Here is a 71857-nt window from a genome sequence, read left to right as displayed (position 1 = left end):
GAGCTCCCTGGCACCTTAGGAGCTGGGTGTCATGCTGCTAAGCCAAGTCATTGGTCGTCCCACCCTTCCTGGGATATTCAATTAGTTAAACACACACACCCCTGGCAGCCCTCCCCTGATTCTCTAGTTGGTGCTTGGAATGATGTCAAAACCCACCCCTTCTTCCTGATTAGAAATGGGGTGAGATCTCTTAGATGGGTCTTTTTTTTTTATCTCAGGGAGGGTGGATTTACATAATTTGCAGCAGGAAATATTCCATGCTCTTGAGCAGCCGTGTCTTTAATCAGCAAAAGGCCCTCCTTTGCCCCAGCTGCTGTAAGGGGGTTCAAGGGACAAATGCAAAGGACATGCGAAGGAGAGGTGACATTTGCAAGCAACCAGGCCGTGGCAGCTTCCCAGCGCCCTTCCAGACTTGGGTTCTGCTTTGTTTTGTTGTATAGGTGTATTCTGCAACATGTCATTGATGCCTTTGGGGGGGTGTCATACTGCACAGTGCACTCGCCATTCTGCTTTATTCTGTTAAAATTCACTAGGATTTTTATGTGAATTTCTCCAAATGCATACGTTTTTGATGCACTTTTGCCAACTGCAATGCATTTGTACAGGTTCGTCACTGATACATGCATTTCCACACACTTCCCCCCGTAGCGTATGCATTTTTCTACACGTTACTTGGCCGGAGAATGGCACCGCAAAATTCAGAGAAAAGTGTTTTTGAAGGCTAGCTGCGTTTCCGTTCGTATTATGGGAAGTGTGAATTAAGTAAGCTTGCCACTAAATGAGAAGAACTAAATTAAATGTCTCTTCCATTCCTATAGTAAATTAACTATCATGGCTAACTCATGGTAAGCAGTTTGGTTGAACCCATTCCTAGAGATCCTCTCCCCTCATGCCTTGTGAGAGAATCAACACTGGCTTCCATAAGTTCCATGAAATCTGTTAGGAGTCTGTCCTGCGCAAAGAACTGAGGTTGCAGTATAAACTGATCTCTTAAAAATTGCTTCATTTTTTTAAATATAAAGTTTGTTCCAGACGTTGCACCTGTGCAAAGCCAACGCAGTCTGTAAATTTTTTCTTGAATATTACATTTGTTGGTGGCTCAATGTGTATCTAAATCAAAACTAGGTCCCTGTTGACTCCCCCCCCTCCCTAGACTTACATGTTTATAACCTGCATTTTATATATATATAAAATGCAAGGCAGTATACAATATGCAAGAATAAAATCAGCAAAAAGATCTAGAAAAACTTTCTTTAAAATCTAAACTTGGGGCCTCGAGTGACAGAGATGAATGAAGAAGTACCTAGACTACATACTGGAGGTAGAGGAATGTCTCCCAGAACAGGCAATTGACTTGTTGATCCTGGACATGGAAACACCAATCTACAGCTGAAACTCGGAAAATTAGAATATCGTTGAAAAGTGCATTCATTTCAGTAACGCAACTTAAAAGGTGAAACCAATATATGAGATAGATGCATGACGTGCAAAGCAAGATATGTCAAGCCTTTATATGTTATAATTGTAATTATTTGTCATTAGGCGGGTCAATTATAAATGGAATGTAATTAATGAAATGTAATTGCGATGTTTATTTTTTTATTATTGTAACTATTTGTTTTATTACTGTGGAATTTCCAAAAGAAAGCATTTGTAAAAATTAAAATGAAAATGAAAAATAATAAGTTGCATTACTGAAATTAATGCACTTTTTGACAATATTCTAATTTTCCAAGTTTCACCTGTATGTATTCCCAGTTTCCCACCCAGTTTCCCTGTGTTCCTACATGCAGCAAGACGGTGAATGAGAGACTGCGGACAGGGAGCATTTAATCCTCTAGTTCAGAGGTTTTCAACCTTTTTGAGTCCACGGCTTCCTTGACCAGCTGCATTCTTTCTGCAGCACCCCTGTGGGGCTCAGGAGCCCAGTTATGTCACCCCTTGCCTGCAGAGCTGGCAGCCCCTCACCCCTTTCCAAACTCCCTCACCTCCTCTCCCCTCTCCTAGGGAGTCCTCCAGGCAGCTGCTGTTGTCATCCCTGGTCTTTGAGCTGCCTCCCCACTCCAAAGAGACTTGCCTCCTCCTAGAAGCACCATTCGCCTGAGGAGCTTGTAGCCAGGGCTGCTGCAACAAACAGCTGTGCAAGCCTTTGGGAGATGTGAAAGGGCATCAGAGGAGGGAGGGAAAGAAAGAGGGACAGAGGCCAGTGTTGCCCGCGGCACCCCTGACCATCATTCAAGTTGTTAGACTACAACTCCCATGAGCCCCAGCCAGCATGATGGTACAAACTGTTCCCCACCTCTGTCATAAATGCTTTGCTGGTTCTCCAGAGCCACCACTTTCTTCCCCCTTGCCCTGCCAAACACAATGTTATGTACTGAGCTGAATCCTAGAACAATAGGGTCCAGAATGCAGCAGTCTGATTGGTCCGCAGGAGCCACCCAATCCAGTTCCAGGTGGATGTCAATCCGCAACCTGATTGGCCTGCAAGAGCAGCCAATCAGGCTGCTAGCAGAAGTCAATCCGCAACCTGATTGGCCCACAGGTGCAGCCCTGAAGTAGCCAATCATGCAAGGCCCATTGTGTAAATAATGTATATAAGCAGACGTTTTTGGGGAAACAGCCATTCTTCTCTTCTTCCTCTATTGCTACTACAAGCTGAATAAAGAGCATGAAATTCACTCTCGACTCCGAGTATATTTCACACAACAAAGTTTGCAAAGCACAACACAAATCAATGCGATCAGTCCCCAGCGGATTTTCTACAGCATGTGGTCTCACTTGGCCTCTGGGCTGACTGAAAGCAAATGGGCTGTGGTTTCCCTGCTAATTGATTTAAGGCTAGAATTAACTTTTAAATTAGGCAGTGTCTAATACTGAACAATAAAGGTGGGACCGGAGTTAGGCAGCTGTAAAACCGGCTGAGATGCAAACAGAACACACCTCTGTGCTAATGCACAGCCTGCGTAAGGGGTACTCTGACTGATCTAATCTTCACAGAACTGGGAGACCTGTGGTTCTCCCCAAATTGTTGGACCACACACACACAACCAATCAGAATCCAATGGTCAGTGACGGTGGACTCCAACAACACCTGGAGGGGCCGCAGGTCCCCCATCCATGGCTTAGAGTAGGCTTCGTCAAACCCAGCTCACCAGATGTTTTGAGACTACAATTCCCATCATCCCTGACCACTGGTCCTGCTAGCTAGGGATCATGGGAGTTGTAGGCTAAAAACATCTGGAGGGCTGAGGTTGGTTTAGAGAGTCCAACTCCCAGTGCCAATCCCTATCATGCAAATGAAACCCAGTATGGTTTGTGAGGCCTCTTGACTTCAGGATCCTCGGCCAGGAAGGAACAAAGGCACAAGACGTCCAGGCCCCCACTGACTATTGTTGGAACCCATTTTGGCTGCCATTTTGGAACCTGTTGGGTGATTTCACTAAAAAGGCACGTGAGGGTTTAAATCCAACCACATTTATAAGGTCACAGGTTGGGGGAAGGTGGTTTTAGAGAAATGGCAGAGGAGTTTTTGCTTTGGATTTGTCTGCATACTGTCACTGCACTGTGGTCAGATTTTGCCAGGTTTGGAAGTGTTTCGAAACCCCACACAAACCATCCTTGATCAGAGAAGACAGCAAGAAACAGGACATCATTGTGGGAAAGGGTGCCTCTGCTCTCTCTATCACAAACTATTATCTGTTGTGGCTGTTACCAGGACATATGAAAAAGTATTTTAAAATGCAGTATAAACACCGACAACTGGGAAACACTGGTCTGCAAGCTCTCCAGTTGGAGAAAAGCTTTTAGGTGTCATGGACTCTGAAGACACTCGAACTCAGGACGCAAGGGAGAAACGTGCTAAAAGGAAGGCACGCTTGGCAAATCCACACCATGATCAACTCCTGCCCAGGAACCAATGCCCCCACTGTGGAAGGACGTGTGGGTCCAGAATTGGCCTCCACAGTCACTTATGGACTCATTATTAAACCTGTGTTTCTGGAAGACAATCTTACTCTGCTACAAGTGATCGCCAAAGAAAGACCCGTTCTTCAAATACAAGCCTGTGATATGTAGGTATGCTCTCCTCTTGCATTTAAAATCAGTACAAGCAGTTACTATAGCTCTAATGGAGGTCCCACCAGGGACTGGCTTTTTTAAATAGCTGCTTTCACTAATGCTGCATGGATGAATTGTGATGTTCAATGGCGTTCCTGTAGAGACATCAATCTGCCACTAGAGGGCACATCTATTCCACTTTAAAAATGGACTCCCATAGTGAGTTTTCATAAAACATAGAGACTTTGCAGCTGCAGCACCAACAGAGGTCCTTCTCCCTATCTATCCTGCTGAAAAGTTGAAGCTTGAAAGCTCCCCCACTAGTTTGCTTTGTTTTAATAATGAATTTTGTTTTGTTTTGTTTTAGTAAATGTGATATCTGATCATTTCAGCTTCCCATTTTTTGAGTCTTAAATGTGCATTATCCATATTTCCACATCAGTTGTTTTTAAAAACACACTCATGAAAATTCATTAGTGTTTTAGTGTGAATTTCTCTTAGCAGACACTTTTGTGCATAGAATTGCCAAATATGCCCATTTTTGCTAAACAATTTCCCCAGATATATGCATTATTTTCACTAATTTCATTGCTGTGCATACTTGAACCAAGTATGTGCATGCTTGTACGCATTACTTGGCCTGGCAAAATTTAGAGAAGTGCATGTTTTGAGGGATGGTTGTTTTTTAGGTCTTGGCATTGTTTCTGGAAGTGTGAAATCAAATGCAGCGAAAAAGAATCAAATGTATCCCCTGTTCCAGACAGCCAATGATGTTGGAGCGTATCTTAAAAACAGGAAATAAAGTAGAGAAACCTCACAAATACCTTCCTTAGCACTTCGTAAGGAAATGGGTGGGTGAGTACAAATGCAATTTTAAAAAAGATATACACTTTATTAAGATCTAAGAGCTCCTTTACATTCTAGGTTTCTGCTGCTGCATATATAGTCAATAATACACATGGAGGGGTCTCTGCCTGAACTTAGGAACGTTTCCTGCATCCAGAACTGCACTTGTGAATCGCTTCAGATTATTTCTCCAATCATTTGATTCAACCGCTGCTGCTCTCCTCTCCACAAATTATTGCAGCATTTTTTAAAATTCTTTGATTGCAAACAAAATGTTGTGGTTCCTTTATTCCGTGTATTCTTGTGCTGCCTTTCTGTTGAGGCACACACACTGGCTTGTCATTTTAAAATACTAAATCAAGCAAGTGGGACAGAGCATAGAGCAATAGAATTTCCCAAGCTAGCTGCTCCCATTCAGCATCCTAGCCAGCCCATCAGACTCCACTCCATTCATACTCCCCCACAGCCAGATTTCCTCCCTGGCCCCCAAATGACTCTCAATATTCCATGGCTCCTGAGCATGCTGATGCTTCACTGGGCTGTTTGTGTGTCTGAGAGGGGCAGGGGCCTCCTTAGTGGTGTTGTTGTTGTTGTTGTTGTTGTTGTTGTTGTTGTTGTTAATGTAGTTCTGCAAATTTCAGTGTTTTCTCAAGTGTGCCAATTTGGTTCTCAGTAACCCCATTCTGACTCCACTTCTCATCATGCACTTCTTGTGCTTTATCAAATGCCTTTCCAAAAATATGATGGGCGATGCCACAATTCCAAACAAACAAACAAACAAACACCTATGTGAAATGCCCTCCTATCAGATGTCAAGGAAATAAACAACTATCTGACTTTTAGAAGACATCTGAAGGCAGCCCTGTTTAGGGGAGTTTTTAATGTTTGATGTTTTATCACTTTTTTTTATTAATAATAATATTCTGTTGGAAGCCACCCAGAGTGGCTGGGGAAACCCAGCCAGATGGGTGGGGTATAAATAATGAAGAAGAAGAAGAAGAAGAAGAAGAAGAAGAAGAAGAAGAAGAAGAAGAAGAAGAAGAAGAAGAAGAAGAAGAAGAAGAAGAAGAAGAAGCAGCAGCAGCAGCAGCAAGCCTATTGTGGGTGAAGTCGCAGTGTCCACGCCTGTGCTCCTAGTCACAAGGTGGAATTAGTGAAGATAACTAATTTCCTAATAAAAATTATTTGTCAAAAATAAAAAAAACACTGTTGGATTCTTGTGAGGAAGAAGCAATGCAGAAGTGTGGGAACCTGGATTTAATCTTGAAAAACCAAGGAACAGAAATGGACAGATTCATCCATCCTTAGCCATCAGTCATCCCCCCCCCCATGATGTCATCTGCACACAAAGATGTTCTGTCGAGGTAAAGTGAGCCTGCACTTTCCTCCATCGGTGCCCCTCAGTGTGGAGAAATAGACTACAGGGCTAACATACTTGCCTCCTGTTGTTGCCAATGCATGTTGACAAATTGGTTTCCCCTGCACTGACAAAGGAGTATTTCGCATGTAGGTGCCATGCAGTCCATCCAAGGTTTAATCTAGGTGTGGGGAGAAAGTCCCTACAGACACACCTCACATTCCTTGCATATTTCAAGCAAGATCAGGAGGCCCTTTGCACTTCCAGGCCACTTCATATCATCTGTACACATCACCTGAGCCATAAATGGATGCTTTGAGCCTTTGCTCCTAGAATGTATCAAAGAGAATTGGAAGAGGGGAGGGGGGGTTAGGAAAATACAGAAAACTGTTAGAGAAATATTGTTAGATGATGTATATACAGAAAAACCAATAAAAATATTTATTTTTTAAAAAAGGAAGGAAGGGGGGGCTCGCTAGTGCCACCCAAATAATATGCCCTGCTTAAGAATACCACAAGACTTTGGATTATTCCAACACAACTGGGTGAGGATGATAGCTTTCAAACTTTTCGTGTTCACCATAATTACAAGCAGAAGTTGAACATATTGCAGTAGGCATTCATTTGAGTTTTGTGATTGAGAGCTGGTGCCTGCAGCTAAGAGACTGGGCTGCAAACCAGCAAGCCCCTGGTTTAAATCTCTCCTCTATAGTCAACTCACTAGGGCAGAGGTGGAAAACATGAGCCCAGGATCCAAACACCCCTTTGCCCCAGTCTTCTATATGTGGCACTCTGGCCTCTCCTGCCATCCCCTCATGGGCTCTGCTTTTTACCCTCCTTGAGTGACATGAGAGAAGTTTATAAAAATTATGCATGGCATGGAGAAAGGGGATGGAGAAAAATCAGAAAATGAATTCTCCCTCTCTCAATAACGCCACCCATCGTGGCTATCGAATGAAGCTGAATATTGAAAGATGGGGGACAGACAAAAGAACGTACTTCTTCACGCAATGCATAGTTAATCTATGGAAGTCTCTCCCACAGGAGGCAGTGATAGCCACCAAACTTTGTTGTTGTTTAGTCGTTTAGTCGTGTCCGACTCCTCATGATCCCATGGACCAGAGCATGCCAGGCACTCCTGTCTTCCACTGCCTCCCACAGTTTGGTCAGACTCATGTTCGTAGCTTCGAGAACACTGTCCAACCATCTTGTCCTCTGTCGTCCCCTTCTCCTTGTGCCCTCCATCTTTCCCAGCATCAGGGTCTTTTCCAAGGATTCTTCTCTTCTCATGAGGTGGCCAAAGTATTGGAGCCTCAGCTTCACAATCTGTCCTTCCAGTGAGCACTCAGGGCTGATTTCCTTAAGAATTGAGAGGTTTGATCTTCTTGCAGTCCATGGGACTCTCAAGAGTCTCCTCCAGCACCAAGCTAGATGGCTTTAAAAGAGGGTTAGACAAGATCATAGAGGAGGGAGCTATCAATGGCTACCAGGCATGATGGCTCTGCTCTGCGTCCACAGCTGGAGGCAGTACTGCTTCTGAAGACCAGTTGCTGGAAGCCACAGAGTGCTCTTGCGTTCGGGTCCTGCTTGCGGGTTTCTCCCAGGAATCTGGTTGGCCACAGTGTGAACAGGATGCTGGGCCAGGTGGGCCATTGACTTGCTCCAGCAGGCTCTTGCTAGGCTATTATGACTGCCTTTTGCCTGGCTGGAATGTCTCATTGAACTCTAATAATACACTTAGGCGTGCCCAGATTGTAGTCACAGAGGAGTGTGTGTGTGTGTGTGTGTAGCTAACCTCAAGATAGCTCAGTTGGTAGAGCCTGAGACTCTTTATCTCAGGGTTGTGGGTTCGAGCCCAGCCCCACATTGGGGAAAGATCCCTGTATTGCAAGGTGTTGGACTAGATGACCCTTGTGGTACTTTCCAGCTCTCCAATTCTATGATTCATTGAGCACTCCTGTTAAGAGAGTAGGGTACACTGTTCAAAAGTAAGCTGTACATTTGCTGTTCTGCCCACTTTTGCATTTGGCCCCCTCCAACACCTGGAAAGTTGCCCGGAAGAGAAGTTGGTCTTTGCACTTCAAAAGATCCCCCCCCCCCAACTAGGCTTCCTTAAGAGTTAGGCAAACCACATCTCCTTGTGCAATCACACCCTCCAACACACACCACTACTTCCACGCTAGCTTACTGGGCAGAAGAGGGGCTCAGATTATGATTTGACCATTAACATGCTCTATAGATTGTGAGTATTGTTAGCCGATAAAAGGGGGAAGCCTCCCATGAACATTTACAGACAATCTTGTAAAAGTGGCTCGGCAGGTGGAGCTAGCAGAAGGAGAGATGTTTTTGTAGCCTAGTTGTTTTGAGCTCCTGTTCTTGGTGTACTCATTTCCGTACATTTTGTCTGAGTGCCAGTGCAGTGCTGTGGTTAAAATGGCTGTCTAAAACCAAGGGGGCCTGGTTTAAATTCCCAACACACTGTGACCTCTGACGTCTTGCTTCTTTTTGGCCCCGCCTGGAAGGATAACAATGGAATAAGCCCCGTGTGTGCTGGCATGAGCGCTTTCCTTAGTCCAACCCTCTACTCACTGCATGTAATGACTAACTTGCCAGCGCCTTCTGTCAAGAGTTTGGGTATAACCTTCGATGCCTCCCTTTCCATGGAGGCACAGGTTGCAGCCACAGCTAAGGTGGCATTTTTCCATCTCGGCCGTATCAAGCCGTTGGTCCCTTACCTCTCTCGCCCTGATCTGGCCACAGTGATCCATGTGATGGTCACCTCCAGGCTTGATTATTGTAACTCGCTCTACGTGGGGCTGCCTTTGAAGCTGACCCAGAAACTCCAGCAAGGCTCCTCATGGGGTCCCGGCCGCGGGATCACATTCATCCAGTGCTTTACCAGCTGCACTGGCTCCCGGTGGAGTACAGGATCAGGTTTAAGGTGCTGGTTTTTACCTTTAAAGCCCTATGTGGCTTGGGACCCTCGTACCTACGGGACCGCCTCTCCTGGTATGCCCCGCGGAGGACCTTAAGGTCCACAAACAACAATATTCTGGAGATCCCGAGCCTTAAGGTGGTTAGATTGGTCTTGAGTAGGGCCAGGGCCTTTTCAGTATTGGCCCCAACTTGGTGGAACGCTCTTTCACAGGAGACCAGGGCCCTGCGGGATTTGTCATCTTTCCGCAGGGCTTGCAAGACAGAGCTGTTCCGCCTGGCCTTTGGGTTGGATTCAGTCTGACTCCTGTGTTTTCCTCCCTCATGGTTTGGATTCATGAACTACTTAAAATGAGGCTGCATTTTAAATTTTAATATTGTATTTTAATCTGTATTTTAATTAATCGTTTTCTTTTCTTTTATGTCTTATTGTAATTTTATTGGTGTTAGCCGCCCTGAGCGGGGAGGGCGGGGTATAAATAAAAATGTATTATTATTATTATTATTATTATTATTATTATTATTATTATTATTATAACTTACATCCTCGAGTTGTTGTGAAGATATCTGGAAAGAATTCCACAAATGTCACTTTGCTACGATGGGTGCTAGATATTGGGGGTGTTTTGTTTTCATTTCCACACTCCATCTTGTAGTATGCAAAGTGCATGTTTAGTGCTCCTGCATCTATCTATGTCTGTGCTTTGCAGTTTGGCGTTTGGATAAGTGCATGAGGACTCATGTAGATTTTCCTCCCCTTCTCGCTCATGGATTCCAGGATTTGTAGCTATGGTTGGAGCATCCTTGAAATGTCTTGGAAGAGGGGTGGGGTGCAAATCATATATGAAATGAAGAGTGAAGACCACAAGGGATCAGTGATCTACTTACTCATACAGTGAATTACGCAGGAGTGTGGATGACTTCCATTCGTGGAAAGTATATTCACGGCTTCCAAATCAAGGTTGGATAAACTACAGCTCTCCAGATGTGGCTGGACTCAAACTCCATCATCCCTGACCATTGGCCATGCTGAACAACATCTAGAGCAGGCATCCCCAAACTTTGGCCCTCCAGATGTTTTGGACTACAATTCCCATCTTCCCCGACCACTGGTCCTGTTAGCTAGGGATCATGGGAGTTGTAAGCCAAAACATCTGGAGGGCCGCAGTTTGGGGATGCCTGATCTAGAGGGTCACATGTTCCCCATTCCTGCTCTAAATAGTGGTTGTCTCTAGCCCAGGAGGAAATGTGATCTTCAATGTTAAATTTATGTCTCTTGCTTGTCCATAGTATGGTCTACAAGTCAATTTATTATGGTCAATATGGTGCTTCTCAAAATAGCTTAATTCTTCAAAGTTTGGAAAGTGGAAGATTATACCACCAGTATACACCTGATAATGAAAAACCTCTATGGTGCCTATTTACAAAGACATTAGGGAGGGAATTTTCAATCAAGAGAGAGAGAGAGAGAGAGAGAGAGAGAGAGAGAGAGAGAGAGAGAGAGAGAGAGAGCACCCCAAAATGTACATAATCTAAACTAAGTTTATAACCTCAGATGTATTAACATTCCATCAACAAAGAGTTTACAACCTTGATGATATTGACACATCACCAGGTGAACGGAGAATGATTTTAACAGGCCTAAAGGCCATCACTTAGTTTGGAGAGAGTTCTCAGTTCCCCACTTGAAGGTGGGTTTACAACCCTGAAATTACTGGCAGACTCAAAAGCCATGTGTGTAATAGCACACACAGTTAGAGTGGAAAGGAGAGATACGAGTCTTGCTATGGCCTGTAATTGAATTGAGGTCCAAAGGTCCTCTTCAGTGTGAACTGAGGATAATCCAAAAACCCTCCTCCATAGAATGAACTCGGGTTCAAACAGCACAGTACGTTAAGCATGTGGCTTCTGCCAAACCACAAGACAAATTCCTTCTAGGTGCCCATAAGATTTAGGGACCTTAGTGGCAGCCCTGTTTAGGGAAGATTTTAATGTTTGATAGACTACTGTATTTTAATATTTTGTTGGGAGCCACCCAGAGTGGCTGGGGAAACCCAGCCAGATGGGTGGGGTATAAATATAATAATAATAATAATAATAATAATAATAATAATAATAATAATAATAATAATGTTGTTGTTCCGGATGTTGCTGTTGGATTCCAACTTCCATCACCCCAGCCAAGGATGATGGGAGTTGGAGTCCAGCAGAATATGGAAGACCCCGTAGTCTAGGGCAATACCTGCATATTGATAGTAACCAAAACACAATTATTTGAAATTCACACATCTCCCAATCAGTTCTCCAACCAATCAATGTGTACAAAAATATGTATGCAGTATTTGGATAAAAAGTGTGCGTGCAAAGGGATACATTAGTGAGCATAATATAGGGGGGAAAGCATTGTGCTAGAGGAAACGGCTTGTGTATATTAGTCAAAATTGCATATAAAAATGTGTACATTTGAATTAATTTGTACTAAAATACTGATGGATCTTCATGAGGACTTTTTAATTATAATTTTTTTTATAAAAAAAATGCAGATGGCTGCAGAAATTTAGAGAAACTGAAATTGACTGATTCATCCCCCCTCAGTTACCTAAAGATCAGAGATTTTAGCACAGCTCTGAAATTGGCCGCAGGAGTGTTCAAAGGTGACTACGTTTTTTGAGAAGGTGACTACGTAATAGCGAGAGAGCTTTGGCCATACAGCAGCCCTTGGAATGATGATGTCAGATATTCACATTTTCCTACCTCAACAACAGTTTAAAAAGAAAAAAACAATGTGATCCACCAGGAATCCTTTGTTATTATATACTAACCAGACTGTGCATGGCACATTTTATTTCTATAAAACTATTAAAACTATTACAAAATATTCAAAAATACATTTTAGTAAATTGACAGCGGTTATTTATCAGTTTATTAATGCAAAACATCCTTTTTTTCCCCTCCTCTGTACAAACTATTCTCCATTGTCACATAATAGCCAACATGTGCGCTTTTTTAAAAATATTTTCTCATAAATTTCTTCCTCTTGATTTTGAAGGTAAAAATAAGAGAGCTTCTCCCCACCTCCCCAGAGTTTTGCAAATGAATTAAGGTGTGTGTAACAGTCTTGCGTTCCAAGAGTGTGGTTGAAAGGGGTGGCTGTTATCTTTTATACAAAGCAAAATATTTCCAAAGACAGTTAGAAACAATACAGAAGCTGACATTACATTTGATACTATTTAAATTAAAATAATATATTCTTATATTTTACACTATTTCAAAAAAAATGAAATGTGACTGTTAAGTATTGATCTCTCTCTCTCTAAAAAAAATTGAATTTACAATTCTGTGTATAAAAATATAATTTACGGACCCCTCCCCCCCCCCCTCCCTATGGAGTAGTATGTCTTTCGTTTGTTCCAGGACTCGCTGTTGTAGAAGAGCAAAGCAACGTACAGATGGGAGGGACAGAAGTTTTACTTTTGGAAAGTCTGGACATGTGTCACACATAGAAAAATAGAACTCTGTGCACTTTTGCTTGGCCTTGCAAAATAATTTTCTTCTCCCCGTTGAGTGTACAGTTCACATGATAATAAATTATCAAAGAAACTATTTAAGGCTCTTGAAGGTCGGGTTCATATCCTTTAAAACATCTATTTCAAAATACCAAACAAATAAATATCCAGGAGATGAGGACAACGAAACAATCAAACAGACAACAAAATAGAAATCAAATAAAAAATATATATATTTATCAAGTAAACTGGGGGGGGGGGAATATTCCTGGGCTCTTCCTGCTCCTTAAAGTCTACTTTGGACTTTCCTACTATTATTATAATTGTTTTAAAGTCTTTCATTCTCTTTCTTTTTTCTTTCTTCATCTTAGTTTTCTCCCCCCCCCTTTGTACTATTTTCATCATCATCATTGTTCATTTGCAGGCCACTTTCCTATGGTAAACCATGCTCAAAGTGGCTCACAACACCAAGAGGTTTACATAAGGTGATTATCTGTTCTTATGACAGGTCAAGGTGGGGTGTGGAGAGCCGTCCCCCTCAGCTGGCCATGCCCAGTGGGTGTATCATCTCAGAATCCAATACCCAGCGGCCAATGTGGTAGAGGAGGCGGGAATACCAGTGGACTCCTGCTGGGGCGTCGTCCAGGGCAGCGGCTGGGAAAAGGACCGGGGAGGAGAGGCCGCTGGGATACAGCATCGCGAGGAGAGCGTGAGTGACTCGGAAAGGGGCAAACGCCCAGTGGGCCCAGCTATGCTCCTCGATGACCGCATAGCACGACGCCAGCACCTGATTGATGAGGATAGTGCCCTGAGCAGTGAGCGGGGCGTAGGCACCCAAGGCTTCTTCCCGCAGGGACACGCTGTGCACCTCGGCCTGCAACAGTGTCTGGCTCCCTTTGCCCAGCACGTAGACGCGTTGCCCCGGCTGAACGCGGCTGGCGAAAACAGGCTGGGGCTTGGAGTGGTTCTGCGGCGGCGCCACGAAAAGCAGGTGAGCCGCCGTGAGCAAGAGGCGTGCCCGGGGCTGCCGGGTCTCGATCACGTAGAAAAGCTTGCGGACGGGAGGCTCCTCCTGGTCCAGGAAGGTGAGGAACTCGCTGTAGAGCAGCTGCCCTTGCACGTCGGCTGCCAGGACCCGGTCGCCAGGGTGGAGGTCCTTCACCAGCTTGGTGCCCCCTTGCTCCAGGTTCACCCAGGCCGATCCAGGGAAGCAACCGCCTGATTTGGCCGCCACTGAATTCTCTGGATGTGGAAGAAGGGAAGGAGTGTTAGAAGAGAGCAAGGACACCAACTAGAAACAGGACAAATCAAGACAATTGTCAGGGACCTATCAAAATCTGGATCCTGAATCTTACCAGGAGCAGGAGGACAGAATAGATTTGGAACAGTGGTTTGCAGAGGGACATAGTTCAGAAGGCAGAAGCTGGGAAATATTAAATGGGGAACAGCTAGGAGAATAAATACTGCAAGAGAGTGGGTTAACAGATTCTCTGGACAGCTCCCCCCCCCTTCTCCAAAGTCACAGAGAGCTCAGAAAGCGGCAGAACAGAAAGCCCAGAGGGTACAAGCTCAGATTACAAGATGTAGGAGTGATGTAGATCAGGGGTCCCCAAACTAAGGCCCAGAGGCTGGATGCGGCCCAATCGCCTTCTAAATCCAGCCCGCGGACAGTCCGGGAATCAGCATGTTTTTACATGAGTAGAATGTGTCCTTTTATTTAAAATGCATCTCTGGGTTATGTGTGGGGCATAGGAATTCGTTCATTTTTTTTTCCAAAATACAGTCCGGCCCCCCACAAGGTCTGAGGGACAGTGGACCGGCCCCCTGCTGAAAAAGTTTGCTGACCCCTGATGTAGATTAATAGGGACAGAAGCGGGTGGGATTCTTAATTGAGAGCACCACCATTCTTGGTGCCACGGGGGAGGAAGCCGATTCCCGGAAGCCTGACAACAAGCAATTCCTAGCAACAACACAAGTGAAACTTGGAGTTATCAGGGATACTAAACTGCCGCCGCCCTGTATCTCTCTAGCTCCACCTTCTGCACAATTTCTGTGACATCACATGGTGCAACATGACATCATCCTGCCTGTGTGTTTCCCTAACCCAGCCAGCCAGTCATGTTAGAATTGGGTAGGGAGGTGTACAGTGTGGCGGCAGAACTTCTTGCATTATTTTGTAAAGCATGGCGAACCTTGCCCACTGGAGATCAGATGCAGCCCTCCAGCCACCAGGGCTGTCCCTAGGCCATACACCTCACTGGTGCTGCTTTACACTCTGCCTGGGTGTTTTTGCCTGGCTGGAAAGCGTCCTTGATCCCCATTAATGCTTTTTGCTCGAGGATAGAGAGCTTGTGTAGAAACTAGCCTACCAAACAAAGGCAAAATTCACATTCACTGGATTCATTTTTAACTCTCCTCTGACCACCACTGGCAAGTTGCCCCAGAAAAATTGCCCAGGAATAAGTGTGTCCCTCAAGCCCTGTTCCTGCAGTGGAATTTACAAAGAAGAGGGATATAAGAGACACAGGCTTTTGTAACTCTCTAGCCAATTGTTCTGATATAATGTGCACCAAAGTCAATAGTTCCCTCTCAAATTTGGCTCAATTTAAAATAAACATTGGAAGCATCAGAACTAATTCTACTGTGGCTTCTCTAATAGTAAGATGGTAATGAGAATAATAATGTTGTTGTTAAATAGAAAAAAATTCCTTCAGTAGCACCTTAAAGACCAACTAAGTTTTTATTTTGGTATGAGCTTTCATGTGCATGCACACTTCTTCATGTTGTTGTTGTTGTTGTTAAACTGCCCTTTAACGCAAAGTTTCCCAAGACAGGGTAAAAATATTCAAATAAAGCACAACAACAGCATTAAAACCAAAAAAATATTACTCAACAAGATGGCAAGAAAGCACAGCTGAAGATATTTCCTACAAGATAGCCTGCCTGCAAGCTTTTCTGTCCCTCAAAGACAGAAACAACAGTTTCTGATGCTCAGGCTGTGGGAGCCAATTATTACAAATCGAAAATGGAACTTTCCATGCACAAGTGGGCAATATCAGCAGGCTTGTGGGGTGAGGGGTACCCAATATTTCCAGAAGTACATAAATTCTGCAGGGAAGGAACCCTAAAAAGTGAGGGAGTTTTTTTTTAAAAAAAACCAACAATTCCATGTTTCTGATAAATCAATAAAATAGATATTTTAAAAAATGAGGACCAAGCATACTCAGAGGCCACAGAATGCTGACTGCTGGCTGGAGGACCCTGAGGTCAAGCCACACTCTCTCCCTCTAGTCAGTCCTGCCTCCCCCCCTTGAGTGTTTGTGGTTGCCTGGAATGTGTCCTTGAACTCAGTAGTGTTTCCTGGTGGTGAGGATGGAGGATGGAGAGGGGTGAAAGAGAGAGTTTGTGTAGAAACCAGCCTGTGGTGCACTGGAAAGAGAGACACTGGCTGCTCAGCTCTCTTTTGCCTCTGGTACCACACACCACTTGGTGGGAAAGGTGCCCCACCTGTGCTCTAGACTAGAGCACTGGGGGAAGTCCAAAGGGTGGGTAGATACAGCGGTCCAGGGACTCAGCTACATTAGTAAAGAAAAAGCATTTTATATGCGTTATAACACAGCGACACCAGATGGCGCTGTGAGGGTCCGTCTTTCATCAACGTGATATATCCCACTTTGAGGTTTACAACGCATTTTCCTGAAACGCTTTTTTGACATGTCTAGATCCAGCCAAGCATTGCCTGAAGCGCTGCCACCACAACAGACTGACGCAGCAGGATCCCCCACTGTTGCCGTTTTGCTCAGGGCTCCCGTCAAACCTGAAGCCGGCTTTCTGGCAGCTCTCTAAGAGACTTGGGCTGACTCATCCTTCACTACCCCTTCCTGGAAATGGTCCCTGACTTTCCATTCAATTATTGCCATTCAATCCCCTCCAGCAGAACACAGCCATCCTTTTGTGGCTGGGATGGAGGCTCTGTGTAACTGCAACAAATGCACAGTGCTGCTTCTATTGCATCCCCTGTGGGGGTGTGTGTGCAAGATAACAGGTGCAGGAGCCTTTGGGGGGACCTCTGCTCTGCAGCAGGAGCGTGATGGGCAAATGGGCCTTCAGGTGGCCCTGCAAGCCGATACCTTCACTTTGGCCTGCAGCTTATTCACCTTGCTGCTAATCTTGCACTAAAGTGGAGCTGCTTCTGGAAAGCTCACTCTCCTCCTGGCTCGGGTCCATGTCTGCTCCTAGATCACTACTTGTAATTATGATTCTAATACATTCCTAAGTGCAAGGGAAAATCCAAGGCTTAATTTGAGTAGGGATCAGCCCAGGAACTTGCCTTGAATGCCAGAGGAATAATTAAGAAGGGAGTGCTTGGAACGTGCGTAAGGAAAGCCTTGTCTCCTCAACACTGGACCTAGATATTAAATATCTCAGGTTGATTATTTCCTGCCTGTCCTTTTTGTATTTAAATGCTCCGTGCCTAGGTGAGACTGGGAAAATCCCAGCTGCGGCCACATTACTGATTCTCAGAGCTTGCTGCCGTCATTTCTCACAACCACAGCCCTTACTGCTTTTATCCTCACTGGTACAGCGGAACAGGCTAAATGCTAAATCACCAGCTAAATTAAATGGGTCGGAATAGCCACGGTCTACGTCTGCGTATCTGGGGTGAGGAGACCAGCTTCCAGATTCAAGAGTGTAGCTCTGAGCCTCGCAACTACGACTTTTTTTAAAAAAATAATAATAATTAAAGATTAAATGCTGGGAAAATCCCTACCGTTGGCAACAATGCTGGGCTGAGTGGAGGTGCATTATAATGCCAGACGAGGAGTTTCTAGCAAAACATGCCTGCCTCCTTCCCAGGACAGGCTAGGAAGCTTTGAAATCTAATCTCCCTCCCGCCTTGTTCCTTTCCCACCCGTGCATGTTTGTACACCTGCTCCCTTACCTATGAAGTTAGCACGCATCACAGTGGAATGAAAGAAGGAGCAGGGAAAGTGTTAAGGGGCTCCCCCTTCTTCTTCCTTTCTCAGCTGCCCAGATGCTACTCACACAAGTGATTACAATGAAAAGCAGGGGGAGGGAGGGGAACCCCACCCAAGGCAGCGTTGCCCTTTTCCCTTTGTCTTTAAAGTTCGCACATTCGAGACACCTGCCCCGGGCTTGTAAGGTGTGTGATGGGGACACAGATTGGCTTTCACTCGGGATGGGAGGGTGGACCTGTCAAGTTTGGCTTCATTGATGTCTCTTGTTTTTCCACTCTTAAGCTCAGCTCGTTTCTGCTGCAGTTCGTAACTCGTGGAAATTAGCCAGCATTTAAGCGTTCATATCTTTGGGTGCAGTTGTCCCTGTTGATAACATTTTGAAAATGTTTATATTCCCCCAATTTTAGCAACTCTTTCATATATGCCCTTCGTAGGCACATTTTTGGGTTGAAGAACTGCATTGCAAAATTCAGGGAAGTAAACATTTCTAAGGATGGCTGCATTTCAGTGCTGAAGGCAACTTAAATGTAAAGGGAACTGGATTTCTCTCCTATCCCAGGCTTGAACTCAAGGATGTGAAACCAGCTGTCCTTCTAAACAGTGCTGGACTTACGTATAAGCTAAACAAGCTATACTTAAGGCCCCACTCTCTTGGGGGCATACCTGCCAAGTCTCCCGCTGAAAAATGCGGGATCAGCAGCGGTGCGGCACCGGAAGTTGCGTAGAAGCAACTTCTGGGGCCTCTGAACATGTGTGGGCACTGGAAATAGGGCAGAGCGGCACCGGAAGTCGCTTCTACACATGCCCGGTGGCCATCTTGGTGGTGGCCGCATGGCGGCGGCCATCTTGGTGGTGGCCGCCGCTATGCGGCCACCACCAAGATGGCCGCTGGGCATGCAACGAAGTGACTTCTGGTGTCGCTCTGCCCTATTTCCGGTGCCCACACATGGGCAAAGCAGCACCCAAAATGGAGGCTCCCTGGAAGGTAGGAAATCCGGGGGATTTCCGGGATTTTTCTCCTTTCAGGAGACCAGTGGGAAACGGATTAAAATCCGGGGGTTTCCCGCAAAAATCGGGGTACTCTGCAGCTAAGCTTGGGGCCCCCAAAAATTTAAAGAAAAAACAAACCTGGATGTACATTTCCAAAATATAAGATAAAAAACAAATAAAATAAAAACCTACATAAAGCAACAGTGTTTTGTGTTGTGTAGGCTCCTACGATGTAAGTCAGGCATAGGCAGCCTTGGCTCTGCAGATGTTTTGGAACTACAACTCCCATGATCCCTAGCTAACTGGGCCAGTGGTCAGGGGTCATGGGAGTTGTAGTTCCAAAACATCTGGAGAGCCAAGGTTGCCTATGCCTGATGTAAGTCCTGGGCCCCGCCTGCTAGCCTGCTCCCTAAAATATCACTGGTTTGCTCATTTCTATTTATAGGGTGCCTACATTCTCCATGGACTTTTCAACAATTACTTTGATAAAATACATATTTTGTTATGTGCAAATGGTTTTAGATACCTATTAGGTCCATAAATTACCATATAGCATATATTCAACACAAAAAAACAGAGACAATTTGTTGTTGATGTTGACCAAGGACAGCTGGGCATATAAACGGCCCCATTACCTTCAGTAGCTTAGGGCCTCATTAAACCTAAATCCAGCTGTGCTTCTAAGGCTGGGTTGCCACATTTCTACGCAATGGTGCTGTCAGGGAACAATCGTGAGGCAGAAGTCCTGAGCCCTCCTCAGTAGGAGAGCAGGACTCACCACATTTTTGAGTTCACTAAGTGAAGGAAAACACATCAAACGGAAGGGGTTGGGGTCTGTACATAAGCATTAAGTCCAGAGTCTTAAAATCAGCTCACTTAAGCTATAGTTTATAGACAGGGTTTCAACTCCTCTAAGTTCAGAGATCCATTTATCACACACACACACACACACACACACACACCGTTTAATATTTTATTATCATTGAATTAAGAGTTGCATGTGAATGGATATGGTGAATCATATCAAAAACAGTCCCCGAGTGACCGGAATTTGTTGACTGAACTTATATTTTAAAATGTCTTAACAACAACAGCACAATGCTTAACATTGTCTGCCTTGCTCTGTGCATTTTTTAAAATTATAATCAGAAACATGTACATTGAATAGGTCAGTTTTTATATTCTTAAGGTTTAACCTAGTTATATAATGAACATATTCCTTCACAGTGAAATAATATAATAATAATAATAATAATAATAATAATAATAATAATAATAATATTTATACCCCAGCCACTCTGGGCGGCTTCCAACAGAAAAACACAATACAATAATCTATTAAACATCAAAACAGGGCTGCCTTCAGATGTCTTCCAAAAATCTGGTAGTTGTTTTTCTCTTTGACATCTGATGGGAGGGCATTCCACAGGGCGGGTGCCACTACCGAGAAGGCCCTCTGCCTGGTTCCCTGCAACTTGGCTTCTCGCAACGAGGGAACCGCCAGAAGGCCCTCGGCGCTGGACCTCAGTGTCTGGGCAGAACAATGGGGTGGAGACACTCCTTCAGGTATACTGGACCGAGGCCATTTAGGGCTTTAGAGGTCAGCACCAACACTTTGAATTGTGCTTGGAAACGTACTGGGATCCAATGTAGGTCTTTCAAGACCGGTGTTATGTGGTCTCGGCAGCCGCTCCCAGTCACCAGTCTAGCGGCCGCATTCTGGATTAGTTGTAGTTTCCTGGTGACCTTCAAAGGTAGCCCCACGTAGAGCGCATTGCAGTAGTCCAAGCGGGAGATAACTAGAGCATGCACCACTCTGGCGAGACAGGCTGCAGGCAGGTAGGGTCTCAGCCTGCATACCAGATGGAGCTGATAGACAGCCGCCCTGGACACAGAATTGACCTGCGCCTCCATGGACAGCTGTGAGTCCAAAATGACTCCCAGGCTGCACACCTGGTCCTTCAGGGGCACAATTACTCCACTCAGGACCAAGGAGTCCTCCACACCTGCCCGCCTCCTGTCCCCCACAAACAGTACTTCTGTCTTGTCAGGATTCAACCTCAATCTGTTAGCCGCCATCCCTATATATCTCAACTCAGGAGGGTCAGAGCAATCCAGACTCCCTTATGGCGGGCTGGAAGGCAGGAGGGGCACTGGAAGAACCTCCCCACCTAAAAAAACCCACGGGTCATTCTGAGAGGAGGAGGAGGAGGGGCTGAATTAGCTCTGGATCCCAAGCTGATTTAACTGCAATCTAGTCAAAAGGAAACACCAGGTGAACATGTGCCCTACAACTCTTTTTTAGAGTTTTCAGTTTCAAGTCCATCAAGAACTGTAAAAAGAGAGAGAAGATGCAAAATGCCTAGTAATTGTTATCAGACACACAGGTATCTGATCGTGGTGGTGTCATGTGTTGTGGCTATATTTCAGCTTTAACAATGCTTTCTAAATGTGAATCTATACATATGAATGGGCAAATGTATCCTTTTTCTGAGCCATGCATTCCATCTTTTGCTAATGGAAAAGTGCCCCCCTCTAGTTAGCCTTCCACCTTATCCTCACACCCCTATAAGCACCCTGCCATGCTCACAATCATAAGGAGCTATTCAACTAAACCAGGCATTGGCAAACTTGGCCCTCCAGATGTTTTGGGACTACAACTCCCATGATCCCTAGCTAACAGGACCAGTGGTCAGGGATGATGGGAATTGTAGTCCCAACACATCTGGGGGGCTGAGTTTGCCTATGCCTGAACTAAACCCTCTGAAATGAATGAACATGACTAAGGTAGGTCTATGAATTTCAACAGGTCTACACTGAGCAAAATAGAGCTGAATGCCACTCACAGAAATCAAAAGGGGATTTTTTTTAATTTCCATGAACACTTCAAGCATGTAGATAGTGATCTTGAAAAATCCACCCTGAGCCAAGGAAACATTTGTGTGGGTGCTGCTTGGTCTGCCAAGTGGGTAATGTTTGGAACAATATCAAGGGCATCAGTTGCCGCTGATTATTATTGTTGTTTTTTTAAACCAGAAATGTTCCAATTCTAAAATGAAGCCCTCATCTTTAAACAAAAACTGTTATGTCACAAATTTTAAAAACTTCATTAGAATTCTATTCCACCTTTCTTCAAAGGTGGCACACATGGTTTCCCCGCTCCCCATTTTCCCCTCACAGCAACCCTTTGAGGTAGGGTAGCCTAAGAGAAAGTGATGGGCCCAAGATCACCCAGTGAGCTTCATGACTGAGTGAGGATTTGAACCCTGGTCTCCCAGGTCCTAGTCCAACACTCTAACCACCACACCACATTTGGGCTGTGTGCTTGTTTCTGAACATTCCTTAGCCTTCTTTTGTAGCTAACAGAACACTTTTTTCAAGCACTTCCCCACTAGCTGCGGCCTACTTTGAAACCCCACCCTGCTGCAATTAGGCTTTAAAGAAACCCCTTCTATCGACTCCAATAGAAGACTATTCAACTGTTTGCTGTCCAATACTTACACACACACACAAACACACACACGGTTTTGCACAAGACTCATGTTTGTCTTTCCAGTGCCCAACAAAGAAAACTATACTGCTGCCATACTTCCCGTGGCGGATAATATACATGGGTGACTCTTGGAATCAAGGAAATTTGGGAGGGAGGATTGATGTGGCAGGAGGATAAAAAACAAATAAATGTGCTATTCATTCTTCAGAACAACTCATACTTTAAATACGTGCCTCCTACTCTTCTCCATCAGCTAAATCTGTACTGTGAAAATATAATTCATACATTTGTGGTTCTGTCTTTGTCTCTGTGATTTATTTTGCTTTGGTTTTGGTAATAATTTTTATTATTATTTGTATATTTAATTCCAGATCCAATCCTATGCATATAAAGTTGCTAGGGTGGCCATTTACACATTACCAAAGAAGAGGAGATTTGCCAGCACAAGAAATGAAGACACCAACGGGTGTAAAATTTGCACAAGGACAGGTGACTTCCATCCCTGCTTAGTCTGTCGTCCAGGTGCTGAAATTGTTGATGGGACAATTTAAAGACCCTTGCAAGTCTCCCTTCTGATGGACCTCTATCTATGCAACAGACAGTCCTTCAAATTGACCATCTTCTGATCGCTCTTCAAGATAGAGGGCTGACCGTTGCAGATTAGGGCTCCAGTTCTGCTAAAAGCAGCATATGCAAAATTGATGCAAATTTGGATCATGGGCCCTGAGTTTTTAAGTACCAAGCAATGATCCTGTTTGTGTGTAAAAATAGAACTTACCATACTTGGGAGAAAAGACAGCTTCTTTCAAAAATAAAGTCTAAACATTCTTTTGCCACTCTGCAGGTGGCGCTGTGGGTTAAACCACAGAGCCTAGGGCTTGCCGATCAGAAGGTCGGCAGTTCGAATCCCTGCGACGGGGTGAGCTCCCGTTGCTCGGTCCCAGCTCCTGCCAACCTAACAGTTCAAAAGCACATCAAAGTGCAAGTAGGTACCACTACAATGGGAAGGAAAACGGCGTTTCCGTGCGCTGCTCTGGTTCACCAGAAGCGGCTTTGTCATGCTGGCCACATGACCTGGAAGCTGTACGCCGGCTCCCTCGGCCAATAATGCGAGATGAGCGCGCAACCCCAGAGTCGGTCACGACTGGACCTAATGGTCAGGGGTCCCTTTACCGTTGCCTTTAATGTCTTAAAAGAGCAAAAAGGTGTGGCCAATTGACCTCAGCGAGGCAACTCTCACCCTAGGGTCATTTTGCCATCTCTATCAGATATATCTGCTAGATATAAATTATCATCATCATTGCATCAGGCATTGAGTGCAGCTGTGTGGCAGGTGCAGTAAAAACACTGACTGTAGGGGCTCATATTTCTGTTTCTTCCAAAGCAAGCAAATCCATGAGCACCGCCTACACTTAAGGACCCACTGAAGTCAATAGACATGTTAAGTCATGTCAATGGTTCTACAGTGAGTAGGACTTAGCAGAATACAACCCTTACATTGTGTTTGTGTGTGTTTTTCTGTGTGTGTGTGTGTGTGTGTGTGTGTGTGTGTGTAAGAGCGATAAATTTTATAAGCATATATATATGTACATAAAACCTGTGCAACTGTTGCTGGAATAATGTAGGGGCAGTATAAAACTCGGGAGCTGTACTCTGCAGTAGCCACTGAAACTCTGTTACTATGGAAACGCAGTTGCCAGGGAGAAGAGGGACCTTGTGCCCTCGGATTTGCTTCAAACAGCAGACAAAATCCGTGGTCCTCCTAATGGCTTCACAGGTCCCATGTCAGCACACTTTTAATTTGACTCATTACTGGCCCAGTTTGAACAGGCATATCTCAGCTGATAGAAGATGAATGCAGCCACTAAAAGGTGTGCACGCCAAGATTTCTTCCTGCTCATCCCTGAAATAAAGAGACCACTTATCCTGGGCCTGTCATTTTGTGAGCTGTCCTTCACCCAACCCCAAGCCTGCATCACCAAATCAAGACTGTAAGATCTTTGGATCAGGGATTTTTGACTGAATGTTCTTGCATTTTGCCTGGACATGAGCTTTTTCACTCTCTTGTAACATAAGGCCAGGCCCAAGCTAAACTGACTGTGTTTCGTCTTGAGCTGATTCTCTTTCAGCCAGGACAATGCTGAAGGGCAGGAGAACAAAGAAAATAAAAGAGTCTTCTGTCTCTCCCAGAACCTGAAGCCTCAATTCCTTCTCATAAACATCAGCCAATACCATGTCTACTGTAATAGACCAACTTCCTTGGACATATTTATTGCCTGAAACAATTTAACACCTTTCTCCAAAGAATCCAAACATATCGGGTGGGTCTCTGGCTCTACCCAGGAAGTTAAACATCAGAGCTCAAACAAATGCTTTTCAAGTTCAAACAAGGAGCAGTTTTCAAATTCAGATTCAGATGTGGGTTTTTTGTTTCTTGCTGAATACTTGTATTCAGATCAAAAAACCTTTGAGGACTTTCTCTTGCTTATAGACACCCCAAATTCACCCAGGGTCAAGCTACTCTCTCACGGAGGACACAGCACCCCCCCCCAGGGATTGTGAGATGGAATCCCTGTTCCTTAGAAAACTTGGAGGAGATACTTAACCTTGTGCCCTCAATATAGCTTTGCTTTGGATCAGCATAGTTCACATGGGCCAGTTTTACAACATTAAAAATAAAATAAAAATTCCTTAGCATCCATAGGACCAGGAATAATAAGGTAGTAATAATAGTCCATCACAAGTTCTCCTTAGTAATTATTCATGGTCAAAGCAGATCTTCAAGGAAGGTGACAGATACTACAGTTTTATGAATGAGGAACTTCCTCAAGGGTACACAGAGAGTTCATGGATGAAAAAGGATTTGAACTCAGCAAGCCTCCCTACTTCAAAGTCAACACTCAGCTTGTTGCAAGAGTTGGACAAGAAAGAACATAAAAACCACGCCATGATCCCAAACACACTTGTTTGGAAACAAGTGTTTCCCCCATGACATAGAGATACCAGGATGTGGATCTTTGAAAGGCCACCACAGGATGATAACTTTAATGTATCTGGTGCCATAAACACTTCCTATTCCTGGAACTGCCTTCCGAAACACCTCTGTGCCTGTCTCTCCTACTTCAAAAAACCCAGCTCCAAAGCCACATTTTCTGCATAAGCTTTGGCACAACCAAGTAGCCACTGGTTGAAACACACCACTTGAGAGAAGCTTTATTTTCAGAACCACCTGGATCAGCCTGTCTGCTGGCAATCTAATTGGAGTCATCTCACAAGTCAGAACATTCCATCCAAGGAGATCTGGGTTCCAGCTTCATTGCCATGTTTAAAACTGCTCTTGGCTAAGTGGGTTAACTGGTTTAGATAGATGAAGGAAGGTGGGAGCCTGGCACCAGAAGGGAGCCTCAGGAACAGTTAGCAGCTGCCAGGCCTTTTCTCAGTCAACTGGAATGAAAGACTCAAAGGTTGCTTAATACCCTAAGAACTGGACCATCATCCTTGAATGCCATAGAAGCAGCAACCTTTCTACACCAAAGACAAACAGTGCGGTCCTGTAGGTGTTTACTCACAAGCAAGTTGTACGGCGTTGTAAATTGCTTCAGGACTTTTTGTTGTGGGAAGTGAGTCACAAATTTAATAAACCAATAGATATAAACGGTGTTCAGTGGGGCTTATTTCCAGGGAAGGGGCACCACTCTCAGTAGGTATCTGAAGGACTTGAGATACCTGTCACATTTGTGACATTGTCACAAATCTATATAAAAATTGCACGTGGTTGCAGGTAGTTTGGTTCTTACCAGAATTGCACTTTGCACGTGCATCCAAACTACAGAAAAATATTAAAGGGGAGGGAAGCAGGCAGATTTGGAACTTGAAACGAAAGATTGTGGCTTTAGTTTCCTGGACCAGCTTTGTTTCCATGTAAGTGTGCATAGTGTTGCAGTCTTAGACTGACTACTCCATCTCCCCAGAAATCTTGGTGAGTCAGAAAGGGGAAGAGGGATGGCTACTAAGGGTATCAATTAGAGAACTATCAAGCACCCCCATAAAACTATAATTCTCACCATCCTCTGTTGCAGTTAAACTGGTACAAATTTGGAATTCAACAAAGAGTTTCAAAGGGTGGGCTAAGAAGACCCTTCTGAAGATTGCTGGACACCCCAGACTCTCAGAAAATGGCACCAGAAGGCAGGATGTGGGCATAAGCTTCCCTCACAGCTTTCTCTCAAAAGGAAAAAGTAGAACTGAGTCCTTCTTCTGCCATACTTTCCAGACATGAGATATCATGGTAGATAATGAGTACAAGTCTTCCTACCCCAAGGGTAGCCAAGATGGGGCCCTCTAATGTTGTACCCCAACTCCCATCACCACCAGGCAGCATGGTCCATGGTCAGGGATGATGGGAGCTGGAGTCCAACAACATCTGAAGGGTGTCCTGCCCCACCTCAACATCAGGTGTAGGGTGTGCAGAGCCTCACTCTGAGTGAGAAGGAAGGCGCTCAGATGCACTAGGGAAAGATTCCCAGATACATTTTGCCAAGGATTCCCCATATGACCATTCGGTCCAGTATCTAAAATTACCTCACGGTCCCACCCTCCGACATCAAGAGGTTTTGCAAAATAAGCTGCGTGAGCTGGCTGAAGTCAAGTGCCATGATGGGTTACAATGGAGCCAGGATGTTGAAACCCATCTGCCTTCTCTGTCTTTCAAGTTCCCTCTTCCTTCCTGAGTGGGCTATTTCCAGAGCAAATTTCCTCCTAAAAGCAGGCTGGGTCAGGGCAGCTAGTGGCTCCCTCCCTCTGTGGCTAGCCGGCTGAGCAATTACATTTCGAAATCAACCCTTGGAACCTTTCCTAATGCCTTTTCTCAGGAAGGGGTAAAATAGGAAAAACAAAACAAAACAGATTGGTATTGATCAGCTAACAATTTTATCTCCCCGGCTTGGGAGCGGAGGGTGGGGAAGGAAGCGAACAGAAATCTTCGGAAAGGGGGACATGCCAACGAAGAGGCAAGGAAGCCCTTTGCAAGGAGGCGGAAAGAAAAGTCCCTGACACCTTCAGACAACCACCCTCCCCACCGCTCCCCGCCAGCCACCCGTTCCCCCCCAAAGTCCTGGCTTCTTCAGCCTAGGCTTTATTTGCACACTCAGAGGGGCCTGATGAATAGGTCCAGTTGTGTAGCAACTCAGTAAACATGCCAGCAAGCTGGCGGAGGTGTGAAAATCTGCTTCTTTGAGCAGGCCCTTATTTGGGTTCTCTAATTAAAATCCAATAAAAGGCCAGCATTGTCATTCTGATCTGTGCAATAAAAGGGAGGCACTCTCAGAAGAGAGGACACTTCCAACACTCCACCCTGGCCCCCCCAGGCCCCCTATTTGTTCAGGTGTGGGGGGGGCCTCTATGCCAATTCACACACGCATACTTTTGCAAAAAGAAGACCCTACACAACCCTGCCTCCCCACCAAAGGGCCTTCCAAGAGCTATTTGCACAGACCAAGACCCTTTTCCCAAACACTCAAGATGTGTATTTGAAATTGAAATGGAGGAGTTTGCTTTCAGTCTCTTCACCCCCACCAGCCCCCACGATCTGTCTTGTCTCTTATATGGTGCCTATCGCCTCTTGACAGTCATTCAGGCCTTGTTGGGGGGGGGGGCAGCTCGCCTCTTTTGCATTCCAATCTCCGGGATCATACTTTTTGCAAACAGAGATGGCAGCTCAGAGAACCTCCCCTGCCTGGAACGCTTTGGTTTTTTTAATCTCCTCATCACATTCTCAGTCATGAAACCAGAGCTCGGCCATTGGAAACCAGCTGGAGCAGACGGGATTCAAGGCAGCGCTGGGGAAATCCACGTTGTATAGTCACACGACCTTGTGTGACATGCCCTCCAAGTTACCCCCCCTCCCTTCCCAAATCCTGAGCGTGCCCTGAATCTCAATGCCCAGATTGAGCCTGGTGGGGCGATTTGCTTCTGATGGAATTGAAGATGGAATTGGGTGGTGCTGGAGATGAGTATGGCCACCCAGCTTAGGCTGGCCAGGAGCAGCCTTTACCAACATGGCACCCTCCGTGCTACAAACCAGGGCTGATGGGAGTTGTAGTCCAACCATCTTTGGAGGGCACCCAGTTAGTAAAGGCTGCTTTGGAGTGTAGCGCTTGAAATGGTTGTTGAGAGCTCTATAAAGGGTGAATTCTTCCCTGATGTGAAGGCCCTATAAAACAATTTATTATTCTAGTATTGTTCCTTTTGTGTTGATCTTGTGGGTGGTAGCCCGGCTAACAGATAATTCATTCCAGAAGGCAGGTGAGATTGAAAACTTGGATTAGAGCTGATTTGACTCCTCTGGCAGGAACCAAACTTTAAAAAGAAATCCTGATTAAGCGGGGGTTTAGAACTGGACCTAGGAGGCATGGGCATGGCCAAAAGGGGGGTGGGGGGGCAGCTGCCCCCTTAAATCAAGTAAATCAATAAAAATACTTAACTCACTGAGGTTCTCCCTCTGCCCCCCCCCCACAACATAAATCCTGGCTATGCCCAGGCTAGGAGGCAAGCTGGAGCAAGATCTGTTGCTCAGACCTCGTAAGTTCTTCTCCATATCCCATCTGCCCCCGTTTCCCTTTCCTATTTCAGGTCTCACTATGTAACAATTTGGGCATGAAAACTATGGTTCCCTAATTCCATTTAAAACAGCAACAACATTATAGAAATTATAGAAGTAAGGTTTTTTTTCAGGGGTGAGAGTAAAAGTAATAACTTTGGCACCTTGGTATTAAATGGTAGTGCCTTAAAATTAAATGAGCAAGACTTCAAATCTAAGTTTCATTTAAAAAGTAATTCTGAAAGACGAATTTCAGTGAGAACCTGGAAATGTTTGAGAGATCCATAGAAATTCTGAGATCAATGGGAATTTTTAGTTCCAACTTGGACAAGATTTTGTTGCAGTTCCCCCAGTTGTCTAATTTTAATATTATCATTATCTTGTGATCCATCTTTGAACAATTATAGGGTGGAAATGCTGTATGTACATTTGTATATAAGCAGACTGTAAATAAATATTTATAAACTAAAACTATTTGGGTTCCTTTATTTAGAAATGAACAACTTCTTCAATACTTATTTTGTGCCCATGGTGTGGAGGAGACTCTTGAGCAGGGGTCCCCAAACTAAGGCCCAGGGCCTGGATGCAGCCCAATCGCCTTCTCAATCTGGCCCTCGGATGGTCCGGGAATCAGCATGTTTTTACATGAGTAGAATGTGTCCTTTTATTTAAAATGCATCTCTGGGTTATTTGTGGGGCCTGCCTGGTGTTTTTACATGAGTAGAATGTGTGCTTTTATTTAAAATGCATCTCTGGGTTATTTGTGGGGCATAGCAATTCGTTCATATTTTTTTCCAAAATATAGTCCAGCCCCCCACAAGGTCTGAGTGACAGTGGACCAGCCCCCTGCTGAAAAAGTTTGCTGACCCCTGCTCTTGAGAGTCCCATGGACTGCGAGAAGTTCAAACCTATCCATTCTCAAGGAAATCAGCCCTGAGTGCTCACTGGAAGGAAAGATCCTGAAGCTGAGGCTCCAATACTTTGGCCACCTCATGAGAAGAGAAGACTCCCTGGCATAGACCCTGATGTTGGGAAAGATTGAGGGCACAAGGAGAAGGGGACGACAGAGGACGAGATGGTTGGACAGTGTTCTCGAAGCCACCAACGTGAGTCTGACCAAACTGCGGGAGGCAGTGGAAGACAGGAGTGCCTGGCGTGCTATGGTCCATGGGGTCACGAAGAGTCGGACACGACTAAACGACTAAACAACAACAACAACAACATGTGCTGAGTTTTCCACATGTCACTGGAGCTAGTGAATGTGCACAAGTGAGACAAAGGGAACTGGCAAGCACTATTACATCATAAGAACAACACTATTATACCATTCCACATTATTGCACTGTTATACAGTGCAGTGGCTTCTACCCCTCCAATGAGCATCTATTCGGGTCATCTGTTCTGTGCTATCATTGTTCTAGCTCTTGTGGAGATAGAGAGAAATGTGATCCGAAGAAGAGGCAAGGCACTGCGGCAATTGTCCTTCACTTCAAAAGAGTCTTGGGGGAAGACCCTTTTAACCCCCACACCACCTAGATTCTATGGCTTGCCTCCAGCTACACTCTGTTCAAAGTAGACCAGCTGAAATTCATGGTTTCTAATCAAACTAGGTTCTACTCAGAGTGGATTCTAATGGATAAACCTACCGGAAAGTTAGACAAGTCCGTGCACTTCAGTGGGTCTACTCTAAGTAGAACTTAGTTGGAATTAACTCAGTAGTCCATTTTGTTCATTAATTCAGCCTTCGCCCACCTGGTGAATGATGTTGGACTACAACTTCAATCAGCCCAGCCAACTGGCTGGAGCTGATGGGAGTTGTAGTCCAGTAACATCTGGACGTCATTGCATTGGCAAAATCTTCCATAATCTACAAACTACAGTACAAGTCTGTCTGTCTGTCTGTCTGTCTGTCTGTCTGTCTGTCTGTCTGTCTGTCTGTCTGTCTCTCTCTCTCTCTCTCTCTCTCTCTCTCTCATTCATCTCCTGCACTATTTTTGTATGTATATCTTAAAGGACAAACATAGGTGGTTATTGGCTGCCACCACAAGATGTTCCATGCTCACTATGAGGATCATTAAAAGTATGTGAAACAGAAATTGCCGCAGCCCATTATTCTTCCTATCTACAATGAGGAAGTCTCTGTCCTAGACTTCTGGATGCTGTTATGGACCAATCTAGTTGTTATTAACTCTGGGTCCAGATTTTAACCATTTCCATGCCCTCTTCAGTGATTGAGTAAGGCTGCAATCCTAACCATGCCTTCTCAGACGTATGTCCTGTCGAATCTAATTGGGTTGACTTGCAGCCCAATGGCAGCCTAAATCGCAAGCATCTTTAGATGTTTAGAAACGGTACCTATACACAAACTTGACGTTGTCCAACATAAACCACCAAGTCCTTTGGACATTTCCAGTGATCCTACAGCACCCAACATGCACCACAATCATTATTAAACTATCTTTGTGTGTGTGTGTGTGTGTGTGTGTGTGTGTGTGTAGGGACTTAAGTTCCTGTTTTGGAAGCCAGGTTTTGGCGGATGGGAAAGTCTACACTATCGTATCCACAATACAAATGTTTAACGATAGATAATTTGCAAGAGCTACAGGGTGGAAATCCAGTTGCAGTGCCCTTTTGAAGGGAAATGAATAATTTAGGCCAGTTGTTAATTATAGTAATAATTATTAACTGGGAGAGGGCTATCAATGGCTACTAGCAACAGAGGCTACACTCTGCCACCATAGAGGGATGCAGCAATGCTTCCAAATAATGGTTACTGGAAACCACAGGAGGGAAGAGTGGCCCCTGTGCTCGGATCCTGCTTGCAGGTTTCCTACTGGCATCTGGTTGGGCACTGTGAGAATAGGATGCTGGACTGGATGGGACATTGGCCTGATCCAGCAGGTTCTTCTTATGTTCTTAAATCCAGGTGGATTTTTCTGAAAGTTATGGATGAGTATCCCTGAGCATTCCCTGCATAGGAAAGTTAACCCTCCGTCCTAAATATCTGCCACTTCCTCTTTGTTTAAACTTTCTTCTTCTTCTTCTTCTTCTTCTTCTTCTTCTTCTTCTTCTTCTTCTTCGGCGCGGCAGAAAAACAAGGAATATTTAGGTGCGTCCTCTGCCCGGGGAGGGCAACCAGTGACTCTCAAAATGTCCTTGGACTACAATGCCCATCACCCCTGATCATTGGCCTGGCTGGCCGAAGCAGACAGAGCTGAACAACATCCAGAAGGCTAGCTTATGCACATATTCTTACGCATACACGAAAATACACGCACCTTTTCATCTTCTTCCTGTAAACTAGCCTTGTAAGGCTCAGGTGCTTTGTTTTCACTGCTTAATTAAATAACTTGATGCTGCTCAAGACTTTTAAAATGTTACCTCTCATAGCCTGAAGCCAAAGAAATGTAGTATATGCCATCTCCACATGCCCACGAACCCTCTGCAGATAGTTATTTAAACAGGGGCAGTGAATTTCCTACTCATTTCATGGTAGGGTGGGGGGCAGAGATGGAGCTCTGTGTGTGAGGGTGTGGAAGGGGAGAGGGGGGGCATATATTTAGGGATAGGAACTCTTTTCCTTAGAGGCTAGTTAGAAGAAACCGGAGCTGCTTCCATCCTCTTCTCAATGGAATCATCTCCATTGACTTAAATGAGTGGCTGGTCCCCGCCCTCCTCCCAAACACGAGCACGCCGTTAACTCGTTTCTTATGTCAATCGATATATTTAGAGCAAGTTCATTATTTTTCTTTCGCGAATGCATGTTTCTTGGCACGTTTAAAGTGGTGGGGTTTTTTTTGTTGTTGGGGTGTTTTTTTTGTTTTTTTTTGCCCCAGCTGAAAGCTGCCATTGAACTACTGTTTAAACTCCAGGCAACAAACAAACGAGAGGAGGTGGCAAAACAAGCGGCCTGACTCCTCCGAAATAATTCACCGTTAACTGTTTTGCTAAAAAGCGACAATTTATGCAGATAGCTTGAGGGGGAGGGGGCCGGCCACATGAGTGCATTTCTCCGCCGGACCAGCAGGTGGCGCTGCAAGCACGGGGGATTCCCAGAACCGCCAGGTGGATTATAAGAAGGAAGCTGAGAAGGTGTGTGGGGGGGGGGGTGCTTTTGGCCCTTAGGTTTTGGCTCATCTAAACGGTGGCCATTTGTGATCCAGATTAAAAGAATTTGCCTCGTGTAAATGTGCCGATTTACAATCCGGATTTGAGAAAACAACTTTTTTCATCGGAGCTAGGGTGGTTTTATTGCAGATGACAGAGAAGCAGGAACAAAAAGAATAATGAGGAAGGAGTTTACTAATTAACCTATTTTAGGATGAATATAGGGCGAGGCGTGGTGGGAAAGCATTTGAAATCCAGTCGACACAGGACTTGGCCTCTTCCAGCTTGTTGCGAAAGAAAAATGGGGTCTTGGCCACACCCCATCTGTCAGAAAACAGCACTGGCCCTATGTAAGAGCAATTATGCCGGGTAAATTAGTTTGTGGGTCGCACTGCCTGTTGGAGAGTCAAACGCATGAGAATTCTCTACTAGAATCTTTTTCTTCTTCCCAGAAGAGCCACAAAGGGGATTGCCCTTCTACAAGACTGAAGGATGAGCAGCAAAGGACTGAGCTGTCCCTGCCTGAGAGTTGTTTGCATTTGAAGTGAGGGATGGGCTTGAGTTGGGGGTGCCAGCTGCTTACAATCCCAATCTAGGTCAGGCCTGAATGGGCTGAGTCAGTTCTAAGTCTGAAGGAGCTGGAATTGGATTGTAAAGCCTCTAATCTTTACAATCCAAGCCTCTAATCTTACTACAGGTGCAGCAATGCACTACTATCCCGGTTTGAGCGCTAGCATCAACTTTCTGGTGCTCACCAGGGAGTTAAAAGTGAGCTGAGGAGTGAGTTAAACCGCATCAAGGGCGACCCACATTGTAGCCACAAGTAAACCAGCCTCTCTCACTCGCTGCGCCTAAATCCATCTTGCAATTTGACTGGCAGCCTCAAGTGCATTTGCCAATGATTCAGCAGAGAAGGAATCCCGACTGCTAGGGGCAAGCCTGGCCTATGACCAGTGAGCTTTGACTCTTCCTCGGGATAGGGTAGGGTGCGCGTGGGATCTAATCTCCTTCTAGTGAGAACCCAGCATCTCCCTGTCTAAACACAGTCCTGGAAAGTAAAATGCTGTTGCTTGCAAACTAGTCAAAATAAAGCTGCGCAGACTTCGTACTCGGGAGTTGGAAGCAGAAAAGCAAAGGGCTTAACTGGCTTGAGGAGAGAGGTTTTCAACGAGCTCTCTGTATTCAGATTCCTAGACAGTTTTCCTTGGCAGTAAGTCAGTGACTTAAATGGAGCTGGCTTCAAGTGGGCAGCAGGACTGCAGTCTTTAAATCTGACAGGCAAGCCTGGGATAGCCTTTTCTCAGGTGGTTTCCAGAGGAGGGTGGGAGCCGCAGCTCAGTGGAGTCTGGGGCAAGGTCTCCCCATGGCAATGAAGGGCAGATCCGTCCGTGAGAGGTGGATTCTCCCTTACATTGTGGGTTCAGTGGACATTGACTGCAGATTTCACATTGGAGTTTTGTCCCTTAGGGCAATTGGGGCCCTGCCCCTCCCGGCCCATCTGCTTGCCTTGGTGGCACTGCCTGAACCTCAGCCTCAGCGTTGGGCTTGTGCAATTCAGCAGAGAGGACAGTGGAGACCAAAACTAGTCAGCTCTCCTTTCATTGGCTCTGGCTCCAACTATGGTTGGGCTCCCTGCCTTCTGACCTACCATTTCCACTAGACACCAGCCACTGCCACTTCTCCATAAGCCTGGTTGGGGAACCTGTGGCTGGCTGGCTGGGCCCGGAGGGAACTGGGGTCCAATGAGGTTTGGAGAGCCACAGATTCCCCAGTCCTGCCCTAAGCACCATTCATTCTCCACACAAGGCACAATGAAGTCAAGCTGATGGTCACCAGCAACCAAGGATTTGGCAGATTTGTGGAGAATGGGCCTGCCAGTGGCTTGGCAGACTGGCCAAGATAGCTAAGCAGAAACCTCTACACATAAAGGCAGTCTACCTGTGGATTGCTGACTGTAGGCTAGCTCAACACCTTCACACCTGCTTTGTGAGTTTCTCAGGGGCATTGGCGACAGTATGCTGGGTTAAGATAGGCCTGTTGGGTTGCCCATGAAATCACACATCACAACAAAGCTCTTTGTCTTTTAAGGTGCTATAGCTCCACTGGCACTTCTTAAATTATCTGGCCAATTGCCATGGGATTGTTCCACTTCTCCATTCCTTGCTTGTCCCCCTAATACAGAGTAGGCAGTATGGGGAATACTAATCCCAAATAATTGTAGTTGTAGCAACTGTCCTATAGCAGGACTGATTGTTGGCTGTGAGATCCACTGACCCGTCCTTTTCAATACTGTATTTCAACTAGCAAGTCCCTGGCACAAAGTGAATGTCAAGTACTACGGTACTAATACTAGGATTTGCTTACTACTAGCAGCAACAGTTACACCAAGCTGTTATGATCAAAGACCAATCCCTTTTGTGTGATCTATACACTACCTGCTATGTTGTTTAGAATAAAGAAACAGATGTGAACTACTACAGTACTGTACTTACTACCTGCTTACTACTAGGAGTCTGATCTTAACACTGCCCCTTCTCTTTCTATGCAGGCCAAGCTATGTGTGGGGTTGGCATCCGTCTGTCTATAGAGAGACAATGGAGTGCGTTTGGGGTGTGTGTGTTCAAGTCAAACCACTGCTTTAGCAAGCCTGGGCAGTGTGTCTGGAGGTCCTGGGCTGCCCAGGCGACAAACCTTGGACTTCGCTGATACAGTAAGTCCAAAGGAAAGCACAGCAAGACTTTTGGCAGCAGCTTGGCTGCAGGAGTTGCCGGAAGGAGGCGCACAAGGCACCATCCAAACGTCTTGGGGACTCCAACCATTCTTCAGGACCGAGCTATCATTATTGTGAAATGCTGCGAAGAGGTTAATAACAGAGCAACATCTATATATATTCGGATGGGGTGTTAAGGGTCGGTTCCTGAGTCGAATGTGCCTCCCCCAGCCCGCTTCTTACCGGCCTTGACCGAGCAGTGGATGTGCGCCTTGGACTCGTAGTACACCCAGTCGAAGCCGGCCTCGACGGCCAGGCGCGCCAGCATGCCATATTTGCTGCGGTCCCGATCCGAGGTGGTGATGTCCACGGCGCGGCCCTCGTAGTGCAGCGACTCCTCGGAGTGGTGGCCGTCCTCGTCCCAGCCCTCGGTCACGCGCAGCTTCACGCCAGGCCACTGGTTCATCACCGAGATCGCCAAGGCGTTCAGCTTGTCCTTGCAGCGCTGCAGGGGGGAGTGGAGGGGGGGTGTCAAGCAGAGCACAGGAGCATCGCGAGGGGAGGAAAGGAAGGCCAGCCGCTCCCTGCTTCCCCACTCCCGCCATCCCAGAGTAGTAATAGCAGCAGCAGCGAGCGACCCATCCACACCTCCCTTCCGCGCGCATCTTTCTGGAGACGCGCGAAGACTGCCAAGGGTTAAACAGCCCTCCGGTACCCGAATCGTATCGCTTCCCCACTCCTCGCATCTCGAGGCGATAGATCAGGAATGGAATGGGCCCCCCAGGAGCTGCTGGGCCCCCTATTCCCCGCCACTGGCCATTCTGGCTCGGGGTGATGGGAGCTGGAGCCCAACAACAACATGATGGAGTTTCTCCATCCTAAAACAGATCGGTGCATTCATTGATATGGATCTGGTGCGCTCCTGTGAAGGTCAGGATCCGGAAGGGATGTCAGCTAGGATCGTGCCCGCTCCTCTTCCTCCTGCACTCCTAAATGGGTTCCAATCCCTCCCCACCCCACAGCAGTCTCACAGCTGTTGGGCGCTGATGCGCTCTCCCACTCTGCGTGGACCCCGGATTTCCACGCAGAGCTGAGGAAGACTCAGACTGCGAAGGCATCCATGGCAACCATCCCAGCGGCTACCCGTGTCTCCCGGCCTGTTGCCCAACTGGCTAAGCCCACCCCCCTCCCACCTCAAGGATACTGACTCACGCACGCACACCTTTACCCACGTTGCTTATTTCTAGGGACAGTTTGAGAGCAGAGCGAGTCGAATATGAGAACATCTTAGAAGGCAGGGCGGGGAGAAAGGTACGATCCACAGATGTTTTGTGGGTGGTATCCTCCAGTGACCGAAGCATTCCATCGCAAACTTTTTTTTTAGAACAGCTCTTTTGGAGGTAAGAAAGAACCGTGTTGATTTCGAAACCGGGACGGGGGGATCTGCTTAGGATCGCAGCCTTAAAGCTTCCTATCCTCTTTCCGAAAACCAACAAGGCTTATTTGCTTCTTAAGCCATCTCCTCTGCCCACTCACCACGGAGGAAAACCCGTGCGCACCCATGATTTCATCCTGAACGTTTCTGCCTGTTTAGGATACATCGCAAGTCGGTTTTGCGAGCAAAGGTTCCAGTTGGGGGCGGGAAAGAAGCAGGTGGATAGAAAAGACGGGAACAGGAACTACCGGACAGAGACCAACGGCATGAAAAGGAGGCTGTGGATCACGTGGAAACTTCCTTGGGGATAGAACTTGCTCCTGTATAAACGTGGATAGGATCGAGCTGCACGAGACGTGTGTGTGTTGCGGTCTTAACCCTTAACCCATCACGGAGAACGTACACTTAGGCTCTAATCTCTGCCCCGAGGATCGCTCACAGGCACAAAAAGATGCGCCACTGCGCCACCCTACGGTGGAATCTCCCGGGAAGAAACGCTTTGGATCCCATAATTGGAACGTGGGGGTATAGGACACTGAGGGTTCTTGTAGCTCCATACCGTCTGCACTGATTGGCAGTGGCTCTCCCAGAGTTTCAGCAGGAGTCTCTCCCAGCCCTCCCTGGAGATCCGCGGAATTGAGTATGGAAGCCCCGGCAACGCTTCCCATTCGCGTCCCCGGCCCTTCCAAGCGCCACGGGTGCTCGTTCCTTATGCCTTTAGTGTGTTGCTGGAGGGCAAGACCCCTTTCTCCACACTGGCAGCCGAGCAAAGTTTACCGGAGGACACAATTGCCTTCTAGACCTCCCCGCACATGATCTCGTGTGTCCGATCCAACGGGATCCAGCTGCTGTAGGGTCAAGAAACTAACGCGCGGACCCGCACGTTTAAAAATGTGCCTTTTAGATAGGAGTCCCAGGACTGAAACAACTGTTTTCACGGCTCCCAGAAAACAAGCAGGTGCAGAGGCGGCTTAAGCTATGCCCCATTGGTAAATGCTCCCGCAAGGTCGCAAGGTGCAACAGCCTTACCAACAGCCCCCGGTTATCTGATAACCCAGAAGGACACCTCTAAATGCGTTTACTCCGAAGCAAGTTCGCTTCCCTTATTGGAACCTATTTGCAAGTAAAATTGTGGTCCTTACATGGGAGCAAGACTTGCTGAACACAATAGGACATACTTCTGAGTAGACATGCCTACTAAGTTCCTGCCCTTTGTATGCTTAAAACAGCAGCCACCCCATAACCTAATATTTTTACTCCCAAGCAGAACTGAGGTTAAAATCAGGGTGCTAAGTGGGGAAAGTCCCGTTTATTTCAGTGGGGTTGACTTTTGAAGCAAACTGAAGGCTGACTTTCTATAAAGTTAAGCCTTCCAATATATCAAGCGCATTGACTCCAAAGGTTCTTGTGGTCTCTTCCAACTCTATGATTCTATGGTTCAGTCAGAAGCACACAAATGGCCAATGGGACTTACTCCTTGATTCGCAGGATTGATGACTCAGCCCCACATTTTCTGCTCTTGGATCTACTCTACCTACCACCTTACTCAGAAATAAAGTTATAAACCGTAAAGCCTTTGCTAGACTGTGCCACTTCAAGCTGAAGTTCTGTGCAGACGGCTTCTTTCTCCAAACAAACCAAAACCTCTCGGTGCACTCAGAAAAATAAGACCAGGCCAAACCCATCTTCTTCCTGAAATGCTGTTTCTTATCTGCATGAAGATTATTTATCTTTTGTGTGGAGGAAATTCAAACATGCAAACCCCCACCTGTAGCCTGAGATTATAAAATCCAAGAGCCGCTGCGCCACTTGATTCTGCTCAGTGTCTATACTGGCCTCCTAACCATCAACACAACTGGCAAGTGCCAAGACTGCCGTTTCCTTCCTGCATCTTGCTCAGCAGCTACTGCTGAATGTGCTCTCTGGGGCCCATTTGGGTGCTGATGCGTGTTGGGTATTCTTCGGTTGCTTTTAGGGATGGAGAGAGAGAGCCGTAGGTCGTCAGAAGAGCACCTGCTTTGAATGCAGAAGGTCCCAGGTTCTGACTGTCCCCAGCATCTCCAGGAGGGAGGGACTCTTGGCCGAGGTCTTTCTGTGTCATCTACAACCCTACAACCCCTCCGTTGTCTCTCTGCATTCGGCAGCCGGGGAACCTCCTGGCGCTCGCTTTCCCCGACCTCACTATAGCTATCAAAGCCCCAACAAGCTTTGCCACAGGCCTGGACTGGCCAGGGGAGGAGAGATTGCTTGAAGGACAGAGAAAAGTCCGAAGACACATACCAAAACACAGGTCGTTCTTTCGATTATATTTTTCCTTTTTTCCCCAGACATGGAAAATGTATAATCTGCCCCCAATTAAATAACAACAATCCGGGCAACTCGCTTTTCTATGCATTATGATGCATTCCGAATTTTAATAAGACACTGCCTTTCTCCGAGGAAAGGCACTTCACCCTACATTGCAGGGAGCTTCCACTAAGTAGCAAACTTTGCAATAAGTAGCAAACGCCACGAGTGCCCTTTTCAGGTCCTTCAGAAAGGAGGGAGGTGGGTTTTTTGGAGGGGGGGGGTTTCTGCTGCTCAGAAGGAGCTTATCCCGCGTCTGTTCCAGCCTTTCCAAGAGAGAAAGCAGTCAAGCAGCCAGCCGAGGCCTAGGTTTTCGCTTCCTACGAGCAAAACGCCACCACTTAGCATTGCCGGGAAGGGCTTTGTATTAACAGTGACATCATCACCGCCGTTATCATAATTATGGAAGGAGAGACGAGAAGCTGATCACGCAATGAGTAGAAAGTGCCCAGACTTGGCGCAAACTTCTTGCGCAGCGTGGCCCGGGTCGTGGCGCATTCCGCCCCACTGGCCGGCCTCTTTCTTTTCCCTTTGCACCGCGGAAGAAAGTAAGAAAGAAAGAGCAGGAGGTGGGGACCTGAAACTTTGACAATCGCAGGCTAGGCTGAAGGAGGGGGGGGGGGTCGTAAGGAAATTCGTACACCCTCCGAGCCCAGACACCTGAACTTCCAGGGCAGATTCCATTCTCAGCGGGAGGCCTTGGAGGGACGAGGCGCACGGTGGCCGGCAGGGAAGAAAGGGCAGCTTCGGGGATTCTCTGGCAGCTCCTCCGAGCAGCCTCTTTGCCAAGCGCAGAGAGGAGAGGGAGGGAAAGACCGGCTGAGCCGGGATTGTCAGAGTCAAAAGCCGTGAAGCCTCAGCTATTTATTAATTCATCGGGTCGTGTGCCGCCGATCAAGCCCCGCTCTGCTCAGCCACCGTGAAGCGCAGCAGGACCGCGTCGGTGGGCGCCGTGTGCGTCTGCGCGCGCACGCCAGAGGGGCCTGGCCGAGGGGCTCAACAAACCGCCCGTCGCCTCCGCGCCTTCCTCTTCCCCCCGAGCCAGCCGACCCACACTTCGAACATGCACCTGTCGTCGGGCCCGCCGCAGCGCGATCATGTGCGTGCCTATCCCCAAGCGAGGCAGCAATCGTTTTACCCGAGAGTAAGCCCCGCTGGCGGTGGCTTCTGAGTAGGCAGGCAGGCATAGGATTGCGCTCCTATACGCCAGTCAATACGTTCATAGCGAGGCTGTGGGGAGCCGTCCCCGCCCCACTCTGTGTGAGATTTACTCTCGAGTAAACCAAGTCCCGGGCTGCGAAAAGGGAGTAAAGCCGCAATCCTATATATCGCTGCTCAGAAGTAAACCCCACTGGGCTCAGTAGGATTTACTCCCGGTAAACAGCAGTCCCTGTCCCCCTGAACTCGGTGGCACTGACTTCCAAGAAAATATTCATAGGATCGGGCTGCGAGAACGACCTTCCAGACTAGGTCTGCGTGCCTCTCTTTGGCTCCCGGGAGCTCAGAGTTCCCGGGAGCTATGAAGGGGGCGGCGGTTCCTTAACGGCTCCCCTGGGGTTTATTATTATTATTTCAGACGAATTCCAACTTTATCATAAAAGAGCTGGCACCCTTATCTTGCCTGCAGATCCAGCCAATGGCTGGCCGCGTTTGTGTGTGTAGGGCTGGGTGTGGGAGGCGGGGTGGGGAGAACCCTTCAACCAAGAGCTTCTGTCACCTGTAAACTTAGGAATCACCCGCCAGCTCCGAGCTCTCTCTATTTGCGCTCTTCTCCCCCTCCCCACTCGCGGAGTTAATATTAACCAGCGGCTAATGCATTCAAGCAACTGCTCTGAAAGTTTAACAATTCCGTCCAGGGCGTCATACCTCTCTCTCTCTCTCTCTCTCTCTCTCTCTCTCCCCTCCCCGCGCCTTCCCCCCTTTTCTTCCCCCCAAGGTTGAATGGAGCAGGCTGAATCTCGGCTGCGCCGGGACGAAGCAGGAGGCAAGGCGTGGGGGAACAGATCTGATGAGGTGACCCACCAGACTAGGATTCATTCATACCGACAATTCTGCATATCAAAGGCACATCCCGCTCCACGCTTTCTACCCCTCCCTCCCCACAACCTGCAGCACCGCATCCACACTTGGGATCGCAGCAGATAAGCTTCTGCGGATGCCCTCGAGGCTGCCTTTGGGCTCCGCCTCGACGGACTTGGGCACCGAGGTCTGCTTATCCGGCCCACCCAAACGGGGTTCTTGCTCTCTTTTTAAGCCACCCACCACCAAAATTCTCATCCCCACCCAGCGTCCTTCCAAGTCCATTGGACGAGTGGCATCGCTGAGGCGCCTGCCCGGCGCAGCTCTCCTCACCCTGCCCTTCCTCGCATTCCCAGGTGCCCCCTTTGTATACAAGGGAATAAGAAGCACTGTGAAGCGTGTGTGTGTGTGATGTTGTTTTTCTGTTTCCTTCGTCTGAGGGAAGTTGACAGAAGGTCAGAAGTTCAAACGCTGCTAGCTAATGCAGCAAAGGAGGCCAGCCGAGTAGAAGGAAGGGAAGCTTTGCTATGCGCTATGCGCTGAGAGAGAGAGAGAGAGAGAGAGAGAGAGAGAGAGAGAGAGAGAGAGAGAGAGAGAGACCCCAAGGCGCTTGGGAAGAAGGCTGCGGGGCTGGAGGGGTGGTGGTGGCGTGTGTAGAGAAGCAACCTAGAGCCGAGCAATAGAGGCCGGCATCTCCTCCTTGCTGCCCCCCCCCTCCAATTGCTCATACGTATCTATGCCCTGTTCCCAAGCTCGTCCCATGCTCTCTTGGGGAGGAAGGAACTTGCTTGTGATTGCTTTTCTGATTGACTTCGCCTAAGAAGATCTAGACATAACATGTTAGGCTCGTGCTGTGGGGATGCGCGCACAGAGGGAGAGGGAGAAGGGGGGGGGTAGGGCGTCTGTTCCTGGAGCTTCCGCGCCACACAGCAAGTCAGCAGCACCAGAAGACGGCAGCGGCGGCGGCAGCAGCAGCAGCAGCAGCAGCCTCGGCCGCCTTTCAAAAGGATACAAACTGAAATCCTAGCCGTTGCGATCGATACAAGAGGAGTAAGTGGAGCTGAAAATGCGAGATGGGCTGGACTGGCCGCCGCACAGCTACCCCCAGTTCTTGCGTCTTGGCAGATGAGGAAAGTGTGCGCGTATGGGGCGGTGGAGGGGGGGGGAGATGATGGAAGGAGACTGGGAACTGGAGCAAAGGAGGAGGAGGTCGCCCACAATGGCACCCCTCTTCCTCGCTGCTGGCCTTGCCCTCTCCATTTGCGCTTCGCCTTCTTTCTCTCTCGCCTTCCAGGAGGCGGGATCGGGCGCTGAACTCTCCCCAAGCCCCGTGCGCTTGGCCTGTCCCTGGTTAAGGGAGGCTCGCGCGTCTCGGCGCGGCGCGCGCGTCAGCACCCTCCTAAGGTGCAGTCAGATTTAAGGTGGTCGGCTGGAGATCGCGGCCGCCGCTCTTCCGTTTGGCCCGGATAAATCTCCTAAACGTGCGGAAAATCAGGCCGCGGGAGAAGAATGGGGAGGAGGAAGGAGGTGGGGAAGAGGAGCGGAGAGGGCAGAGTTTAGGAAATCCCCCCCCCTCCTCCTGGAGTCTCCAGCTGAGCTCTTATTATAGAAACGAAGGTGGGGCTTAAATATATTAATAGCGACTGAGGTGCGGGGAGGAGGGGGGCAACGACTGTTGACCTATATTTGGAAGGAAACCCATTTCTAGGGACGATGACATTGCAGGTACTTGGAAGGAACTCCGAAACTAGGAGGCTGGTGCGCGGGGGCGGTGGGGGCGGTTGGAGGTTATGGCAAATAGCACCATCACCCCTGAGCAAATAGCAATCATTAGCTATGATTCAGGATGATCAGAAGAATTCTTAACCTAGTAAAAGGTTGATGGTTAATGGATAATAGTTCCAGGATCCAATTTTTAGCCCATATCCAAGGAATCGGGCGCGTTTTGAATATGTATATACAGTATATCTATATATGCATGTAGATGATAGATAGATGCGCCAGCCATACATCGGATATTCTTCCTTTCTCTCAAACAAGTGATGCAATGCTGCTTAAGTTACTTGTCCCTCCCCCTCTTGCGGTGGGGGCGGGGAAGGAATATAGCTCTGCTGGTGAGCATCCTTAAAGGAAAATCGATAGATTAACGCTCTGTTTGGCACAGTTGCAAAAGATGGTTTTGCAGCACGGCTATAAGTCGAACGCGCATAATAACGGTGATCACGCTGTTGCTGTTATTATTATTATTGTTACTGAACTTCAAGCTAGCCTTTCGGAAGTGCAAGATCCCGACCTTGCCAGCAGAAGCTTGCAAGGTGCAATTAGGGAAAGGTGGTTAATTTAAACTGTATGTATCTAAATTTTAAAAAATAAAAATAAAATAAATGCCCAAGGGAAAGAAGGGGTTTGGCACAGTCAATATGCACTTAAGGGCCCCATTAGCGTCACCCTATTCGTTAGATCCAAGTAGGTCCCTTGGGGGGTGGGGAGGGGGCAGGATGCACTCGGAACCAGCTAACCAACCAACTCCCAGGGAAGGGCATAGCGTGGTTCTCCCTGCAACTATCACACCATTTACACACGCGCGCTCCCCCTCTCTCCAGCCTCCCTGGTCACAGCCCAGGAGAAGGAATAAATGCGCACAGATAGGCAGACAGGTAGAGGCGCCCACCCGCCCACCTTTCTTTTGCAAACTTATGGAGACCCATTGAGAAAACAGAGCTAAGGACGAGGAAAGGGGAGGATGTGGGAGGAGGATGCCGGCATGCCTTGAAGGAGAGGACGCTCCCACCGCGACTGCCGCTTAAACTCAGGGGGTCCCTCCCCTCCCAACCCCACCCCGCCCCGCATACACGCACACACAAAGCGCGAACGTCTGAACGAGAAGAAGCGGAAGGGTGTATTTTTTTTCCTGACCTGTGTCATCAGCCTGTCGGCTCCCGTGTTCTCTTCATCCTTAAAAATAATGTCAGGGTTGTAATTGGGGGTGAGCTCTTTAAAGCGCTCCGAGTTGCGGCTGATCTTGCCTTCGTACCTTCCACTGGCGCCCAGCGTCTTCTCTGCCACGTTGGGAATGAACTGCTTGTAGGCTAAAGGGGTCAGCTTCTTCGGGTGCCGCCTCTTGCCGAAGCCCCTGCCAGGTCCACAAGCCAGCCCGCAGGAGAGCAGCAGAGCGCCCACGAAGACCAGCAGGAGACCAATTCTCCGCAAGAGCAGCATTCCGTCCGTGGAGGAAACGGCCACTTTCCACGCGCGCGCACGCACACACACGCGCGCACACGGCTCCCTGCCTGGTTGCTGTGTGTGTGTGTGTGTGTGTGTGTGTGTGTGTGTGTGTGTGTGTGTGTGTGTGTGTCCTCTCTGCCTCTTTCGGTCTGTCTGTCTGTCTGTCCCCCTCTCTCTCTCTGGAGATCTGCGGTTCTTTCAGAGCCTCCTATCGCCTTTTCGCTGCCTGCTCCTTCGGATACTCTCCCCCGATCCCTAGCCAGACAGGTGCTGGAATGGCAGCTTCGAGGAGGTCGCTTGTGATAACGGAACTCATCGGAGTTTGGATCGTGGCACCGGGAGGCAGAGACCCCCCCAAAAAAACGTTCAGGAAAGCAAGAATGAAGGCGGAAGGAAGGGGGAGGGAAAAAAAAGGTCTGGATTCTAATGGGAGCTCAGCTACAAACGCTTGTGAGTGGAGCCTGCCTTTAGTTCTATATTATAGCTGCCAGGGCTGAGTTCTGATTGGCCGAGGCGGGAGAAGCTCGCCTTCTGATGTATTAACCCTACAGAAGGCAAAAAAAACCATCAACAACAAAAAAATATCTTGGAACATCTCTCATTCTCTCGCTCTTCTCCTTGTACCTGAAGGGCTTGGAAATGAAAGGGGGTGGGGACTGAGCTTTCTTGGGATAACATCAATTACATCTTTTCTTTTCTTTTCTTTTTTTCTTCTTCCACTCCTCTTAAACTTTTTTTTTTTTGGCAGAGTGGTAAATTTTGTTAGGAAGAGTAACAGAAGCTGGTGTGGAATATATAGAGCGGAGTGGAAGCGAGACACCTTGATATCTGCCCATCTAGACAGAAACACAATGGAAAGGACCTTTTGAAATCGCGCGGGGGGGGGGGGAGTGACACCTGGAAACGGCGCACACCAAAAATAGGATCTCGCCAAGCATTTTGCAGATACTTGGTGGGGGCACGACTCGAGGGGAGAGGAAGAGTTCAGTCCCAGTTGATTTGAGCTTCCAGAACTTAAGGGGGCAACTTCCCAAGAAAGTTAGACTTAGTACCTCCCCCATCCTGGCCTCGAAGACAAGGAAGGGGGGTATTTTTAAAAGGATTTATTTTTACATAATAAGGTTGAACAAAGCTGCTTCTGTTGAAATAACTTTGCGGATGAGGTTGTGATATATGCAAATATAAAATACGGATTGTAAAGGGGGGGGAAGGAAATCTGAAAGTTTTGAAAATAAGTTTTGCTTTATCAAAGTTTATTTCTTACTCCAGTTGCCGTGGGATTCCTCACACGTCATCAAGTGAACGGCGCGGATGGGGCTAAGTTTAAAGTGAAATTAATGGTTGTCTCCCGCTGGCCGGCAACGGTCGCCTTTATCCCGGGCTGCAGAAAGCTCCTGGCCGGACAAAGGTGTTGAGAGACGAGCAAAATCGTGGAGAGATGGGCCTGGAGATAAGGGCAGCTTCAACGGCTTTTGCCGAGTCCCAACCATGAGCAAACAGGTTGGCCATGCCTGTCGGAGAGACCTGTTGTTCGCTTTGGAGGTTTCCAAAGAAAGCATCCCACAGGAATTCAGCAATGTCAACTCACTGAAATAACTAAGGACATTTTTTTCCTGAGGAGGGGGGTATAAAAAAAGTTACCACCTATTTATCAAGCTACCCACTAGGATCTACAGAATGTCTCCAGACTTTTCACAAGACTCTCCTTACTTGGAAGCCTTGCTTGGGAAAAAGTGAGTTATCATAAAATCCCAAACAGACCCCAAGTTTCGAAAGAAGTGGGTCATTCTGCAAAATTATAACAATCTGCAGCAAGCATAGGTTCATAGCTGCCAAGTTATCCCTTTTTTAAGGGAAATTTCATTATGCTGAATAGGCTTCCTCGCGAGAAAAGAGAAAACTTGGCAGCTATGTAGGTTTTCCCCCCTACTTACTCCGGAGTAGTCCCATTGGTGTAACAAGATTGCTCACCGGAGGTGAGCTGTATATATTAAAGCACAGATCCCTACAGGAATTGCCACGTTGAGACCCAAGTCCCAGGTTGGTTTTGAACTTCGTTTCTTTCCAGAGGTTTACCCGTGAGAGACGTCATGTCTACCTTTACTTGCAAGTAAAGTTGCTTAAATAAGCTCTAGGGCGAAGCCCCGATCCTTCCCGTACTTCCTTAGAAAGTAAACTCGGCGGGAATCAAGGGACTTACTCCTAAGTAAACCAAACGTATTTACTGGAATCGTGAGCCCCAGAGTGAAATGACTCTCTTTTATCATTTTAGTGCATCAGCTTAACTAGTTTGAGGATCGGCGCTTTCTAGGGCAAACGCTGGGTTGCCAATCGAACCTGTGCAACCAGATGCATCACGCTCACCCGAAAATTCAAAAATAGAAGTCAGACATCCCCCCCCCGCCTTTACATTAATTTATTTTAATGCGTCATCATTGATTTTCTGTCAACAACCACCCAACCCCAACTCTCGACGTCTTGTTGTGGTTCCTAGCTAGAATGGACAGCCTTTAAAACTTTGTGACGTCCCGTCTAACTTTTCAAAGAGAAATGCGAGGGCTGAAAACTGGCTTGGCATTTTTTTTTTAAAAAAAGAATAATAATAATCCCACGTCTTATATATGCTCCCTCTGTGTGAAAACAGATCCGAAGCATCTCCGTCTACAGAACCTTATTAGACAAGAAAGACGGGTACGGCCTTTTGATGTGGCTTTTCTTGGAGCTCGTCGATGAAACGGGGCCAGGAGTCAGAAGGAGCAGCTACTCCTGACTGGCGAGGAGGATCAGGGCTATTGCAAAACTTGGATCGCTCTCCACCCCACCCTCCTCTTCAATGTACAACGGGGCTCGAGCCATAGGTCTGGGGGGGGGGCGGGAAGGCGCAGAGGTTGCGCGCCCAGCCAAGCGCGTCTCCTGCAGGAACAAGGAAACGGGCCCCCCATCCCGGCCTCGCCCTCCTCCCACCCCGCGATCGCCTCCTTTTCATTATCAGCTCGCCATATGTACAAACCAGTGACCCAAAGATCACTGCAGGAGAGGAAACGCGCCAAGGAGGAATTAATTACTACGCGCGAGTAATAAAAAGTGGGTGGGGGCGGGGGGGCCGGCGAGGGAAGGAGGAAGAAAAGTTGTAACGAGGTAGGAAGTTCAGATCAGCTCCGCTATCAAAGGGGAGATGAAAGAAAACAGAGCTGCTCTTCGCTAGGGCTGGGTCTAGTCAGCTTCACCTAAGCTCTGGGGCTGCAGCTGTTCCACCCTCCTGTTCTATCTCCCCCCCCCACCTCACCTCTTAGAAATGATGCAAAGGAAGGTGGAAGAGAGAAGCGCAGACGGAGCCCCAAGGTGTCATTTATTCCAGGACTTTCTCCTGAAAGGGGACACTTCGTACACACCCCGACACACGCACAAAGAGGGGTGCATGCCCAGTCATTCTTGAGAGCCACCCAAGGAAGGAGCGATTGTGCGTAAATGTCACTTTTTAAAACTGCTTCTATACGGGAACTTTATAGACAGCGTGCTACTTGAATAAAACCTCCCCGTCCCATATGCCTACTTCATGTTGTCCTACCTAGGAGTGGTGGCTTTGAAGAACGCTTTTCCTTTTTTCAGAGGGGGCACCACAGAAGGGAGGCGTCAATGCTGAGTTCGGGCCTACACTGCAATGCTGTTGGCTTCAATGACTCCAATATTCCTCGCAGGCTTCTGAAGGCTAAACATCTCAAGTGGGGGGTGGTATTTGGAGCTTTTGAATGTTTTGAATCGCTTTCAGCATGATTTATGTCTTTGGTTTAGACCAAAGAAAGGTGTACAGCGACTAAAAAACCTGGAAAATTACCAATATTACCAAATTGGTAATTACCAAAACAATCAGAAGAGCAGTAAAAAGGAGGCAAAATAGGGTAATGTACAAAAATGACAGGGTGCAGCTGAATGATCAGGGATGGCCTGACGGTGGTGGTGGTGGGATTTGCCTTCAAAGGACACCTGAAGCAGGTAATTGCTGGTGTTTCCCATAGGGTAAGGGAAAGCGTGTGTGCATATGTAATATCCACAGTCTTTGAGTCATACACATAACGTGTGTGCCTGCCCTGCCTGTGTCCAAGCAACTCTAACCATTCGATCCTGGGCCTAGATGAACTCTGTATGGGGATTAATCTCTTAGGCTCTTGAATTAAATAATAATAATCGATGGGAAACCAGTTGCCTTTGAGATCTGAAACTCACGCTATGGTTGGCTCTGTCTTCTGAAAGAGCCCAAGAAAGCTGCCCTCATATCTGTCGAATGAAGGGATGAAAAATATACCATAGAGACCTAGTTGTTCAGATGAATGGCTCCCTACTCCAAGACCCAGGATGGAGGCCACGTGTCACCACTTAACCTTTCATTGATGTATATGCATATATGTTTATGTAGATAGCGAGATAGATAAAGAGATAGATATTTATGTATATGGAGAGGCAGTTAAAGAGATAGATGTTTTGACACCACTTTCTTTGCTCTCGGCGTCTTGAAGGCAGCAAAATCCTCCTTCCCTCACAAGGCGGACTGCCGTCTCTCTCCATGTGGTCCTCCATACCTGAGTTCTCCCCCCCAACCAAGCAAAGAATACGACCCTCTCTTCCTTTCCCTGCCCACCTGTCTGTTCGGGCCACACATAGTTCTGGACTTGAACCCTCATTAAATTTCCTACCCAGACAGATTTTTAATGGAATAATAATGGTCGCTTGCAGCTCAGTAGCTTTTGCTAACCTGCAGTTTCAAAATGTGAATAGTCCACCAGGCTTGCTTTCTTCTCATGCCATTCCTCTCGTGGCATCTGGCTTGCCTGCAGAAGGCTCCAGGTTCAAGGGCTGACACTTCGAGGTAGGGCTGGGAGAGACCTCTGCCTGAAACCCCGGAGAGCCACTGCCGGTCAGTGTGGGCAATACTGAGCTAAATGGACAAAGGGTCAGTATACAGCTGCTTCCTCTTTACCACAGCCAGGCGATAGCTCTTCTCTTTATTACACCACACAAGACTTACCGCAACCTTCCTCCCACCCCATCGCAGTAGCACCGAACGTCTCATTGCCTGTGAACTTTCTAGGATCCCGTAATAGAGGCGCAGATCCTAGCTAGCAAATCTGGAACCTCTGTCCCGGTATCCACATCCCGGAGGCTTCTGAAAACCCCTCAGCCCAGACATTTGCATTTATGTCCCCCCGACTTCTGTTTTATTGTTCCCCTTTTATTGCAAGGCACTTTTGCGCTGAATAAAAACGACTTCTCTCAGAAGTGAGTTGCACTGATTTAAAGTTGCACAAACATCACAATGTCGTGGTGGGGAACGCAGCATTTTAACATTTGAGCTTGAAAAGGTCTTCTCTGGTGCAAAGGCTCTTTATCTGGCCCCCCCTTTGTCCGCAGGTAGGGGCGTGCCCTCATTAAAAAAAGAAAGCTACTGGTCCTCAGTGTTTCTCCCAGCCAGCCACGCACTCCGCATCTCTACCTTCCTTCCTTCCTCTTTCAGAATCCTCCCCACTACCCCCAGCAACGCTTCCATTTCCACTGCTGAATCCTGACCTTGATGGGGAAACGGCCAAGCTCGGAGTCGCTTCGGGTTCTTCTCTCCTCTATTAAGTCGAGGAAGTTGGGGTCTCCCAACTCCCAGCACTCCAACCCCTCGCTTTCTCCCAGGTCCCTGCCTGCCAGTTCCTTCCCGAAACGGTAGGAGGCTCCCTGGCCACGGCGCGCCTTTTACTTGGAGCAGCCGTAGCAGGATGGCTCGGGGCGCGGGGGCTAGTCTGGTGACCTGCGAAGTTTCTCCCGGGGCCTGGGCAGATCCTACTCGTCCCAGGAAGCTCCCTCGTGCTCGTCCCTCCCATGCCGGTGTCTCTCCTTGACATTCAGGCCGGGGAGTTTACAGCAGCGCCCTCCGAGAGGTTCCGCTTCCAAAAGCGTGCGCTCCTACGGTAAGCGCCCTTATGGCGCACAGCGGCGCTGCCAGGCTACCCTTTCCAATCTATGGGGAAATCCACCGAGAAGGGCCTTAGCTCAGTGGCACAGCACCTGCCTTGCGAGCATAAGGGAATAACAACAACAATAACAATAACAATAACAACAACAACAACAAAAATATCATCTCCAGGGCGGCTTGGAAATGATCCCTGCCTGAATCCCTGGAGAGTCGCCGCCAGTCAGTGTAGACATTCCGAGCCCGATCGATGGCCCAATGGACAAGCAGATGTGCGTGCTTTGGGGAATGTGCAGAGTGCCTTTCCTCCCCTATTCAATTTGCTTTGCTGCACCCAAGCCATCTGGAATCAAATGGCTCCGGCACAGTAGAGTCCTTTTCTAGGCTAAGGGGCGCTTTGTGGGCTTGTCTTTCTCAGGGACCACCTGACTGGCTTTGGGGACCAAGGGCGTACCCACCACGGGGCAAGTTAGGGCAGCTGCCCTACTCTAGAAGCAGGGCTGGTGGGCAGAGGCGGAGCACAGCCCGGCGGAGCGCGAGTTCGCCATTCCCGCCGCGCCGCACCCTCCCTCCAGCTCCCCGGCGCGCCCTCAGGCAAGGCCAAGCGCGGCGGGGAACCAGGGAGCGTGGCGCGGTGGGCGGGAACGCCGAACTCTCGCTCCGCTGGGCTGGGCTCCGCCTCCGCCCACCAGCCCTGCTTTTAGGGAGGGGCACAGCCCGGCGGAGCGCGAGTTCGCCGTTCCCGCCCGCCGCGCTGCGCCCTCCCTCCAGCTCCCCGTCGCACCCTCTGGCAAGGCCAAGCGCGGCGGGGAACCAGGGAGCGTGGCGCGGTGGGCGGGAATGCTGAACTCGCGTTCCGCTGGGCTGGGCTCCGCCTCCGCCCACCAGCCCTGCTTCTAGGGAGGGGCACAGCCCGGCGGAGCGCGAGTTCGCCATTCCCGCCCACTTTGTGGCCCCTCCCCTTCCGTGCCTTGGCCCCTCCCCTTGCCCCCCCCCTAGTTTTGATCCTGGGTACGCCCATGTTGGGGACTCTTGGTTGCACCTTGACTGGGTAGTATTTCCTCAGGCAGCATAACATCCTGGGCCGGACGGCCATACGAACAGAAAACAAAAGATTCCCTCTCCGTTGCGCACAGCTGCGCAGGGTCCTTTTTCTACGCTCAGGGCGAGGAGAGTGGCGCCTTGGCCATCCTTCCCCGCGAGGTCCACCTTTCCCTCCTTGGTGCGCAAGGAGATTCCCTCTCCAGCGAGCACAGCGCGCAGGGCCCGCCTCGTCCTCCTTTGGGGATGCGCGAAGGATGCGCTTTCTCGTCCTCTCTGGTAGGGCCGGCGGGAAGGGCTTCGCTGGATCGCAGTCACGGTCAGCAGGATCAGAAGCGGGAGAACTCACGAGTTTTTAAGAAGCACTGGAATGTGTACAGGTGTAGTGCCTGCCTTCTGTACATAGGGATGGAGCTTAATTAAATGGAGAATACTCAGCTGGAGGCCACATTATAGCTAACCAGCCTACTATGAGTTTCTTTTGTCCAGACATTGACTAGACCCAGAACTACTGAGTTTCAGGAAACCTAAAAAAGCCCCCAAAAGAATAATCATGTGCCTTAATACCATTTCCTGGAACAACCTTCCCAGGTTGTTGTTGTTTAGTCGTTTACTCGTGTCCGACTCTTCGTGACCCCATAGACCATAGCTCCTTCCCAGGTACCCAGGGCAAAATGAATAGTCTTCCTGGATAACAACCCACCTACCAAACCTGCTTTGCTGCCTTCTAAATAACAATCCTTCAGTTATTTAAATAGTTCTCAGTTTTCTCTTCCTCCAGTGCCACATTTACTGCACTGCTCATCTTTCTGTGTATTATCAAGAGCAGTGGTGGGAGACCTCCATACTGCAGGGCTTATCAGGGCCCATGGGGGTGGGGTATTTTGGCCAAGCCATTGCCATCTGCCCTACAGGTAAAAAATCTGCTTGAGCCAAAGGGGGGGGGGGTTGCAGATGCAGATCAGCTGATCAGTGGTGCCTGCAAAGCATGGTGCAAGAGGGTCCTTTGAAAGATGCTCTGCAAGACCTGATAGTTGTTGGGTCTTCAGAATGCTGAGCATTATCTGGAGGTGGCCTTAGCACGTTTAACCAGGTGGATTTGCCTTGTTCTTTCCTCACCCAACAACCTTGTGAAGGAGGAGATTAGGCTGAGAGACAGTGGCTGGCCCAAGCTCATTCAGTGAGCTGGATGTCTAGGTAGAAAGTGAAGCTGGGTCTCCTTAGTTTTAGTCCAGCACTACATCACACTGACTCTCCTCTTGGCACAAGGCAACATGAGGTGGCACCACCTCAGATGAAACAGTCTGTATGCTATGAAGAAGTTAAGATTTTTACTAGGGTGAAGATGGTCATGGAGATGGTAGCAGCAGCCATTCTCCACCAGTGATAAGGAAGAGACTTGAGTGACATGACCTTGTGGTCCATGTGATCCCTGCTGTTCTCCAAATCAACTTGCTGTTCTCTGAGCGTTAGGACTCTCAAAGGAAGCTCTGCTCAGGCATTTGGCAACCTGGGCTTTTTTGTTTCTGGGGGTCCACAGCAGGCTTACACAACCATGTGATATCATCCTGCTTTCTTTGTATTTCTTGATTGGCTAGGACAGGGTTGAGGGGAGTTGTCATCAAGCACCATCTGAAGGGTACCATATTGGCAAACACACTGGGTTATGATGCCTCCAGAGTGCTTTAGGGTGATTGAGAACAATGGAAACAAGACCACCTTTCCTGTGGAGAGCCAGATCTGCTTCTAAAGTTGAACAGTTCAACTTAGTTCTTCACCCTTTCCAGCCTAGCTATAGTCAGTCAAATGAGTTTTCTGAAACCAAAGAGAAATGGGGAAGGAACACATACGCCATGAAACAACCCACATTTCTGGGCTACTGCTGTGCAATACTTCTGGAAAGCTGGCATCTCTTTCCTCTCTGTAGCCTCAGCCCACGACACATGGTGGAATAAGGTGGAAAGACCTTATAGAAAGGTTCATCTGAACTGAACCTGGTGGCTTTGGTGGGACTCAACAAGTTGCCCCATCAAACGCCACTGCTCATTTTCCCAGTGAATTTCCACTGCTAGCCTGACTGCATCATTGCAAGAGTCTCCCCACCCTGCCCCTCGGGTAAGCCCAACTGGGAAAGACCTCAGCAGCTATACTTTGCCTTCATTATTCCACATCATGATTCGGTAATAAAAAAAGATGAGAGATCTCATCTATTTTTATCTGTTTTAGTTTAAAATAACTGAACTGGTAGCCTATTACTTTGCATTATTTAAGGGTAGGGAGAGGCGCTGGAGCATCTTCCCTTGTAGTGGAGTTTGCAAAAGTCTTATTTTTAAACTCTCTAAGGTTCAATGCCTTGATGTAATTTGCTTTTATGAATGCAGTGGCAACACAGTGGATGAAGATGGTTTCTCTGCAGAGGGAGGGGGGGCAACCCCAGACACTATATTTGTGTAGTTCTAAGACTGGAGTTTAATTGCTCTCATAACAAACACTCCTTCTGCACTCACCTCCTATAGATAACAATTATCACTTTAAGTGAGTGTTAAAGCTGGGTTTTTGGAACCTTTAAAAAACTGTGATATTTATCATGAAAAGAGCTTGGCCAGATTCTTCTCTCATTTGAAGTGAAAGCAATGTATTAACACTGGGCACAACCCTTTGGAAATGTCTCCAGTACATGCTCCATTGAAGTGAATGGGATTTGTGAAAGGGGCACATGAATGGCCTTGAGAAGCTTTTATTTATTTCAATGGGACGAGTGCGATCATTTCTTAATGAGTTGTGTCCAGCTGTGTAAAATCTAGCACGAAAGAACCATGCCAGAAGCTTAATCTCCAAATAATTATTTTCTTCACCAACAATATTAGTTTTAATAGTCACTATTCACATTTTTTCACAATATTTTTTGAGAGTTTCAAGACATGTCTTCCTTTTTTGGCCTATGTGATCCTTGATTGGCTACGATGACCCAAGAGACGAGGAATATACAACAGCAAGAGAAAAGGCAACGACACTGTTTAGGAGTGACGAGAGAGAGAGAGAGAGAGAGAGAGAGAGAGAGAGAGAGAGAGAGAGAGAGATGGATATTCAAATAATTGAAGTATTCTTCAGGATATATTTCTATTCAACTGAAATTTCTGTTTTTGAAAACTGGAAAGGGAGACTATTCAGTGGAGTCATAAGTATTAATGTGCTATCCTTACTGACAGTAGCCAAATAGTTCTTTCATAACAGTGATAAAAGAGACACCCACAGGCACAACCCATTTTATCCTCACAGTAACCCTGAAAAGTTAGAAAAAGAGAAAGTAACTGGACCAAGGTTTCCCAGTGATGTTCATGTTCCTTCTCCTTGGTCCAGTTCCAGTATGCTACCCAGTGCACAACATTTGCTCTTTAACATTCCTGACTTAAAATATTACATTATTGCAGGATATTAATTAGAGTGACTAATACAAAATGTCAGGTAATACCTTTTGCAGAAGACTAGTAAAAATGAATGCTTTAGCTTTTAGCTGTGCTGGGTGCACCTCTGAAATGTGCCAACAGTTGTACAGCACATGATGCAGTAGCTAACTGTTGTTCCTTGATATCTTCACTCACCTCCCCCCCCCCCCCAAGAAATATGTAGGCTAAGCAAGTCACAAAGTACCCCATATATGTTCACACAAGACATGCCCTCTCCCATGACGACACTCCTGTTGACCTCACCACACAAAAATAGCCACTTAAAGGAAGCTTGAGGATACGCGTGGCTTATGTAGAGTTCAGACCCTGGGAAAGATATCGGTGTGTGTGGATTTGGAGGAAACGTAGGATGTGAGGGGAGATGTAACTGTGTAGGATTTAGAGAAGCAAGCACATGCTAGGAATCCTTTTTGGTGGTTTGGGTTTGGGGAAATGAGTCAGGCAAGATTTGAGAGGATCTAGGGATGATTAGAGATGTTTCACAATTGTGAACATTTCAATGTTTTGATTGACTTCCTGCCACACATGGGAGGAGCCTGTGCTCCACCTTACCAACAGGATCAGGGGTTGTTAAGAGAAGAGGAGGTTGTTATGGATCTCTGCAGGTGTCTAACCAAGAAGGAAAGCAAAAGGATAGGCTGGAGAACATAGCCAAGATAGGGGCAGACTTTGGTCTTTTAACCATACCCTGTGTGAGGCCAAAATTTAGCACCACCACATGTATGAATACAGCTCACAGGGCCAGAGTGAAGAATGGAGTCTGTGAGCCCTACAAGTGGAGTGCTTTGTTTTGGAGAGAAAGTCTGCTAAGAGGTTTGGGGAGTTATAGAGAGCTAGGGAAAGGACAGGAGGCCAATCACAATGAGGAAGGATGGAGCAAAGCAGAGAGACATGAAAAATACCTGGGTCCAAGAAGCCTATTATACCTTCCCAAAGAGATACAATGGCTCAGCTAACATCCTGGAAGGTTTATGATCTGAGTCCATCCATAGATGCTGCTTCCCCTGACAACTCCATCAGCAAGTTGTTCTCAAGCACGAGGTTCTATGGCGTTGGCACCTTGGCTGGTAACAATATGCACATTCAAGGAAACCACTGCTTCCTCTGCATGCTAAACGGCAAAAGCCCCCCCAGGATAGATGGCAGCAGGGTTTGTTTATTATTAGGATCTACATTTTAACTCCTTTGTCTTCTTTGGTGAGGGAAGCAACGGTGGGCTTAGCATGCAGGTCATGCTTCCAGTTGCATTCGATTAGGCCAAAAAATGTTTTCCGGGTCACATTTTGGATTTTCTGAACGATGAGATGTTACCACGTCTTCAGCACACAATCCCTCAAAAGGGAGATGCTAAGAGAAACCCAAAGGCATGAGTTACATTCAGCCCGAAACAATCTTCTTAGCTCTAGCAGGGCAAAGTTGGCTTGCCTAAAGTACACAAACCTGCAGACTGGATCAAGACTCACTGTTTGGGTAAGGAGGAGGAACAAAGCCTGCTCTCTGAAGTCCACCACCCAGCCATGGTAACCACTGTATTCACTGGCCCATGGTAGCAGGCGAGGTATGTGCAAGATTGTCTTGGGGTTTTCTTCTTCCCGTATGTTTGCAGACCATTTCTGAACCTGGCTTCCATGATTTCTTTCACCTCTTGACATATTTACACCCTTGCATTTCAAGATACTTTGCCGGATTCAGTGGAGAGGTTAGCAACCTGTTTGTGTGAAAGTTGCCTTTTCCTATGTGGGGATGTGAATGGGAAGGGCTTTTTAACGGAGGGTGTTCCCATGTGACTGTGCTTTTGAAAGCCCAACAGTTGGGCTGAAAGTTGCTAGAACCACACACTGGGTTGGTTTGTGGAATAAGAAATTGGATAATGGAGCAATTTCTGTGTTTTGCAAGAAGTGTTGGCTTACTTTATTACTGCAGGTGGAACAAACCCCAACTGGAGTCCTGGCAGCATTTGACAAATACATGTTTGTGCACACATCTCTTCCACGTATGCAAGATACAGTTTAATCTCAGTTGAATGCACATATGCCTAATCCACCCCCCCCTTTTAGAGGGAAGGATTGTGGGGGGCAGGCATATGCAGATGCAGATGTATGTACGCCTCCGCTACCACACTGTCTCACTTTTTTAAAAAAATAAATAAATGATTATTTTACTTAGTTTGGTGTCTTTTTATATTTATTTATAATTTTCTATTATAACAAAAAAGAAAACATTTCACAAATCTATCAATAGTAATTCTGTCATTTTGAATCTCAACTTCCCTCCTCCTTTCTGTGGTTCCTTAAACTTGTTCTCATCTTTCCCTGCATATCCCAAATTGTCTCAACCTATTCTTTTTTTCAAAAAAATCTGTTATTATATATTTTTTTAAAAACTGCAAGATTTTACAATAGTCCTGCGAATGTCTTGATCTGTTTGCAGTTTGTTGTAGGTATTCAATAAACCATTTCCATTTCTTAATAAAAAGTTGTTATCTTGATTTCTTATTCTCCCGGTAAGTTTCACCATTTCTGCATATTCTATTAATTTCTGCAGCCATTCTTCTTTCGTCGGGACTACTTCTTTCCATTTTTCTGCAAATATCATTCTTGCGGCTGTAGTTGCATACATAAATAAGTTTCTATATTGTTTAGTTAGCTCTGATCCCATTATCCCAAGAGAAAATCTCCTGGCTTGTTTTTTTTATATATATATACAAATGTTATCTTAAACATCTTTTTCAGTTCATTATATATCATTTCCCAGTAAGCTTTAACCTTATTGCAAGACCACCACATATGGAAAAAAGGTACCTTCTTTCTCTCTACATTTCCAATACTTCTCTGATTTTGATTTATACATTTCTGCCAATCTACTAGGTGGTAAAGAGACCCCTGACCGTTAGGTCCAGTCACAAACGACTCTGGGGCTGCGGCGCTCATCTCGCTTTATTGGCCGAGGGAGCCGGCATAGAGCTTCCAGGTCATGTGGCCAGCATGACTAAACCGCTTCTGGCGAACCAGAGCAAAGCACGGAAACGCTGTTTACCTTCCCGCTGGAGCGGTACCTATTTATCTACTTGCACTTTGACGTCCTTTCAAATTGCTAGGTTGGCAGGAGCTGGGACAGAGCAACGGGAGCTTACCCGTCGTGGGGATTCGAACCGCCGACCTTCTGATCAGCAAGCCCTAGGCTCTGTGGTTTAGACCACAGCGCCACCTGCGTCCCTCCAGCGCCACCCACTCTGTGTGTGTGTCTGTGTGTCTGTGTATATATATATAATGTTATATATTAAATAACATTTATATAATATATAAATGTTATATAGGTACCATTTATATAACATTTTCATATAATTGTCTCTTATACCATAGTATGCTGTAAATTTTAAACACTGTCTCACATGTTTGACGGTAGGCGTATGCACCCCAATGCTTTGCTATGAATACATGAATTCTGACTAGCCACAGTGTGAGCCAGCCTTGATCGCAATTTGTTGGTGTATATTAACTGTGGCAATGAATGGATTAACATGTGAGGGGTTGTAATGATCAGTGGCCCAAGACAACTGACTGCAAGGAATATTTTATCTACATTGCAAGACTGCTGAGAACATCCATGGTAGCATAGCAGATCGCTTTGAATGCTACTCATCTGGATGTGTATCTAATAAATCTACATCTAATAAGAACATAAGAAGTGTTGGGCTGGATCAGGACAAAGGGCCACATAGTCCAGCGTCTGTTCTCACAGTGGCCAGCTGGATGCTTGTGGGAATCATTTTTGATTCCCAGCCATTGGTACTCAGAATGCTATTCATTCACTCATTCATTCACTCACTCACTCACTCAGCAGTGGAGCTAGCCACTCAGGCATCCAGAGCGGTACACATGCAGTGCGCCCGGAGGCAGGGCGATCCGCCCAGGGGGTGGGGCGATTGCACCCGGGGGAGTGCGATTGGTGTGGCGGAAATTGCACCCGAGGGGATTTTGTCAAACCCCCTCAGGGGTGACACCCGGGGTGGTCCACTCCCACTGCCACCCTTCCTACGCCCCTGCACTCACTAACTCACTCATTCATAATTATATTTCTACGCTGCTTTTCCACAAGAAAGAATAACGTTCAAGCTGGCTAAATGAAAACAAGAATGTATCATCTCAAAACCAGCCATTGCGAGAACAATTTCATAATAACATAATAAAACAACAGCACAGCAGCAAATGTGGCAGCATGCGAAATACAGCATTTCAGCACTATAAATATAGCAAAAAGCACAAGGGAACTTAACAGTTTCGCATTTGTCCTAGAAACACCCCTGCCAATTAGAGGGGGCATTTGAGAGTAGGGAGAAAGTGGGAGGTAATTCCCCTTTTTAAAAAGTTACTGTTCACTGTTAGTGGGAGAGGCCCTCTGTTATGTTGCAATTTTCATTCCCTAGTGCGATAGCACAATAATGGGATGGGGAACCTATGGCCCTCCAAAAGTTGCACTCCAGCTCCCATCAGCCCCAGCCAGAATGGCCAATGGTCAGGGATGATGGTAGCTGTAATCTAGCAATATGTGGAGGATTGCAGGTTCCCCTTCACCAGCTTAAAAGATTCATAAGAACTTCAAAATTAAATAAGTGTGTCCTTAACTCTCTCAAGGCCCATCAATGAAAACGGGCCTTTCTGCAATTATCCAACTAAAGTGATTTCATTGATTTGACTATTGATTAATGCTTGTTGCAAGCATCCTAAAAAATATTAAAATCTCTTAATATTAAGAGGAGATTATCCTCAGACTGCCCACAGAAGGGTTCCCTTTGTTTTGTTCAGAAGCAGCTGGGCATGAGATATGTCCCAGGTTTGGTCTTGAAATTCTCTCTCTTTTTCTTATATTTACTCTAAGGGATAGAATGCGATAGCTTAATGCAAGCAGAGAGCTGTTTGAGAACCTCAGCAAAAGCATCCAGTCACAGCAAGTGGAAAGCAGGGATTGCCACAAATTACATTAACTTTTGAGGCAGTGATACCTTTTGAGTAATTATAGCAGTGTGGCTCAAATCAAGGGTAATGTGACAACTAATGCATTGCTCAGATTTGTTTGGAAGATTTAGTCAAATTTAATTGGTAATTGCATTTAGGCAGCAATTCAGAAATGCCCTCATCTTTTTTGGCTCCAAGTATTATTATTATTATTATTAGGGACGCAGGTGGCGCTGTGGGTTAAACCACAGAGCCTAGAACTTGCCGATCAGAAGGTCGGCAGTTCGAATCCCCACGAGGGGCTGAGCTCCTGTTGCTCGATCCCAGCTCCTGCCAACCTAGCAGTTCAAAAGCACGTCAAAGTGCAAGTAGATAAATAGGTACCGCTACAGCGGGAAGGTAAACGGCGTTTCCGTGTGCTGCTCTGGTTTGCCAGGAGCGGCTTTGTCATGCTGGCCACATGACCTGGAAGCTGTACGCTGGCTCTCTCAGCCAATAACGCGAGATGAGCGCTGCAACCCCAGAGTCAGTTACGTCTGGACCTAATGGTCAGGGGTCCCTTTACCATTATTATTATTATTATTATTATTATTATTATTATTATTATTATTCTATCCAAAAAAAGTCTTTTGGGCAACATGATAGCATACTACCACTGCAATGCAATCTGGACAATACTTGCATAGATGATGTTTATTGAAGTCACCCCTCTAGAAGTCCACCGCTCTCTTCAAGAGCTACATGTCTAGAAAATGCATGAGGGCTCAGAGGATCATTGATGTTGTTTAGTCGTTTAGTCGTGTCCGATTCTTCGTGACCCCATGGACCATAGCATGCCAGGCACTCCTGTCTTCCACTGCCTCCCGCAGTTTGGTCTAACTTAGAGAAGTTATGTTTTGACCAAATGTGATCCACCTGGAGAAGGAACCGGCAAGCTACTCCAGAGGATCATAGCATCATACAATTGTAGAGTGCGAAAGGGACCCAAAATGTCATCAAGTCCAACCCCCTGCAGTGCAGGAAGCAGAATAAAGGTTGCTGTCTGGGTCATGTGACCAGCATGACTAAACAGCTTCTGGCGCAACGGAACACCATGACGGAAACCAGAGCACACGGAAACGCTGTTTACCTTCCAGCCACAGTGGGACCTATTTATCTACTTGCACTGGCATCCTTTTGAACTGCTAGGTTGGCAGAAGCTGGAAGAGAGCAACAGGAGCTCACCCCGTCATGGGGATTTGAACTGCCAACCTTCTGATCAGCAAGCCCAAGAGGCTCAATAGTGAGCTAGACTGACCAATGGCCTCACTCAGCATAAGGTCATTTGCTATGTTCTTAGGATGCTCATTAGGTTGCCTTCAACAACGGACCCTTTTAGCTGATGCCAGCTTTCCAAGATGGATGCTGATTTGAACAAATAAATACGGTTTAGACACATCCACCAGTGGCTATTAGTCATGACATCTGTATTCAGCCACTGTTTGCTGCTAGAATGCCAATTGGTGTAGAGCAGCCTTCCTCAACCTCGACCCTCGAGGTTGGCCTACAACTCCCATGATCCCTAGCTAGCAGGACCAGTGGCCAGGGATGATGGGAACTGTAGTCTCAAAACATCTGGAGGGCTAAGGTTGAGGAAGCCTGCTGTAGAGCAACAGTGGGTGATGGCTATTTCCTTCAAGCCCTACTTCTGAGATTCTCAGAGGCATCTGATTGACCACTGTAGAAAGCGGGATAGTGGACTTCAGTTTAATCCAGCAGGGCTCTCTTTAAGTCCTCATTGTAACCCAGCCTGTGCCTTTGGAATATAGTTGGGGCAAAATCTGAAAACTGACTTGGCCTCTCCTCCTTTACTATGCATTTTGCAGTGTCCCTTTGGAGGAACTTTGCTTAGGTACATGAAAAAGCCTTGTGGATTGACAGCTTGCATGGTTAATGATCTCAAAGAAGCCATCTTTAACGTCTCATACCAATAATTATTAAGAGCGATGTTCCAAACCCGGCACATTCATATAATCTATCACTGCAAAGTTCTGCCCAGGCATATATTGACAAAAGGCATTGATAGGGTCTAATGAGACAAAATCGCTGCCTGACAAGGTCCTCATACTGCTTCTTTTGATGATACATTGCAGCGGCTTTCAACGGCAGTAGTTCTCCTCAGTGTAGTGAATCATGTTGAAGTCATGAACCCTACTTTCCCACTTCAGCTGTGGATCAACTAGGGCCTGGCTGTCTTCCAAGGTTCAAGTTCCCACTCAAAGCTCAACCTGTTGCACTCCAGATGTTTGAGAAGACAACTCCCATCAGCCTGACTAACTATTGCATTTGTACATTGTTGTAATACACCCTGGGACCTGATGATGATGATGATGATGATATTCAGTGAAGTAATGGTTTTATAATGTGCTGCAGAATGCCATTAAGTTGAAAATAACAAAAGTATGCACAGCACAGATAAGAAGACAGCGGACCTTCTAAATAAAAATAAAAATTTAATGCAGGTTTGACAAATATATACATTTTTGCAAGCAATGCCCCTAATATATTGCATTTTCTATGTTATTTTCAACAATATATACATTTTTAGGTTACATATACATATGTCCAGAATCTCCCGGACATATACAGAATACTGTGGATGGAAACAGTGTCCAGGCGGAAATTGCTAAAATGTCTGGGAAAATCTGGACGTATGGCAACTTTGAAAAAAAAAATCTCAATAACTTTTTTGTCCGGATTTTCACTTTTTGAAATATGGCAGCCCTAATTTATATTCACACTTTACCCTGTCATATGCATTTTTGTACATACTACTTGGCTAGAGAATTGTGTTGCGAAATTCAGAGAAATGCAAAGTGCAAAGGATGGCTGTGTTTCAGTTTGCATATTGTTTCAGAAAGTACAAATTAGACAAGTTCACTTTCAAATGTGAATTGAAATAAATTTATCCCCGATGCCTAGTTGGTAGTGAGCAATTGAGCTGATGTTCATTTTACCTTTGTACAAGGAGGCTAGTTTAACAACCCACACTCAGAAATTGCTCTTGATCCTCCATCCAGGCAAGTAAGCAAGAGGCACCATCAGAGTTCGAGGACACATTCCAGCCAGACAACTACATTCCAGGAGGGGGTGAAGCAAGGCTGGTGAGGGGTGTGGCCTGGGGTGAGTGCCAAGGGCCAGAGAGGGAGACTGCATTTGGGCCCTGGGCCTAATATTCCCAATCCCTGAAGTATAAAGTCAGTTTAAAGGTAAAGGGACCCCTGATCATTAGGTCCAGTCACAAACGACTCTGGGGTTGCGGTGCTCATCTCACTTTACTGGTGAGGGAGCCAGCATACAGCTTCCGGGTCATGTGGCCAGCATGACTAAGCCGTTTCTGGCAAACCAGAGCAGCACACGGAAACGCCGTTTACCTTCCCGCCAGAGCGGTACCTATTTATCTACTTGCACTTTGACGTGCTTTCAAACTGCTAGGTTGGCAGGAGCTGGGACCGTGCAACGGGAGCTCACCCCATCGTGGGGATTCGAACTGCTGACCTTCTGATCAGCAAGCCCTAGGCTCTGTGGTTTAGACCACATCTAATTCGGTCTTCTGGTTTATGAGTTGTTCTCAACAGTGCACCTCATTGGTCTGTTTTAAACTGCAGTAATAATCACATTCTTTTTAAACAAGAAGAACAACAAAATCCCAATGTTCTTCCAAGAACTGGCAAACCATTGTTTACTGTATCCTAGTGTCTGTAAAAGATATGAAATGAATATCCTTTAAGTGACTATTGAAGAGGGTAGCAGTCTTGCACCTGATGTCAGATCTCTCTTGTTTGCATTCTTAAACAACAACAACACACACACATACACACACACCCCTTGAAAAGCTCACGTACCAGGAAAAAATGACTTTCATGTGCATTAAATAAAGGAAAGGTAAGACACATCCAGGTATAAAGCTGTAACCATCAAATTCACTCTTCATGTCTATGGGCTGCTGTAACGGTGTGATTCCTTTTATGATTGTATCCGTCACGCTGTCAAAAATGAAATCTTATCTTCACTCATTACTAAATATACAAAGGGCTGGGATTTCCACTTGGCAAATGCTCCTGTTTACCTGAAGGCTTGAGCTCTGCCTGAGCTTTGATAAAGTTCATTTACAGCTGTTTGCAGAGATAGATTCAGCTTTTAAAATCTTTAAGCTGCTTGAGTTTATAAGCCAGGGTGCGTTCTGAATTGCATGGGGTGGGGAGGGTGGGGGTCTGCTTTGGAAAGGGAAATTGGAGGGGAGGGGAAGGGCAGAATGAAGTTTAATAATACTTTGCATCTATGGAGTGTGCTGCGAGTTGAAAGTGCTCCCCATACATTATCTGATGTGGGAGGCAAACAATGGTTTTTAAGAGAGTTGAAAGAGGTTTGAGAGACGCTTTGCTTCTCATTGTGTACACACACACACACACACACACACACACACACACACACACACACCTTTTGGCACACTGTTGCTTCTGGTGAAACAGGTTTTGCAGGTTTATGGGACTATGAAAAAAACCTGGCAAACCTGCATGTCCAGGAGCAAAAGTGGGAAGTCTATGTTGTTAGTTATTTCTCTCTCAAGATGCCTTTAACCCTCCAGAGGACGGGGGGCGGGGATGGAGGAATGGTTCTTGTTCGCTAGCCTTAGGAAGCTGTTACATTAGCCTTCACCAACAACCTGGTGCCCTCCAGCTGCTTTGGACTACAGGTCCCATCATGCTGCCTGGGACTGATGGCATTTGTAGTCCAAGACATCTGGAGGGCTGCCTTACACAGAATGAACAAATGGACCAAAAAAAAAAAAAGGCAAGAGGCAAGAGAAGTGATACCTGTTGAATGTATTTATTTTATTTATTGCATTTATAGTTAACCTTTCCTCCAAGAAGCTCAAGGTGACATACCTGGTTCTCACCCTCCTCGTTTTGCCCCCACAACAACCCTGTGAAATAAGTTAGGCTGACCCAAAATTGCCCAGTGAGCTTCATGGCCGAGTGGGGATTTGAACCTTGGTCTCCTAGGCCCTAGTCTGACAAACTAACCTCTTCAACACACCTGTGAAAGGTGCCCTCTTTTTCAGCTGGCCACCCCGACCCTCACAACACCTCTGCAATATAAGCTCATGTCATTAGCCTTATACTGCAGATGAGAAGCCAAGGTTTTGCCAAGACTCTAAGGCTTGCCAAGTGAGTTCCTTGTCTCATGCCACACTCTTCCAGTCTGATCCTGTGCATGTGTAGCTACTCAGAAGTAAGTCCCACAGCATTCAAATGAGATTCCTCCCAGGTAAGCATACACAGGGTTGCAGCCTTAGCCACCAACTTATTTTGGCTCATGTTGTGTCAATGTCTCAAATCTGGGAATCAGATGACTCCCAAACTGCAATATCTTCTAGCACAAGGATGGAGAAACTGTATCCCTCCAGAACCTGCTCGACTACAGCTGTAATCATTCCTGACCATTATCCATTGTTCGGAGGATAAGGCTACCAATGACTTTATTGTACACTTTTATGGTTGTGCTTTACATAGCACCGAACACTTTTAGTAGTATTAGTAAGTATACATAAATTCAAATGCAGATAGAAGCAATAGTTTTACACACACACACACACACACACACACACACACACACACACACACACAGACTAGGCTGCTGCCATCTAGCTGTTGCCCTCTAACCAGGCTGACCGGGGCTATGAGAAGTAGTCTCAGGAAGCTGGAGAGCACCAAGATGAGGAATACCCAATCAGAGCTTTTCACCCGTCCAGACTGCTCTAAGACCCTATCACAAAGCTACTGGGTTGAACTATGGAACTTGTTTCCATGGGAGGCAGTGGTGGCCACCATCTTGGAATGGCTTTAAAAGAGGATTATGCAAATTCTTGGAGGATAAAGCTATCAGTAGCGACTAACTCTGATGGCTGTGTTCTATGTTCACTGTGGGATGTGGTATGCCTCTGAATGCCAGTTGCTGAAAACTGTGGGAGGGAGAATGCTGTTGTGCTCATTTCCCGATAGTGGGATGATAACAATAACAATAACAATATATCCAGAGCCTGGCTCACCTTTCACATTTACAATGTCTATTGTAAGGCTATAAGTTAAGGAGTCTGCTATGCCCAGGCATGATTGCTCTGAAGCCCTGTTGACTATCTTGGGTTAAACAATAACTTTCTAGGTGTTCCCTGCTCTCCTCCTGATTAATGTTCCAAGTAACTTCTCTACCAATGGAAGAGATTGAAAATTTAAGACCTTTTAATTTTCTTAAAAGAAAACTTCCTCTTTAAGAAAACAATTCAAAATATACAGGAATACAAGTATGTGCTCTCTTGTGAATGTTCTGTAGTAGAGTAAATGAGGCCTTCAGAAGTCTGTAAATGTCTGCATGGGCTTGATAACCATACAGTTCTGATCTTTGATTCCTTCCTACCTCCCTAGTTCTTACTTTTCCCAGTTTATCAAATTCACACCCCATTTTCTTCCAAGTTCCCCAGACATGGTGCTGCTTATCCCATTTTATCCATGCAACAACCTTGTGAGGTCAAGCAATGCTTACTTGCCCTAGGTAATGCAGTGGGCTTCCAAGACTTGAATCCCAATTTGATTCACTTCACCACAGTGGGGCCTAAATTTTCTACCATCTTTGCTAAACTTCTCTAAACCCTTCTGAAGTTGAGTCCATCAGCAAGATAGGAACACATTTGTTTTGATTTCTAAATATGAATGTAAAATCTTTATTATTCACAGAGCATGTGAAATGCAGAGTTAAAATTCCATTACTAGAAAACTCCTAATTAGTTCTCTTTGTCCAGATTTTGGATAATAGTAGGGCAAGCATGAAAAGCACTTTTTCGGAGCCTTTATTCAAGTCTACTTTTCATATTTCATGATTTTCTGTACTATAATGAGAGCTAGAAACTTGGTTTTTGTAAACCACTAGTTCCCAGATTCTCCAAGTTCAAAAACACCTCACTAATTTATTTGCTCAAAAGTCAGCTCTTGTGAATTAGCCATTCTAGCTGGATTCAGAATTTTTGTTGTTAGTTATTCTCAGTTGTCCTGTGGCTGTAATCAACAACATGTGGCAATTCACCAGAGGGAGCTAGAGGGCAAACTCTTCATTAGATTATGCTAAAAAGACTTCAGATGCATATTTAATTATGGGGACATAATAATGGTTGCTGTCCTTATTGTGAAACTCAGTGCTGAATCGTTTGCCCTCATCATGTGTGGTTTTTAAATCTACAAATTGTGATGCTTTCCTATTTCTGCAGTTTCGTTTGGTTGGGTTGTCTGGGGATAAACGATTTGCATCTTCCCTAAGGGAAACTTATTGGCATGAATGAATATGACTGAATTTGCCCTCTGCAGCTCTCTTAATAATGTTGCTGTTTGAAACGAACCTCCTGTTGCTTATGCTTTGCTTATAGGGAGAGGTTTGCTTGGCCCATGCCTGTGTTTCAGTGTCATAACATGGAGGCTTGAGGCAAAGCTTGTGATGAGAAACTATGGACTGGAACATGTATGGAATCAGTGCTGGAATTGGTAATGGGTTGAATGAGGGCCAGCAAACTGAAGCTCCATCTCAACATGATGGTAGAAAGTTCAAGTTTGCAACTTGCGGATGCTCTTACATTGGGCCCTAGCTTTGAATGCCCATCTCAGTCCAGCAGACCAGATGTCCAGCCCATTCTTTGCTCTAGGAACAACCATTTCCCACTGTTGTGATGTATTCTGTTGCCTTTGAAGACTTCCCAGCTATTTCAGTGGATCCAAATTACTGGTGCTGTAAGGTTCTTGGCCACAACAAGATACATGGAACACATTTCACCTTGGCAGTTGCTCTGGCTGCCAGTATGACTCTAAGCACAATTCACAGGGCTGGTGTTAACCTTTAAAATCATGCATGGCTGGGAACCTAGGTACCTGAAACCCCACCTTCTCTTGCATGAAGCTGCTTGCTATTTAAGACACATCAGTAACTGGACTCCCTTGCCTTTGGAGATTTGGCTGATGGTGACCAGGGAGTAGGCTGTCCATGTTTTTTTGGTTTCTAGAGGACAACACCCTGTTTCAAAAAATCCCCTATTTGAATGGCTATCTGGCCCAAGGCCAGCATGTATATATGTATGTATGTAATTTAGAAGGGACACGGGTGGCATTGTGGGTTACACCACAGAGCCTAGGGCTTGCTGATCAGAAGGTCGGTGGTTCGAATCCCTGCGATGGGGTGAGCTCCCGTTGCTCGGTCCCAGCTCCTGCCAACCTAGCAGTTTGAAAGCACGTCAAAGTGCAAGTAGATAAATAGGTACCGCTCCAGCGGGAAGGTAAACAGCATTTCCATGCTCTGCTCTGGTTCGTCAGAAGTGGTTTAGTCATGCTGGCCACATGACCTGGAAGCTGTACGCCGGCTCCCTCGGCCAATAACGCAAGATGAGCGCCGCAACCCCAGAGTGGGTCACGACTTGACCTAATGGTCAGGGGTCCCTTTACCTTTACCTTTACTGCTTAATCAGAAATGATAATCAGTGGGTTCCTTTGGGAGAAAGAGTGGTATATAAATTCAAGAAATAAGAATATATACATACATAAAATATTATTTCATAAATAGAAACAAAAAGACAAGACAGCAGACATAATAAAACTATAGTAAAAATGAATGCCAACTATACTAGCAGGGTTTAAAGTCTATTTCACTTTCCCTTGAGAAATGTATTTATGAGATTCCTACTTTGCAGTGATGAGGTTACCTTTATAACTTCTCAGGGGCAAGTCAGCAAGAAACACCCAGTGTCAGTGAAGTTAATTCTTTTTTTTTTTTCAAAGAAACCAAAACAGATCAGGCCTAGTGATCATAGCAACTCTTCCCAGGAGGCCTTTGCCCCAATGAAGGTTCCCACCTTCTCACCGCTCTCTAAGGCTCCTCCCCTGGTTCCTTCCCCAGCAGCCTAGGGCTCCTTCATCTTGTCTCCCTTTGCTCCACCTTCTTCATTCCTCTTCATGTTCTGGTAGGTCAGCAGGGAGGGGAGCTGGTCGCAGCAGGAGGGGGAAATTCCCTGGCTTCTTCAGCAGTCCACCTCATCTCTTTCTCTTGGCCCCTCCTCTGTTGCCTCTGGTTCTCGACTGTCCTCTGCAACAGCCTCTTCCTGCTCACAAACCCAGCTTCCGACACCTCCTCCTCCCAGTCTGCTTCCTCTTCTCATCCCACCACCAATCCCCTGGCTCGGAGCCTTCTTCCCCTGCAGATTCCCTTGGGGCTTCCCCTGCTGGTTCCCCACACCACTGGTCTGCATCCAGCCAGTCCATGACATACGTAACTTTAGGTTTAAAAATGAAAGACCTGGGGGTTACTTGGGTGAATTCCATTTTCTGCCCAGTTGCTTACTGGGAGGGAGAGGCATGAGGCAGTGAGGAGATCAGCATGCTGTAAGCACAGCAGCAGAAGTGCTAGATTGGTTCCACGCCGACCTACCCACCACCTAACCTGTCTCCTGCTTCCCAGTACAGTGGAACCTTGGTTTACGAACGCAATCCATTCCATGGAGGCGTTCGTAAACGGAGGCATTCGCTCCCCGAAGGCACGCTTTTGCATGTGTGTGAAGTGCCAATAGAGTGCTTCTGTGCATGTGCGAGCTGTGCAGAAGCGATCTGCGCATCCGACTCCACGGAACCAGGATGTAAACACTTCCGGGTCCGCGGCGTTCGCAAACGGAGGCATTCATAAACAGAGGTAATTGTAAACTGAGGTTCCACTGTAAACAATAGCAACGCATTTGCTGGAAAGCTGGTATAGTACGTCTGTTCTATCTGGTGGGCCACTTCTGTGTGTCTTTCATGTTTCTACTCTCTTGCCTTCCTAGTTTGCTGAATACGAGCAGAGCCTCATGCCAACTCATCAAGATGAAACCGGTTCTTGAAAACTGCATGTCTGCTTGCAGAATGGATAGCCCCACAACATTTTATTTTTAAACAGCTCATTGCTGTGTCGAGGTCTAAAAGGTTTGCAATGATTTTTATTGTATAAACAGGAGCACCGTCTTTCCCTAAGATTCCAGCAAGCTGAAAAACGCTGCATTGATTTTATTTTTCTAAATCGTGTGTCCAGGAAAAAACCAACAGAACACCACAAAGCAAATACCTGGATTTCTGATAGCTGATATCATCTTAATGCACTTGTTCCAAACATACATTTTAAAGGTAAGACGATATGGTCAGTCTCTACCATTTAGGGTGTCATTGTGTCCAACTTTACAGAGGCCAGCCCTCTATTTGAAGGGCTGTTGGAGGACATTCCTCTATGATTGAAGATATTTTCTATTTCATGGGTTGTCTGATCCATGTCTGGCTTAAAGATGAAAGCAGAGGGCACCTGGAATTACCTATCGACAGCACCTAGACAGTAAATCTAGTCACTTGATCTTCACACTATATTTAGGGGAATGCTACCCCCCACTTGGGATGCAGGTGGCACTGTGAGTTAAACCACAGAGCCTAGGGCTTGCCGATCAGAAGGTCGGCGGTTCGAATCACCGTGACGGGGTGAGCTCCCGTTGCTCGGTCCCTGCTCCTGACAACCTAGCAGTTTGAAATCATGTGAAAGTGCAAGTAGATAAATAGGTACCACTACAGCAGGAAGGTAAACAGCATTTCCGCGTGCTGCTCTGGTTCGCCAGAAGCGGCCTTGTCATGCTAGCCACATGACCTGGAAGCTGTACGCCGGCTCCCTCAGCCAGTAAAGCAAGATGAGCACCGCAACCCCAGAGTCGGTCACGCCTGGACCTAATGGTCAGGGGTCCCTTTACCTTTACCCCCCACCCAAGTATATGCTGTCTGAGGCAGTTGCCTCATTCTGGCTAATAGTAGGGCTGGCTGCTGTTGGACCGTGCTTGTTCCATCAAAAGATAGACCAAAGGGAGGATCAGGGTAGGCAGGGCCATCCTAAGTGTATTGGGCTCCGTGGAGTGATAATCCCTCTGGCGCCCCTCACGCTCTGCTCCGCTGGGCAGGGCCAGGCGCAGCGGGCAACCGGAGGGCGTGGCACGATAGGCAGGGGCCTCCACCCGCTCGTTTGAAGCGAGGCGGCAGCAGCGGCAGCAAAGCTGCCTCTGCCGATGGAAACCTGGACCTGGATCTGGGCTACCTTCTGCCCACACTCCTTCAAGTCACAGCGAGCATGCAAATGAGGTGCCATGGAGCATTGTGGGGCAGCTCTGTCTGTGCTCGTGGTGACTTGAAGGAGTGTGAGCAGAAGGTAGCCCAGGTCCAGGTCCAGGTCTCCCTCAATGGAGGCATCTCCGCTGCCGCTGCTGCTGCCTCGCTTCAGCCACCGCTGCCGGGAAAGGAGCAAAGCAGGCGAGGCGGAGGTGGAGGTGCAGGCAGCTCCGTGTGCCTCCGTGATGAGCCCCCTGCTGGACGGGCGCCCTGGCGCACCGTGCCAGTCAGCCCAATGGGAAGGACGGCCTTGAGGGTAGGAGAAGCTGTGAGAGGGACAAGAGATCCATTGTAACAACTGGATAGAACGGAGCACATCAGTGCTCCAGTGGTTCACACAACAAACCTACAAGGGCAAAGCAATTCAGTGCTTTCATGAAGCGGTGAATATGTGCAGCATCTGAAGCTGGCCTCTGTCTTTGCTGGGAAAGCAACCATTGCAATTCAAGGCAAAAATTAGGACTGAATCTTCAGCTTCATTTGCAACCCATCTAGATGGTGGTTGATTTCTTCTTCTTCTTCCTCCTCCTCCTCTTCAAAAAGTATAAAATATAAAAATGAAGCGTTGGATAATCTCCAACAATAAAAAGGCTTCCAAGT

The 71857-nt window shown here is 46.8% G+C and overlaps 1 protein-coding gene across 1 annotated transcript; it reads right to left on the bottom strand.

Annotated features, from left to right (window-relative positions):
• Positions 1–12005: 12005 nt before the first annotated feature.
• On the bottom strand, positions 12006–45038 carry SHH (sonic hedgehog signaling molecule). The gene is made up of 3 exons (XM_035129645.2): positions 44296–45038; positions 35823–36084; positions 12006–13944 (listed from the first exon to the last, which is right to left on the bottom strand). Exons 1-3 carry the CDS (start codon positions 44596–44598, stop codon positions 13241–13243), a joined length of 1269 nt encoding a protein of 422 aa, XP_034985536.2. The 5' UTR covers positions 44599–45038; the 3' UTR covers positions 12006–13240.
• Positions 45039–71857: the final 26819 nt, after the last annotated feature.

This window comes from Zootoca vivipara, chromosome 12 (genome assembly GCF_963506605.1).
Source record: "Zootoca vivipara chromosome 12, rZooViv1.1, whole genome shotgun sequence".
NCBI classification, from domain to species: Eukaryota; Metazoa; Chordata; class Lepidosauria; order Squamata; family Lacertidae; genus Zootoca; species Zootoca vivipara.
This window is presented reverse-complemented; position numbering and strand designations above follow the sequence as displayed.

Bases quoted from the DNA above. Each gene is read 5' to 3' on its own strand.
- SHH (XM_035129645.2), bottom strand. From the start codon at position 44,598: ATGCTGCTCTTGCGGAGAATTGGTCTCCTGCTGGTCTTCGTGGGCGCT. The intron at 36,085-44,295 runs GTCAGGAAAAAA...TCCCCCCTGCAG, and splicing joins CCGACAGGCTGATGACACAG to CGCTGCAAGGACAAGCTGAA. The intron at 13,945-35,822 runs GTAAGAAGCGGG...TTCCACATCCAG, and splicing joins CCACTGCTCGGTCAAGGCCG to AGAATTCAGTGGCGGCCAAA.